At 47.7% G+C, this 70,212-nt stretch overlaps 3 protein-coding genes across 3 annotated transcripts; 1 reads left to right on the forward strand and 2 right to left on the reverse strand.

The window, feature by feature from the left end:
- LOC102170003 (cathelicidin-2) lies at positions 1,554 to 3,192 on the reverse strand. The gene is made up of 4 exons (XM_018066702.1): positions 2,994 to 3,192; positions 2,773 to 2,880; positions 2,559 to 2,630; positions 1,554 to 1,745 (listed from the first exon to the last, which is right to left on the reverse strand). Exons 1-4 carry the CDS (start codon positions 3,189 to 3,191, stop codon positions 1,644 to 1,646), a joined length of 480 nt encoding a protein of 159 aa, XP_017922191.1. The 5' UTR covers position 3,192; the 3' UTR covers positions 1,554 to 1,643.
- Positions 8,565 to 10,613, reverse strand: LOC102171106 (cathelin-related peptide SC5). Its single transcript, XM_005696010.3, has 4 exons — positions 10,323 to 10,613; positions 9,585 to 9,692; positions 9,351 to 9,422; positions 8,565 to 8,753 (listed from the first exon to the last, which is right to left on the reverse strand). The coding sequence occupies exons 1-4, from the start codon at positions 10,521 to 10,523 to the stop codon at positions 8,652 to 8,654; spliced, it is 483 nt and encodes a 160-aa protein (XP_005696067.2). The 5' UTR covers positions 10,524 to 10,613; the 3' UTR covers positions 8,565 to 8,651.
- Positions 33,153 to 55,213, forward strand: CDC25A (cell division cycle 25A). Its single transcript, XM_005696119.3, has 15 exons — positions 33,153 to 33,766; positions 34,750 to 34,823; positions 37,012 to 37,054; positions 37,676 to 37,712; positions 38,148 to 38,249; positions 40,717 to 40,836; positions 43,110 to 43,241; positions 44,105 to 44,179; positions 46,130 to 46,306; positions 50,120 to 50,221; positions 52,045 to 52,107; positions 52,203 to 52,301; positions 53,199 to 53,329; positions 54,257 to 54,368; positions 54,592 to 55,213. The coding sequence occupies exons 1-15, from the start codon at positions 33,597 to 33,599 to the stop codon at positions 54,730 to 54,732; spliced, it is 1,578 nt and encodes a 525-aa protein (XP_005696176.3). The 5' UTR covers positions 33,153 to 33,596; the 3' UTR covers positions 54,733 to 55,213.

Raw genomic sequence — 70,212 nt, forward strand, 5'->3', positions numbered from 1 at the left:
CTCTTGATCTCCTCCACTCTGTCTTTGATTTCAATGCCGCAACCACGGAAGCTGCCCCCTGCCCTGAAGTGAGTGACCTTCACATGTACACAAACACTGAGAAACATGATGAGTCATCTCCCTGGGCCTCTTGACCTCCTGTGCCCTCTCATCATATTGTGAGACCTTCAGTGCCTCTTGGCTTTCAGCACTGGCCCCCAGGAGCACCCCCTCCTGCACCACCACCCTGGACCCCTTGGGCCCTTCTCTCTTGTCCCCACATCAGGTCCCGCACCTGACCCGTATGGAACGAGTGGACGGACTCGCCACGACGCCACTGCCATCAGAGGCCATTGTTCCCTAGAGTGAGAAGCGTGAGGTTCCTCTAACCTGCCTGAACTTAGCCCTACCTGCTCACCAAGAGGAGCCACGCCTGACAGGTAGCAGAGGAAATGGTCTGTGAGATGCTGCCCTCTGTCCCTCTCAGAGAAGGCAATCTGCGTCTTGTTCAGCTGGACCCAGCAGGAAACCTAAGACACGCCTTTGGTGGAAGGAGTTTGTTTGGGAGGAGATTCCAGAAAATAAGCCAGCAGAAGTGTGGACAGGGGAGACAGAGCAGGCCATGAGTCAGAAGAGGAGGGGTCAATGAGGAGGTCACTGATGGGGGTGGTTGGGGCTAAACCCCGGTGGGGACCTCACACAGGGATATGCATATCTGTGACATGCATATCTGGGAGTGGGCCACCCCAAGGGAGAGGAAGAGGGGGTGTTTTCCCCCCAGTCCCTCCAATGGCTGATTGAAGCTGCTACCAGAATACAAACTTCCTGGTGCTTCCAGTCTGCCTGAGTGCAAAGGTCAGATTGAGCTTGGGGAGTGGGCAGGACATAGACAGTGTCTGAACACCCAGGGAAAGAGAGATGTGACCTGTGTGTCACTTTCTGCGTCTCACACAGTATTCAGCTCATCGGATGAGCAGAATGCTTCTTTTTATTGAGAAGTTTTATATCATCGGATTCCGTCACACAGACCCACCACTAAACTGTAGGAGCCAACTAGAAAGACAGTGATGTGTCTGAATGCCACAGAAAAGTCAGGAGGCATGGACTTTCCAGAGTTAAGATCGCCATGGGGAAGAGGAATGTTCCGGGCGTCTCTCATGCAGACTTAACCCTGAGATTGTGTTTAGCAAGGTGAGCAGCCTGACCCCTCTTGGACCGTCAGTCAGCTCCACGTGAGCAGAAGCAGCATTCCCACCAGCACTGCACACACAGCAGGTCTCCGTACGTCCTACTGGGTGTTGGAGGAGGAGGGCAGGGGTGGGTGAAGGGCTCGGGAGGGACCCGGGTGTGGGGATGCTGTCCTGGGGCTGCTGCCTCCCCCCATGCCCTCCTGGAAGGAACAGGGGCCTCATGCTTCTCTGTGTTCACAGGAGTGATCACACAGACACACACACACACACACACACACACACACACACAAAGACAGTGCTAACGGTCATGGTAAGTTGGAAGAGGGGAGACAACTGAAATTGAAAGCTGGAGGAAGTTGTTTTCACAAGACTTTATTTTTTGGATGCTGACTCAGGCCAAAAGAGATCCCAAGAGGTCTTCCCTGGGCTTCTGATTCATCAGAAGCTCTTATCAGGGAGTTATCTGCCTATTGTTCACCGTCTACCAAGAAATCGTCTAAAGGGTGGATAGAACGGTGGGGGATGTATTCGGATCGGTGGACGCCGGAATGGTAGACGGAATCTGACACTCTGAAGCTGTGAACCAATAAAAACAGGTTTCTTGTGAGACCCGGGGGAAGGTCAAGACAAGACCCCTCCGTCCACATCTGAAAGGCCATTCCTAGTGGACTCCAGGAACCTTGGGGACCCAGATCACCCTCTGGCTGTGACCCTTTGAGCATATAGTTAAATCTCCATACCACAGACAGAGATGAAACTGACGCCCACAGATGATACGGGGCTTCCCAGGGTCACAAGACTTCCCTGGTGGCTCAGACGGCAAAGCGTCTGCCTACAAGGAGGGAGACCCCGGTTTGATCCCTGGGTCGGGAAGATCTCCTGGAGTAGGAAATGGCAACCTACTCCAGTACTCTTGCCTGGAACATTCTATGGACGGAGGAGCCTGGTAGGCTATAGTCCATGGGGTCGCAAGGAGTTGGACACGACTGAGCGACTTCAATGTCAGTGTATGTCAGGGTCACAAACCCATCCCAGGAAAGCAGGGCATAAAAGATCATTACTGAGTCAGTGCCTCTCAAGCTTCTGCACAGTCAGAATCCCCCGCAGGCCTTGTGAAAATACAAACGGCTGGACCTCACCCCAGAGTCAGATTCAGTTGGTTTGAGTGGTGCTGAGAATCTGCCTTCCTGTCCCCGGGTGGGGACCCCATTAGAGAACCACTGCTTTAAGGGATGCACAGCCAGGGCTGGAGACCTGGGGCTCAGGGAAGCTGGGCCTGGTGGGAGGGTCTTTCTCTGCCCTCGATGGGGCAGTGGGGCCATTGGTCCAAAGGATCGTTCACATACTTACCCCGCCCAGTACCCCCTGAGTACCAAAGGGGCCACTCACCTCATTACAGTTTATGTCAAACTGGTCATTGGACGGATCCAAGGTGACTGTCCCCACACACTGTTTCACCAGCTGCAAGGGGAGGCTCAAGGTCAAAGGAACCCCCTGGGCCATAACCTCCCGGCCTCCTCCCAGGAGTTGGAAATCATCCCCAAGCCCACTGTCCAACCCCGGGGAAGCATCTGACATTCTCTTCCCCCCACCCCAGCCTCACCCCATTCTCCTTGAAGTCACACTCCTCCGGGGGCTGCTGGGTGGTCCTGGGGCACACGGTCTCTTTCACCGTGAAGCTCACGGGCTTTCTGGTGCCTGGGTCGACCTCCTGGTCACGGGTCAAAGTAGGGGAAACCGGGTTTGGGCTCTTTCTTCTTCCTCTGATCTGTCTCCCTGCCCCCCAACTAGCTGGCCCCCTCCCCAGATCCCTTCGTAACTCACATCATTGGGTGCAGGGTCTAGCTCCAGGAGGCGGTAGAGATTAGCTTCTGAGGACCGCTCGTTGAGCTGACCCACGGCACGAAGCACGGCCTCCCTGTAGCTGAGGGCCTGGGCGCTGGCCGAGGGCACCACTAGTCCCAGCAGCAGGAGCCACAGTGACCAGCGCCCCAGCGAGAGGCTGGCTCCCTGGGTCTCCATGGTGCCCGGTCCTCATCCTCCCAGCCTGAGGAACCCTCCTTTTATGCTCAGCCTGGGCCTGGTGCAATTGATCAGCCAGGAGTCTTCCTCACCCGCCCCATCCCTGCCCTCCTCCCAGCATGTGAGAAGGACTTGCTTCAGCCCCTGCTGTGGCCTCACAGGACTGCTGGGCAGTGGGCAGGGAGGACCCTATGCAAGGTGAAGAAATGGTTTTTCTATTTCCTGAGTGTTTTGGCCTGTCCATAGGAAGTGTCACAGGCAGGCTTGCTCAAGAGGGTTGTGTCCTCCAGGAGAGGAGGATGTGTCCACATCCCCTCTGACTCTACACCATGGGCCCCTCAGGATCCAGAGTAAAGGAGTGTATTGACGTCTCAATCGCCAGCTCTTGGCCCTGTCTGGCACCTAATAGGCACTCAGTTACCACTTGAAGACGGTAAGACCATCAACTCCTGCTGTAGACTTACATTTCCAGCCCATCCCTAGGCAGACATCAATCCTACACCATCCTGTCCTCTGGGCCGAGACCTCAGCCAGTCAGGGCTTGGCTCCCTTGGTGCCCTCTCCTAGATTCATCTCCACTATTTTCTCACTGAAAAAGTTCTCCTTCACAGCAACCCTCCCCCTGTCCCTGCAAGACATGGCGCGTTCCACTGATCCCTCTTGAACCAAGCATGGGAAGGGTCATCTGCACTGTGACCCCAATTCAGTGCCCTCTCTACACTCAAGGCCACTGCAGGCTGCCCAGTCCTCACTGGATCCATATTCACATTTAAGCCGTGTCTTCATCTCCATAGACTCCGGGGACCCTCTGTCCTCCTGAACTTGCCCCTGACCAATTCTCCCCATCCCTGCTCTCCTGGGGCCCCGCCTCCTCCCTGGGGGCTCCTGCTGAGTGTCCTCCAAGGAGTCTCCTCTTAGGAGGCAGGGCTGGCTCAGGAGCATCCGGGCTGCTTCTCCTCCCCGTCCTCACACGTTCCTGGGGACGGCCCTTCTCAAGACACCAGTTCTCCTGAACACGCATCACTGCTCCGTCTCTGGGTTCAAGACTCCCATGAACGCCGGTGGTCCGCACTGGGCTGTTGGCTGGGTGCTGCTGCAGGAGCCCGGAGCTGGAAGCCTGGGAACCTCCTGCTCCTTCTCCCTCCTGAGGACACTCCCCTGACCTCCCTCCACCCCTGCCCTGGGCCTACCCTGTCTTTTCTCCTCTCAGTGAAGCCACAACCTCCAGACTCCACCTTCCCTGATTTTCAGGTTCTCCCACAGCACAATCCTCCCTGCATACCAATTTCTAGGTGCTAAGACAAAACGCTAAATGACCATTTTATCCCCTGATTTCAGAATACACTGATCCCTGCTTGGCAGTTGGGTCTGAATCTTGACAGTCCCACTGTACACAGTGGGGACATCCCTCCAGTTCTCAGGTATCAGGGTGCCCTGTCCACCCCAACTGGAAGACACCTTGGAGCCTCCTGCTCTCCTCCCATCTCTACACCTGATGTCTCTGCCTGACCTGCCCTTCCACCTTGAGACGCCTTCCCTGACCTCAACCACACAAAGAAACCTCTCTTGGCTCACAGAGACTTTAGAACATCCCTTCTGATTTGACTCCCTGCCCAGTGCTCTGGTTGGACACCAAGGGGGAAGCGGGGGCCACTGGGAGGACAAGAGAGCACAGCTGGGAGAAACAGTGTGCCCAAGGGACAGAGGAGTCCTGAGACCACGGAGCCCTTTCGAATCCATCACCAGCAGAGAAGCACCATGTGTCCAGGGGCCCGGGGTGGCTCATGGACTCAGTTGCCCTGGGGGACCCTTGGGGGCTTGGCCAGGCTGCCTTGGAAAGTGACAGCCTGGATGGATGGTGCTGGTTGCCCACTCAGTCTTGGAGAAGGAAAGAAAGTTGGACTTTGTGAAACCCGGTTACACAGCCCAGATATTGCCCCAGAGGCACCTTGGTCAAGCTGTATCTTTTCCCAAGTCAAAGGAGGAAAGGGAGATGATTACAATAGAAACTAACTAGCAATACACATGGTTACTGAAATTCCAACTCCACGGGCCTCTTGACCTCCTGTACCTGTACCACTCTGACCACTTTGTGAAACCCTCAATGCCCCCTTGGCTTATTGCACTTCCCCAACCCCACCCCACTCTGCTCCACCACCCTGGACTGCTGAGGCCCTTCTCTCTTATTTGCACATCGAGCCCCACACCTGACCCACCTGAGATGAGCAGACGGACTCTGCACCGCCCCACCGTCATCACAGCCCGTGTTCTTGAGAAGCAGGACCTCGGCAGGAAAGTAAGGGGCATGTGAACTTTCAGGGGGGTGGTCATAAGGAGGGAGCGCGAAGGGAGGATAGGGCAGAGGAAGGAGCTGAGCAGAGAAGTGCTCACCCCGAGACGAGCCTCAGCCTCACCCACAAAAACGTTGGAATTGGAAGAGCACCCCTGCTTTGGGCGGGGCTTTTTCATCCGCTCACAGTCAGTCACATCCACAGGCCGAGTGCACAGGACACGAGCCAAGCATGCCTCGAACTGACGCTCAGTGCCATTCATGAAATAGTCTGTTACCTGTTTTCGCAGGGGTGAGAGGTCAAAACGTCAAGCAGCAGACTCTCCCCAATCTCTGAAGAAGGCATTGACAAGGCCTGCACGCCTCTCTGTCTGGGACCAGTTCTGTCTCCTTCTCACGGGTTGAGATGGAAAAATTGTTGGCATTATTTCCTTCTGCTATCAGTGGTCACGTATACATGTTGAGGGCCTGGTCCATAGCAAGGGACATATGGTCAACACTGAGGTAAAACTGAATGGACAGGACAGGCCTGAGGCTGGGGACCTCAGGCAGAGGTGGGACACTTCTGGGAGTGGGCCACCCAAGGAATAAGAAAGAGGAGGTCTTTTTCCATCATGTCCCCCTGGTGGTTGGTTGAGGCTACTCCTTTGGTGCAAACCCCCCAGTGCTTCCAGCCTGCCCCAGAGCAAAGGTCAACTAGAGAACGCGGAGTGGGCAGGACATGGGCAGTGTCTGAAACACATAGGCAAGTAGACATGTGATCTGTGTGTTACTGTGTCTCTCACAGCCTCATGCAGAGCTCTTCACCCTGATGGACAAGATGCTTGTATATAACGGTGCAAATTTTGTACCATTCACGACCCAGATAATGATGACGGTGTGATCACTCACACTCACCTAGAGCCAGACATCCTGGAATGTGAAGTCAAGTGTGCCTTAGGAAGCATCACTATGAACAAAGCTAGTGGAGGTGATGGAATTCCAGTTGAGCTATTTCAAATCCTGAAAGATGATGCTGTGAAAGTGCTGCACTCAATATGTCAGCAAATTTGGAAAACTCAGCAGTGGCCACAGGACTGGAAAAGGTCAGTTTTCATTCCAATTCCAAAGAAAGGTAATGCCAAAGAATGCTCAAACTACCGCACAATTGCACTCATCTCACACGCTAGCAAAGTAATGCTCAAAATTCTCCAGCCAGGCTTCAGCAATATGTGAACCGTGAACTCCCTGACGTTCAAGCTGGTTTTAGAAAAGGCAGAGGAACCAAAGATCAAATTGCCAACATCCACTGGATCATCGAAAAAGCAAGAGAGTTCCAGAAAAGCATCGATTTCTGCTTTATTGACTATGCCAAAGCCTTTGACTGTGTGGATCACAATAAACTGTGGAAAATTCTGAAGGAGATGGGAATACCAGACCACTTGATCTGCCTCTTGAGAAATCTGTATGCAGGTCAAGAAGCAACAGTTAGAACTGGACATGGAACAACAGACTGGTTCCAAATAGGAAAAGGAGTACATCAAGGCTGTATATTGTCACCATGCTTATTTAACTTCTATGTAGAGTACATCATGAGAAACGCTGGGCTGGAAGAAGCACAAGCTAGAATCAAGATTGCTGGGAAAAATATCAATAACCTCAAATATGCAGATGACACCACCCTTATGGCAGAAAGTGAAGAAGAACTAAAGAGCCTCTTGATGAAAGTGAAAGGGGAGAGTGAAAAAGTTGGCTTAAAGCTCAACATTCAGAAAACGAAGACCATGGCATCCGGTCCCATCACTTCATGGCAAATAGATGAGGAAACAGTGGAAACAGTGGCTGACTTTATTTTGGGGGGCTCCAAAATCAGTGCAGATGGTGACTGCAGCCATGAAATTAAAAGACGCTTACTCGTTGGAAGGAAAGTTATGACCAACCTAGACAGCATATTCAAAAGCAGAGATGTTACTTTGCCAACAAAGGTCCATCTAGTCAAGGGTGTGGTTTTTCCAGTGGTCATGTATGGATGTGAGAGTTGGACTATAAAGAAAGCTGAGTACAGAAGAATTGATGTTTTTGAATTGCAGTGTTGGAGAAGATTCTTGAGAGTCCCTTGGGCTACAAGGAGATCCAACCAGTCCATCCTAAGGGAGATCAATCCTGGGTGTTCATTGGAAGGACTGATGTTGAAGCTGAAACTCCAATACCTTGGCCACCTGATGTGAGGAGCTGACTCATTGGAAAAGACCCTGATGCTGGGAAAGATTGAGGGCAGGAGGAGAAGGGGACGACAGAGGATGAGATGGTTGGATGGCATCACCGACTCAATGGACATGGGTTTGGGTGAACTCCAGGAGTTGGTGATGGACAGGGAGGCCTGGCGTGCTGCGGTTCATGGGATCGTAGAGTCTGACATGACTGAGCAACTGAACCAAACTGAACTGATCCCTAAACACAAGCCCACTGCTTCAGTCTGGGACCCAGCTGAAAAAACGGTGATGTGTCTCAATGCCACAGGAAAAGCCAGGAGGGATGGGCTATTTCAAAATTAAGATGGTCGAGGGCAAGAGGTACGTCCTGGGCGTTGCACCTGCAGGCTCAGCCCTGAGACTGAACTTCGTCTCTATGAATGTTTAACAAGGTGAGAAGCCTGGCCGCTCGTGGACTGTCAGCTCCACATGAGCAGGAGCAGCATTCCCACCAGCACTGCACACACAGCAGGTCTCCTTACGTCCTACTGGGTGTTGGAGGAGGAGGCCAGGGGCGGCTGAAGGGCTGGGGAGGGAGTGGAGACACTCTCCAAGAGTGGAGACACTGTCCTGGAGCTCCTGGGCCTGCTGCCTCCCCCATGCCCTCCTGGAAGGAACAGGAGCCTCACACTTCTCTGTGTTCACAGGAGTGAGTTCACACACACACATACACACATACATACACACAGGAGAGATCACACACATACACATACAGGAGTGATAACACAAACACATACACACACTTAGACACTCACACATACACACACCCGACACTGAGGGCCTCTCAGAGTAAACAGCTCAGTCATGATAAGTGGGAGAAGGGGAGACAATTGAAACTGAGGCTTGGAGGAATTTGTTCTCACAAGAATTTATTTCTCAGAGTCCAGAAGTCTTCACCAGGGCTGGCAGACCCTTAGGACTCTTTCCTGGGCCCACAATTCACCCAAGTATTCCAATTAGTCGGATAACAGCTGGGCCATACGTCTTCACACCACGTAATATCTTCCTACCCAGGCTTCCAAGTCCCCTGACACTCTGGGGCTGTGCAACGAGAAGAAACACGTTACTGTGGAGGGAGGGACCCAGGGTAAGAGCAAAACCCTCCCCACTTGGGCATCCCCACTAACTGGGCAATTTCAGGAGGTTTTAGGGCACAGGCACCCTCTGGCTGCAAACGTTGGAGCCTCTGGTTGAATCTCCACACCACAGACATATGAGGAAACTGAGGCCCACAGATGACATAGGGTTTTCTGGGGTCACAAGTCCATCCCAGCAAAGCTGGATGACAGCAGGGGCTGAAAGCTCACGACTCGAGTCAGTGCCGCTCAAATTTCAGCACAGTCAGAATCTCCTGGAGGCCTTGTGAAAATACAAATGGCTGGACCCCACCCCAGAGTTGGATTCAGGAGATCTCAGTGGGGCTGAGAATCTGCCTCTCAGTTCCCGGGTGGGGACCCCAGTAGAGAACCCCTGCTCTAAGGGATGCAGAGCCAGGGCTAGAGACCTGGGGCTCAGGGGAAGGAGAGGCCCGGGTGGGAGGGCCTTTCTCTGCCCTGGATAGGGCAGCGGGTCATTGGTCCAAAGGATGTTTGATACACTATCCCCCAGAAGCCTTGCAACCCAGGAGGGGTCACTCACCGCAGCACAGGTGATGTCGAAGTTATTCCCGACCTGGTCCAAGGTGACTGTCCCCACACACTCTTTCAGCAGCTGGAAAGGGAAGCTCCAGGTCAACCTGGAAACCCTGGGTCATAACCTCCCAGTCTCACCTTACCTCACCCGCCAGGGGCTGGAAACCTTCCCTGAAATTCCCAGTTCAGCTTGCGCTGAGAAGCACTGATCCCAGCCCTCACTCCCAGCCCCCAGGCTCACCCCATTCTCCTTGAAGTCACACTGCTCCACGGGCTGCTGGCTCGTCCTGGGGCACACGGTCTCCTTCACCCTGAAGCTCACAGGCTTCGGGATGTTTGAGTTCTCGTCCTGATCCAGGAATAAAATGGGGAGACTCGGCTCGGGCTCATGTTTCCTTCTCTGACCTGTCTCCCTGCCCCCCACCCAGACGGCAGCCTCTCCAGCCCCCTGTGTGTCCGGCCCTGGGCTTGGTGCTGGGAGCACAGGGGAGGGCACAGAGCCCGTGCCCGGCCTCACGGGCACACAGAGAGCAGGAGCGGCCCTCACAGCAGCGCTGCTGGCAGCGCCTCCCCTCAGAGGGGCCCAGGGAGGTCAGGGTCGCCTGCAGGAAGAGCCCTTGTCACTGGAGCCTCCAGGCTGACACAGGCCCTCCTGGCAGGAGACACCGAGGTGCAGGGGGGGACATTAGCAGGGAAGTCACCTCACAGAGCCTGTGACCTCTCCATCCCTGGAGCTCCCAGAAGTCCAGGGAGCCTGAGCCAGGTGTGCAGGGCACCTGATCCCACAGCAGAGATGCTAAGGCAGGAAGCCTGGTGCTGGAAGATGACCCAGGTCTGGGAAGGTTTCCTGGAAGAGATGGGAGCCCACCTAGAGGGAAAAGTGCCTTCCTGACAGGAGGACCAGCCTGAGTGAAGGGGCGACAGTGTGGCCGAGGATGTCAGAAGACAGATCCCCTTCCCAGTCCCCTCCCCAACTCACATCCTGCTTGGGAGGCAGGTCTAGCTCCAGGAGGCGGTAGAGATTAGCTTCTGAGGACTTCTCATTGAGCTGATCCACAGCACGAAGCACAGCCTCCCTGTAGCTGGGGGCCTGGGCCCTGGCCGAGGGCAGCACTAGTCCCAGCAGCAGGAGCCACAGCAAATGCCGTCCCAGGGAAAGGCTGGCCCTTTGGGTCTCCATGGTCCCCAGTCTGCCTCCTCCCAACCTGAGGGACCCTCCTTTATCCCCAGTCTGGGCTCTGATGCAAAAGTTTAACCGGAGCCTTCCTGATCCGCCCCATTCCTACCCTCCTCCCAGGGTGTGAGCTGGACTTGCCTCAGCCCCTGCTATTGCCTCACAGGACTGCAGGGCAGCGAGTGAATTTTGTCTCCTGTGCAAGGTGAAGAAATGGTTTCTCCATCTCCTACAATACCTTGGCCTCCCCTGGACCCCATGGGAAATGTCACAGGCAGGCTTGCTCAAGAGGGTTGAGTCCCCAGGAGACGCGGGGACCAGGCAGTGTCTACAACCCCTCTGCCTCCACACTCTGGTCTCCTCGGGATTCAGGGTAGAGGAGTGTATTCACCTTTCCACCTCAGCTCTAGGCACTGCCTGGCACCCAGTAGACAATCACTTAACACTTGAAGAATGGATAACAGTACCGACCCCTTCTAGAAGTACCCCTTCGGCTTACATTTCTAGCCTGTTCCTAGGCAGACATCCATCCCATACTATTCAGTCCTCTGGAACCAACCCTCAGCCAGTCAGGGGTTTGGCTCCATTTGTCCCCTCTCCTGGGTTGTTCTCCACCTCCTTTGTCACTCTAAAAATGTCCCATCCCAAGTCCTTAGCAGATAAGGCCTGTGTCCCTGATACCTCCCATCCCAGTATGAAGAAAAGTCATGTAGGTCACTGACTACACTTTTCTGCCCTCTCTCATGCTCAAGACCCCCGCAGGCTTGCTTATCCTTCCTTACTGGATCCAAAAGTCACACTCAAGCTTTGTCTTTATCTATACAGACTCGGCATCGCTCTGTCCTCCTGAAATTCGCCCTTAGCCGATTCTCCCCAGTGTTGTTCTCCTGGGTCCCCTCCTCCTCCCTGGGGCTCCTGCTGAGTCTCCTCCAAGGACTGTCCTCTTAGGAGGCGGGGCTGGCTCAGGTGCATGCCAGCTGCTTCTCCCCACCCCGTCCGTCCTCACACGTTCCTGGGGCGGCCCTTCTGAAGACACCAGTTCTCCTGGCCCCGCATCACTGCTCTGTATCTCTGAGTTCAAGACACCTGTGAACACCCCCAGTTGTCCACATGGGACAGTTTGGTTGTACCTCAGAAAGTGGTGACCCAGATGGATGGCATTGGCTGTGGAGCTTTTGTCTTTGATCTTTCCGTGCATCAGTTTCTTTCCCAATGAGGCTTGCTGCCCTACCGTGTCTTCTGTCTGTCTTTTAGCTATGGAAAACTTTAGTCAAAGGATAAATTTAATCTGAGAAGTGAGAAATCCTGAAACAAAGGAAAAACAGTCAAAGGAGACTAAATAATGTAGTCATTAAGCATAGTCAAGGACCTTAGTTCTTTCCCAAGGGCTATAGATAATATTCTGAGTGTATCCTCGGAGCTGTCTTACAGATGCCAGAACCCCAGGTGGAGAAGTTAACTACATGCTGAGCAGAGTGTTCCCAGGACATGAGCTGCCACAGTTCCAAGAACTGACTGCAAAGAAATGGGAACAAATGGACTCTGGAACTGAAGACTAACTGTACCTAAAACAATCAGGATGATGCTGGTCAGACCACTGATGACCAGTTTGAAGACGACTGTTAGAGATGACTGTGCTGTTTCTGCATGTAGCCCCTGATCCCTGACTCTGTTAATACTGTCACTGCCCCCCCCCCCAACCCCCTGCTTGTCTGGGCAGGTGAAGCGGGGGGAGTCTGCCTTTGGACAGATGTCTGCCACCCTCCCCCCACAGTTGCCAGCACCTGAAATAAACCAAACTTTCCTTTCTACCAACCTGGCCTGTTTATTGGCTTTTGAGCAGTGAGCAGCTGGAACCCACACACACATTCCTTTCAGTAACAGCTGCATATCAGCCTTGGGAAAAGAAGGAGAGAAAATCACCATCACAACTCGTGTATGAACAGTCTTCATGTCTGCAGTTACTCTGTGAACCACTCAGAAAGATCACCGGAGATATTCAAACTGCAATCCAAGAATACCTATTAGATTGCCACTGTCTGCTTCCAAGAACACCTATTAGATTGCCACTGTCTGCTCTCACTCCATTGGAAGAGACTTTAAGCCCAACACCTACAAATCCGGAATTATAATCAGCTCCAATCGCTGCTGTTGTCCAGTCGCTAAATTGTGTCTGACCCTTTGCAACTCTATGGACTGCAGTATGCCAGGCTCCTTTGTCCTCCACTATCTCCCGGAGTTTGCTCTAATTCATGTCCATTGAGTAGGTGATGCTATCTAGTCATCTCATCCTCTGCCTTCTCCTTTTGTCTTTAATCTTCTTTTCCCTGCGTCAGGTTCTTTCCCAATGAATCAGCTCTTCACTGATCCAACTGCTGACCTTTGCTTTTTTTAAATTTTTTTTGTTTTGATAGTTTCCATAGAAATGCTTCTAGTTGAATACCTGATTGCTTGCACTCTTTAGGCCTATTTGGTGAAGCCACTCGCATCACTGTCTCCTAAAATGAGACACAACCTTTTGCCTAAACTGGTCTTTTCTCCAGACTAAGAGACTGGTTCAGTGAGATGTGGAGGAATTTACCCTCTCTGGACAGACTCAAACCTGTTTCACAGGATGGCCCCAAATATAGATCAGTGATCTTGAAGGCCCCGGGAATTTGTTCAAGGATTTACATAATATCATGGAATATTTTCCTATTTTCATGGTTGGAACCTCCAAGTCCGGGACAACAGCTACAGAGTGGACTTCAGACTATTGCCTAATAATTATTATAAGATTCATCTCTATAATCCTCTGTAGATATGTGTTTCTGGGTTTTAACCCCTGCTCTTTACCATATCAACTATCCACCTAGTTAAGGTTCTCACCATTGGCTCTGAAGCCTGGGCATCACTTGGTGGATTTAGTGTAAACCCTGACTGTTGATCTTTTTTTTCTCCTTTCTTTCTTTTCTTTTTTGTAATGCAAATGCCTACCTTAAGCTCTAACTGCCAGGCATCCACTTCAAAGTTTATCTTCAATAAACACTCTGTCAGCCAAGGAGGAGAATAAAAAAGCCAGGCCACCTCCCCCTATGGAGGCTCCTTTGTGTCTGATTTCTTTAACTGACCCTTTGGGCCAATTGTTTTTTCTCTTGCTGCACTTTAAATGCCTGCACTTGTATTATACATTTACAATAAAAAGTGAGCCCTTAGGACATGAGTTTGAGTAAGCTCTGGGAGTTGGTGATGGACAGGGAGGCCTGGCGTGCTACAGTCCATGGGGTCACAAAGAGTCGGACACGACTAAACTAAGAAACCCTAAGTCACCAGCCTCAACCCCCAAAAACGCAGGACCGCTGGCCCATACTCTCTTTGTCTCTCTAATCTTGATCTCTGTGTGTGGCCCTAGTCATGCCAAATAATTTCCAAGGCCCACAGTAATGAATCTTTTATATTTTTTCCCCAAAGTTCTCTGATGGAGATTGCTGAAGGGCTTCTTGCAGTCATAATCAGAACCCCAAGGGCTAGTCCTGTCCCAACACTGGCTGTTGATAGGCTGAGACCTGCACACAACTCTTGAGACCCTTGAGAGTCCTGGGGAGAGTTGCCTTCCTGCAGAGACAGCCAGGCTCAGGCAGGAAAAGGTCACAGATCCCCCTTCAGGGGCCTTGGCCAAGGAGGTGCTTTCACTATGCGCAGCTCAGTCCCAGACCCACTTCAGTTCTCCTTGAATGTCTGACCCTCCCAGAAGGTCCACTGCTCGACCCAAATGGAGCTCCCACATCTTCCCACTAGCAAACCTGTCCCCTCCCACAACTGCTCCAGCCAGCCCCTTCCTTTTCCATCCTTCCTCCCTCCACAGCCCCTCCGAGAGCCAGAGCTGCATCTTGTCCCTCTGCCTCTGCAAGGCCCTCACTGCGTCCAGCTGTCCAGCTCAGGGGCCATCCCGCCAGCCAACCGCAGGGTCCCTGTGCAGCCAGCTCTCACCATGAGCTCTGGCCACTGGATCTGCTGAAGTCTGTAAGCCAGTCGACCTCCATGGGGCCTGCCTCAGTCTACTAGAGATGTTGTAACAATACTGACAGCATATTAAAAAGCAGAGACATCACTTTGCCAACAAACGTCCATCTCTAGTCATGTATGTATGTGAGAGTTGGGCCATAAAAAAGGCTGAGCCCCAAAGAATTGATGCTTTTGAACTGTGGTGTTGGAGAAGACTCTGAAGAGTCCCTTGGACTGCAAGGAAATCCAACCAGTCCATCCTGAATATTCACTGGAAGACCTGATGCTGAAGCTGAAACTCTAAAACTTTGGCTACCTGATGCGAAGAACTGAGTCATTGGAAAATACCCTGATGCTGGGAAACATAGAGGGCAGGAGGAGAAGGGGATGACAGAGGATGAGATGGTTGGATGGCATCACTGACTCAATGGACATGAGTTTGAGCAAACTCCAGGCAATAATGAAGGACAGGGAAGCCTGGCGTGCTGCAGTCCATGGGGTCACAAAGAGTCAGACACGACTTAGTCACTAAACGGCAACAACTCAATAACACTGACCTTCCCAAAGGGAAGGGTTCAGAGTCTCAACCGGAACTTTCTGTGATGAAGGAAATATTCTACATCCATGCTATCCAGTATGGCAGCCATTAAACACGTGTGACTATTGAGCACTTGAAATGTATCTTGTGTAACTGAGAAACTGACTTCCTAGTTTAATTTTCATTCCTCTCAATTTAAGTAGCCATCTGGGTATAGGACAGTGGTAAAGATCCTTTTTCCCTTGGTCTTCTTACAAACTTTTTCTCCTCCTTTATAGCTCCATATTCCAAGGTGTTTATGGCAAAAGCATGGCCTTTGACAACCCCAAACTTTGTCTGGCCTTGCCCACTTAGCTCAGGACAAAAGGAACCTCTCAAGATTTGCAGAAATTGGCTGCTCTCCAGTCCACATGGACCAGAACAAAGCAACTTGCTCAAGACACCAAACTACCCACAGACAGCTGTCAAGCTGAGGTTCCAGCCTCTCCCAGCTTCAATTCACCCTCTCATCCCCATCTTCTCCTGCAGATCATGGAAGGACAATCAGGAGCCATTTTCAAAAGGGCAAGCTATGACACTTATGGGGCTTCCCAGGTGGCTCACTGGTAAAGAATCCATCTGTCAATGCAAGAGATGCAGGTTCGATCCCTGGGTCGGGAAGATCCTCTGGAGGAGGAAATGGCAACCCACTCCAGGATTCTTGCCTGGAAAATCCCATGGACAGACGAGCCTGGCAGACTACAGCCCATGGGGTTGCAAAGAGTCAGACACGACTGAGCACACACACTCTGACACTAATGTATATCCCAGAGATTTGGCATCTAGGTATTTACCATCAAGAAGTGAAACCATTCTTGCATACAAAAACTTGTACAAGAATGTTGATGATAGTTAAAACCCAGGAACAGCCTAGATGTCCTTCAGCAAGTTCATCAACAGTGGACATTCACATGATGAAATGCTACCTGCCAGTAAAAAAGAATGAACTGTTGATATACGCATCGCGAATGAACCTCATAAACATTATGCTCGATATTGTCATAAATGAAAGAAGTCAGATGCAAAACACCTCATATTGCACGATTCTATTTATATGAAACCTCCAGAAAAGGCAAAAGGGTAATGCAAAAAGTAGGACATAGATCAGTGGCTGCCAGGGCCACGGGTTAGCAAAACGATATTGATGGCAAAGGGAATGCGTGGGGTGATGAAAACGTTCTACCTCTTGATTTGGTGGTGGCTCAGATTTACATGGTGGCTCAGACAGTCAAGAGTCTGCCTGCAATGTGGGAGACCAGGATTCGATCCCTGGGTTGGGAAGATCCCCTGGAGAAGAATATGGCAACCCATTCTAGTATTCTTGCCTGGAAAATCCCATGGATGGAGGAGCCTGGGGGCTACAGTCCATGAGGTCGCAAAGAGTTGGACATGACTGAGCGACTAACACACACACACACGATTGTACATATTTGCTACAAGCTAAATAAGTACACATAAAATTGTGCATTTTATAAATGCTGTGCTTAGTCGTTCAGTCATATCTGATCTTTGCTTTCCCACGGACTGTAGCCCACCAGGTTTTTCTGTCCATGGGGATTCTCCAGGCAAGCATACTGGAGTGGGTTGCCATACCCTCCTCCAGAATTTATAAATAGGTAATTTATATCTCTAAGTGCTGGCGATGGGGTGGGCACTGATCTCTCTCCTCAGCTTTCCATGACCGCAGAGCCCAAATTCACATGAGCTGGCCCTTGAGTCACTGGAAAGGGGTGAAGGTGAGGAAGAGCGGTGGCGCTGCGGCAGCCCCCTCCCTGCCCACTCAGGAAGGCTCTGGGTGCGCCCAGGGAAGGGAGGCCCCGGCCACCCTCAGACCACTAACTTGGGGCTGGGGCAAGCACCTACCCTGCTGTATTTCCATTATCTCTGTGAAAGCAATTTGGGGCCTGCATTGGATTAAGTGGGTACTTCTCAGAGTATGTTCCATGGACCAGGGGTCAAGCAAGATTCCCAAGAAAAGGATCTTACATTCAAATAAGTTTGTGAAATCTACCTTGCTGTTTCTTGAAAGTATTGGTCATTCAGTCGTGTTCGACTCTTTGCAACTCCACGAACTGCAGCCCTCCAGGCTCCTTTGTCCACAGAATTCTCCAGGCCAAAATACTGGAGTGAGTAGCCATTCCCTCCTCCCGGGGATCTTCCCAACCCAGGAATCAAACTGGGGTCTCCTGCATTGGCAGGCAGATTCTTTACCATCTGAGCCACGAGGAAGGAGACTCACAATACACATGAGCTTTTAAAGGCACTAAGGAGTCCTGAACAAAAGGAACTTGTTTCACTCTGATTGATCCCTTTTCCTCGAATGTAGCCCTTTTTCCAGAGAACACATTAACATCCCACAAAGCCCAGGGCACACCTTGGAGTCTGGATTTTAGTCTCAAAAGATTGGAACTAGTCCAGCCCCATCTCCCTCTAGGGTAGGTTTTGCTCAGGGCTGGAAAGAGCAAAGTCCTGGAAACTGTCAGTGAAAAGAATCAATAAACAGTCATAAAAAAAAAAGAAAAAAAATCTATAAGAGGAGTAGAAAAGAGTTTTATTTGAGAACCAAGGACTATAGCATGGAAGTCAGCTTCCCAGATTACTCTGAGAAACTGCCCCTGAGAAGCTTGGTTCTCAACACAGTTTTATATCTTTTCAGAAAAAAAAGACCATTAAAGAAGTCAGGAATATATTTCACCAAGGTTTAAAAAAAAAAAAAAAAAACAGACCAAGTAAGAAACAAATAAAGCCAACTTTTTAGAAAAAGCAAACTAGCACTTGCACAGCAAGTCAGTATGGCCTTGGCAGGTGGAAGGGGCCTTATCATCAAAGGAGGAGTAAATGCATTGGTGTCCCAGGAAGCGAAGCATTTAAGGTTTTGTATTTTGTTTTGTTTTCTTTTTTACCAGTTGGCTTTGTGATCTCAGTTATCCCAGCTGCGGCAGTGAAAGCTCAGAGTCCTAACCACTAGGCCACCAGGGAACTCCCCTAAGCTGTTTCAAATCCTGAAAGATGATGCTGTGAAAGTGCTGCACTCAATATGCCAGCAAATTTGGAAAACTCAGCAGTGGCCACAGGACTGGAAAAGGTCAGTTTTCATTCCAATTCCAAAGAAAGGCAATGCCAAAGAATGCTCAAACTACCGCACAATTGCACTCATCTCACACGCTAGCAAAGTAAAGCTCAAAACTCTCCAAGCCAGGCTTCAGCAATACGTGAACCGTGAACTTCTTGATGTTCTCTGAACCAGAGATCAAATTGCCAACATCCACTGGATCATGGAAAAAGCAAGAGAGTTCCAGAAAAACATCGATTTCTGCTTTATTGACTATGCCAAAGCCTTTGACTGTGTGGATCACAATAAACTGTGGAAAATTCTGAAAGAGATGGGAATACCAGACCACTTGACCTTCCTCTTGAGAAATCTGTATGCAGATCAGGAAGCAACAGTTAGAACTGGACATGGAACAACAGACTGGTTCCAAATAGGAAAAGGAGTACGTCAAGGCTGAATATTGTCACCCTGCTTATTTAACTTATATGAAGACTACATCATGAGAAATGCTGGACTGGAAGAAGCACAAGCTGGAATCAAGATTGCCGGGAGAAATATCAATAACCTCCGATATGCAGATGACACCACCCTTATGGCAGAAAGTGAAGAGGAGCTAAAAAGCCTCTTGATGAAAGTGAAAGAAGAGAGTGGAAAAGTTGGCCTAAAGCTCAACATTCAGAAAACGAAGATCATGGCATCTGGTCCCATCACTTCATGGCAAATAGATGGGGAAACAGTGGAAACAGTGTCAGACTTTATTTTGGGGAGCTCCAAAATCACTGCAGATGGTGATTGCAGCCATGAAATTAAAAGACGCTTACTCCTTGGAAGAAAAGTTATGACCAACCTAGATAGCATATTCAAAAGCAGAGACATTACTTTGCTGACTAAGGTCTGTCTAGTCAAGGCTATGGTTTTTCCAGTGGTCATGTACGGATGTGAGAGTTGGACTGTGAAGAAGGCTGAGCGCCAAAGAATTGATGCTTTTGAACTGTGGTGTTGGAGAAGACTCTTGAGAGTCCCTTGGACTGCAAGGAGATCCAACCAGTCCACTTTGAAGGAGATCAGTCCTGGGATTTCTTTGGAAGGAATGATGCTAAAGCTGAAATTCCAGTACTTTGGCCACCTCATGTGAAGAGTTGACTCATTGGAAATAACTCTGATGCTGGGAGGGATTGGGGGCAGGAGGAGAAGGGGACGACTGAGGATGAGATGGCTGGATGGCATCACTGACTCGATGGACGTGAGTCTGAGTGAACTCCAGGAGATGGTGATGAACAGGGAGGCCTGGCGTGCTGTGATTCATGGGGTCGCAAAGAGTTGGACACAACTGAGCGACTGAACTGAACTTAATGTGCCTTTTTCTTCAATAATTAAAACAGATATACAATATATGTTTGAGAGTCCACAAGCAGGCTGCTTTTCAAGTTAATTCATGTATAAGCCAGAATGGCTTCCCCATACCTCAATATGTGAAAATTTATTTTATCAAAACCTCAAGCTCAGTGGTCTGGTAGTCCAGTGGCTAAGACTCCACCCTCCCAATGCAGGGCTCACGGGTCCGATTCCTGGTCAGGGAAATAGATCCCATGTGCTGCAACTAAGATCTAGTACAGCCAAATAAATAAGATTAATAATAATAATAATAATAAACAACCATGAGCTCTTCCTCCAACTGCCACCCCTCCCCAACAAGGCACCTTGCCTAATGGGGGCATTTGTCAAACAGTCAGCAGCAGAATGGCACAAGAGGCCCTAACTCAACCAGGACAGAGGGAGCCCCAGGGACAATTTCACTTCCCAGAGGCCCAGGGATTAAGAAAGAGTGGGACAAGGCAATGTTACCACAGGCCGAGGTTTCTGGTTTCCAGCCTCTTCCAGCCTCAACACAAAGTGTTTCCTCTCCTCCCAGAACATTCTGTTAGGGGGATGGGGGTGGGGGGAACGGGTTAGGGGGCGGGGGTTGGTCATAGCACCCAGGTGCAAACTGTAAGGAGGTCCCAGCTGCTATTCAGGATCTCTAACTTCCAGAGGGAGGGTCCCAGGAAATCTCACAAGGGAACTCTGCAATTGAAATGAAGTCACACACCCTTACTCCAGAACATACTATGGCTCCCAACTGCCCTGGGGTCCTCCATTACCTAGCAGCTGCCTCAGACCTAACTTTGGCCTCCCCACCTTTACCTGCCAGGGGCAGCCTCTCTCAAAATGTCCAGTGCTGGACACTCACTCACGCAGTAGGACACGTAAGTGTAAGGTCACACACCCAACAGAACTACATTAGCCAGGGACAGGCTGGGACAATGAGGGTCAGCAATCCCGTTTATTTCCAACTTCTGAAAAGTGTTTTCTTGCTTTATTCTCTCTTGCTAATGCCACCTGTGTGGTACACTGCTCAGGAGTCATTCCTCCAATTTCCTTGAGGTGGTGCCACTGAGACCAAGAGTGATCAAGAGGCTGACTCATAAGATATAGGGCCAGCTGAGACTCGCAACGGAGGTTTGGGGCTCCTACCCCTGAGCACGTCCCACCATGAAAAGGGCTCTAGAAACAGATCCCCAGAGACTGGGGTGCCTTCAGTTTTTCACACACGACAAGTCCCTCTAGCTGCTTTTTCTGCGAACACTCATTAATTCTATTCCTAAGAATATTCTTCTGGGAAACAAGCATCCTCCGGTGGCCTCCTTGAGTACTACACCAATGCTCAATGGCCGAAAAAGTCAGCCTTTTCTGAAGAGAAAAAGGACCTCATCACCCTGGACCATAGGTTCAGTTTACTTTCTTTTCAGGGAGAGACGGGGGGAGGAATAATGGTGTCTCAGAGGCCCTTTCTAACCACACTGCCTTCAGGATAACATTCACATTCTTATTTTTCATTTACTCCACAAACATCTCCCCTTCTTTCTTTGGGCAAGGCTTTAAGCTGCTGCTCCTGCTGGGACAAGAGCCTGCCATGTCTGTGAAGAACTCCAAGTCTTCAAAGCTTCAAGGCTCCCTGTGCCTGCCTCCCACTCCTGATGGGCCAAATGACTTACTACATCGTGACCTCTCTAAAGCATTTTAAAAAATTTTTATCAGAGTACTGCCGATTTACAATGTTGTTAAAGCATCGTTTTTTGAGCAGCTAGAGAGGTGGAAAATCTGGAGCAGTGTGTCCTGAAATCCAAGAGCAGCAAATATTTCTTGATGGGAGTAGTCAGTTGTATCCCAGGCTCTAACAGGTGACTGCCAGGGAGAGTAAGACAGGCATGCAAGTTGGTGCTGGGTTCAGCAAAGGAAGGTCCCTGGAGAACTTGTCAGACCCCATGTCCATGAAATTGGGAGGGTGACTGTCTGGTTGGAGTGGGTTTGGGAAAAAATGAGAGGAGAGAGATTAGAGACAGCTTTTTGCATTTTACTGTGAAGGGGAGGAATGTAGCTGGAGGGGAAGAGTGGAGTCAAGGAAAAGTTGTTTTATTACTAACAAGAAACATTTCATTCAAATATACTATTCGTGAAGAAAAGTGAACAGATCTGGAGGAAAATTTTCACAGGGTGAGCACCTTCGTGTACAAAGTCTTCCTCATGGTCTTTTCCAGGCCCCATCACTCCCTAAAATCACCAGGACCCTAACTTCTATCACTAAGGATTATAAAGCAAGAATTTCTTTTTCTTTTAAACTTTATGCCACAGAGCCAAAGAGTATGTTCTCTTCCATATCTGGCTTATGTTCATCGCCAATGGTAAGACTTCATTGCTGTATGAAAGAACCTCTAGTTACCCACTCCACTGTCAACCTAAGTGACAGGCACTTAGGTTGCTGTCTGCTGGGGCTAAAATCAATAATGTAGCTTTGAATATTTGTGAACTGTACCATGCCTTCTGTGCCAACTCTTGCCTTCCCAAAGCCTTCCTGTGGCTGCTTCCTCACTTCCCTCCTCCACGACTCACTCAGCACAGTGAAGCTCCCCATGTGGCCCCATTCAGTGACTCCCTGCAGATACAAGGACTGAACCACGGACTGGCCACTCCTGCCTTGAGTGGCTTCTCCAGCCCCAGCTTCCTGGGCTTCTCCTTCTGCATCCAAGCTGCAGTGTTGATGCTTCATGGAACCAGTCTCCTAACACACTCCTCTCACACCCTCTGTGGACTTTACCATCCTTAGGCTAATGAACCCCAAATCTCTCTCCCCAGTACCAACCCCAGACAGTAGGTAAGCCCCAAACTGAGCTCATCAAATTCCACCAAGAACTGGGCCTCCTATTGTTGAAATAATACTCCCACCCCACCCAGGTGCTTAAGTCCTTACCTACAAGTCTTTCTAGACTCCTCCCCTTCCCTCCCCCATCTCAAGGATTCTGTTATCAAAACCCAATGAGCTTCACCTCCTTCTCCAGCTCCCAAGGTCACTCGCTCCCCTCCCGCTATTGCAGAACCCCTTACCCTGTTTCTGCCTGAATTTAGGATCTTGCCACTCCTCACTGGCTTCCCCTCTCCCCCACTGATCCACCCTGCAGCAATTCTGGTCCACCCTCCACACCCTCTGCTGTCCAGGGGAAGAGGCCTCTTTCCTCTCCTTAAAATCACCCCACCTCATCCAACTCCAACTCCCCCCTTTTCCAACAACCTACACCCTCAAGTTTCAGTAGCTTTAATCTCCTTTGGGAAGTCCCTCCACACTCCCCTCCAGCCTTTCTCTTAGCTTCATCCCTTCAGCCAGCATCCTTTATCATGTTAATGATTTCAAGGAATCCTCTGTGAGACTGCATTGGGCCGAGGTAAGCCTCCTGAGGGTAGTTCAGTTCAGTTCAGTTCAGTCGTTCAGTCATGTCCGACTCTTTGCGACCCCATGAATCGCAGCACGCCAGGCTCCCTGTCCATCACCAACTCCCGGAGTTCACTCAGATTCACGCCCATCGAGTCAGTGATGCCATCCAGCCATCTCATCCTCTGTCGTCCCCTTCTCCTCCTACCCCCAATCCCTCCCAGCATCAGAGTCTTTTCCAATGAGTCAACTCTTTGCATGAGGTGGCCAAAGTACTGGAGTCTCAGCTTTAGCATCATTCCTTCCAAAGAAATCCCAGGGTTGATCTCCTTCAGAATGGACTGGTTGGATCTCCTTGCAGTCCAAGGGACTCTCTAGAGTCTTCTCCAACACCACAGTTCAAAAGCATCAATTCTTCAGCACTCAGCCTTCTTCACGGTCCAAGTCTCACATCCATACATGACCACAGGAAAAACCATAGCCTTGACTTGACGGACCTTAGTCGGCAAAGTAATGTAGGGATTGTGGCATTTTATTTCCAGCAAAAGGTTTGTCCCAGTAAGGAATGAATAAATGTTTGTTGAATGAATGAATGTGAGAATAGGGATGTTGAGTCAAGTAGCGACACAAAACAAGAGAAGCAAGGAATTTTCCAGAGATTTAAGGTGGAAAATACTTGAAATAGTGAACTGGTTAGGGTAGCTCTATGAGTGGAGTGCCTATGAAGGCAAAAGGAGATGTAGCCTCTTTTTTTTTTGACTGTGCTGTGGGCAGTTTTGTGAAATCTTAGTTCCCTGACCTGGGGTTAAATCCAGGCCAAGGCAGTGAAAGCTCAAACTCCTAACAACTGTACCGCCAGGGAATTCTGTGTTTTTTGTTTTTTTCCTTACTGCTTTTGAGATGAAAGTTATCATTATCAGCTTGCTGAGCCTGTCAGCCACTGCCTTTCAAACTGCAGGTCGCAGGCCATCATAACACATTAATTTTAGGGGTTTATCACTAGGATTTAAAAATTTTTTTCATAGCTAAGATTCTTAAGTGACACAAAATAAAAGAGAAAACAGTGTATTACAGGTACTATTGAGTACACGATACATTGAAAATTTTTTGATATGTGTATTCTGGGTCCTGGGTCCAAAATGTATGGGGGCCCCTGCTTAAAGCAATGGGGTGGGTAGGACAGCTTCAAAGTGGTGGTGAAATGAGGAGATCATATCTGCATTTAGACAGAGCAGTTTGGGGTCGAGGGTTTGGGAGTCTAGCCAGATCTGGCCAGCAGCAGGGGATAGGTGAACAGGCAGGGGAAGGAGCCAGGGCTGTTTCCTGCCAGGGGCACTAGGGAAGGCCACAAGTTCAGTTAGGAAGGAAAGAGAGAAGTAAATGGACTTGAGGCAGGTCCAGGGTAAGTTGCCAGTGGGCCATTCTAGGTTAATTCAGATGAGAGGCAGGAATTCAGGAGGGATATGCCTATCAGTAACAGGAATTTGGTAGTTCTCTGCGATAAGACAGGAGGCTGAAGAAGTACAGGAGGTGGGTGAAACTGTTCAGAAAACACCCATGAACGAATGGGGGCAGGGCATACTTTCAGCGAGAAAAGTCTGTCAACCCAGAGCAAACATTTAACCACGAGGTAGGACTCAGCCTCTGCTCACAAAACCATCCTGTAGGACTTGTTACCCAGCACATCGCAGGATGAGCACAAATTATGTGTTAGAACAATGTGTGTGATCTCTGGAATTCAGTGGCCTTAGAAGTCATTTTGGAGAAGGAAATGGCAACCCACTCCAGTACTCTTGCCTGGAAAATCCTGTGGATGGAGGAGCCTGGTGGACTACAGTCCATGGGGTCGCAAAGATTCGGACACGACTGAGCGACTAAACTTACACTTTTAGAAGTCATTTAGTTAAGTGGTTCCCGAACTTGCTTGTATTTCAGAACAATTCATAGAGCTTCCTAATTATACATATTCCAGGAAGGGCTCCACAGCAAGCCTGCTGCTGCTGCTAAGTCGCTTCAGTCGTGTCTGACTCTGTGTGACCCCATAGACGGTAGCCCACCAGGCTCCCCCGTCCCTGGGATTCTCCAGGCAAGAACATTGGAGTGGGTTGCCCCAATGCGTGAAAGTGAAAAGTGAAAGTGAAGACGCTCAGTTGCGTCCGACTCTTTGCGACCCCATGAACTGCAGCACACCAGGCCTCCCTGTCCATCACCAAGTCCCGGAGTTGACCCAAACTCTTGTCCATCGAGTCAGTGATGCCATCCAGTCATCTCATCCTCGGTCATCCCCTTCTCCTCCTGTCCCCAATCCCTCCCAGCATCAGAGTCTTTTCCAATGAGTCAACTCTTCGCATGAGGTGGCCAAAGTACTGGAGTTTCAGTTTTAGCATCATTCCTTCCAAAGAACACCCAGGACTGATCTCTTTTAGGATGGACTGGTTGGATCTCCTTGCGATCCAAGGGACTCTCAAGAGTCTTCTCCAACACTACAGTTCAAAAGCATCAATTCTTCGGTGCTCAGCTTTCTTCACAGTCCAACTCTCACATCCATACATGACCACTGGAAAAACCATAGCCTTGACTAGACGGACCTTAGTCGGCAAAGTAATATCTCTGCTTTTGAATATGCTATCTAGGTTGGTTATAACTTTCCTTCCAAGGAGTAAGCGTCTTTTAATTTCATGGCTGCAATCACCATCTGCAGTGATTTTGGAGCCCAAAAAAATAAAGTCTGACATTGTTTCCACTGTTTCCCCATCTATTTGCCATGAAGTGATGGGACCAGATGCCGCAATCTTCATTTTCTGAATGTTGAGCTTTAAGCTAACTTTTTCACTCTCCTCTTTCACTTTAATCAAGAGGCTTTTTAGCTCCTCTTCACTTTCTGCCATAAGGGTGGTGTCATCTGCATATCGGAGGTTATTGATATTTCTCCCGGCAATCTTGATTCCAGCTTGTGCTTCTTCCAGTCCAGCGTTTCTCATGATGTACTCTGCATATAAGTTAAATAAGCAAAGTGACAATATACAGCCTTGACGCACTCCTTTTCCTATTTGGAACCAGTCTGTTGTTCCATGTCCAGTTCTAACTGTTGCTTCCTGACCTGCATACAGATTTCTCAAGAGGCAGGTCAGGTGGTCTGGTATTCCCATCTCTTTCAGAATTTTCCACAGTTTATTGTGATCCACACAGTCAAAGGCTTTGGCATAGTCAATAAAGCAGAAATAGATGTTTTTCTGGAGCTCTCTTGCTTTTTTGATGATCCAGCAGATGTTGGCAATTTGATCTCTGGTTCCTCTGCCTTTTCTAAAACCAGCTTGAACATCTGGAAGTTCACAGTTCATGTATTGCTGAAGCCTGGCTTGGAGAATTTTGAGCATTACTTTACTAGCATGTGAGATGAGTGCTACTGTGCAGTAGTTAGAGCTCTCTTTGGCATTGCCTTTCTTTTTTTTTAATTTAAATTTATTTATTTTAATTGGAGGCTAATTACTTTACAATATTATATTGGTTTTGCCATACATCAAGATGAATCCGCCAAGGGTGTACACGTGTTCCCAATTCTGAACCCCCCTCCCGCCTCCCTCCCCTCAGGGTCATCCCAGTGCACCAGCCCCAAGCATCCTGTATCCTGCATCGAACCTGGACTGGCGATTTGTTTCTTAGATGATATTATACATGTTTCAATGGCATTGCCTGTCTTTAGGATTGGAATGAAAACGGACCTTTTCCAGTCCTGTGGCCACTGCTGAGTTTTCCAAATTTGCTGGCATATTGAGTGCAGCACTTTCACAGCATCATCTTTCAGGATTTGAAATAGCTCAACTGGAATTCCATCACCTCCACTTGCTTTGTTCATAGTGATGCTTTCTAAGGCCCACTTGACTTCACATTCCAGGATGTCTGGCTCTAGGTAAGTGATCACACCACCGTGAATATCTTGGTTGTGAAGATCTTTTTTGTACAGTTCTTCTGTGTATTCTTGCTACCTCTTCTTATTACCTTCTGCTTCTGTTAGGTCCATACCATTTCCGTCCTTTATCGAGCCCATCTTTGCATGAAATGCTCCCTCGGTATCTCTGATTTTCTTGAAGAGATCTCTGGTCTTTCCCATTCTGTTGTTTTCCTCTATTTCTTTGCATTGATCGCTGAGGAAGGCTTTCTTATCTCTTCTTGCTATTCTTTGGAATTCTGAATTCAGATGCTTATATCTTTCCTTTTCTCCTTTGCTTCTTGCTAGTCCAGGAAAATCCCACATCTTCCTCAGAGCAACTAAGCCTGTACTCCACAACAAGAGAAACCACCACAATGAGAAGCCCAAGCACCACAATTAGAGAATAGCCCTCACTCAAAAAGCCTACACAGCAACAAAGACCTAGTGCAGTCAAAATAAATAAACAAATACAAATTTTACTGATATATTCAAGGGAGACCAGAGAATCTGTATTTTTCAAACAAGCTCCTCAACTGGTAACCATTTAAAAAGAAAAAAGACGAACTTCATCTGTTAATATTGAACCAACTCCAACATACATGGAAGTGGAAAAAAGTGAGATTCAGGACAATGTTTACAACATGTTGTTGCCATCTGTGAAAACTGAAAAGTATATGTGAGAGAATATGTGCAAGCACGTGGTAGCACAGACACAGGTTCTAGGAGACGCACACAAAAATCTGGCCACAGTGATGACCAACAGGGAGGAAAACAGGGTACCTGGGGACAGGGATGGGAGGGAGGTTTGGTCTAGGCCTTTTTTGGTATCATTTGAATTTATACCATGGAAATGGATTGCCAACTCAGTAAGTAAATAAATAAATGTCAAAGCTCCCCGGATAATTGTAATGTAGACCTAGGATTTGGGAATCTTTGATTCTAGATACTCCTCGTCTCCACACAGCATCTAAGACACTGCTTATACAGTTTCTTGTGGACTGCTCATTCCATCTTGGAAAACTGTTAGTTCTGATTTTCGTTTTTAGTGTTAAACTGAAACCTTGTAGCCTCCAGGGAGGCTCACTGCTGCCTCAGGTAACCATGCAGAATAAATCCAATCTGGCTAACCCCACAGTTGGGTGAAAGGAGAATCAGCACATGTAAAACATTAAATCAGCTCGGATTATCTTTTTCAAATAAAATGTAAACCTTTCAGTGATTTCCCATTGCCCTTGAGATAAAAGTTGCAGAATGTGGTGAGCCCCTGCAGAGTCTGGGCCCTCGCCATCCTCCCCTCCCACTCCTTCTCTGCCACACACAGGGAGGGGACTTCTTCCAGCTTCAGAGCCTTTGCTTAGGGTCTGACCCTGCCTTGAGGGCTTCCCTAGTAGCTCAGATGGTAAAGCATCTGCCTGCAATGCAGAAGACTGGGTTCAATCCCTGGTCAGGAAGGTCCCTGGTAGGGAAGGTCCCCTGGAGATGGAAATGGCAACCCACTCCAGTATTCTTGCCTGGAGAATTCCACGGACAGAGGAGCCTGGTGGGCTAGAGTCCATGGGGTCATGAAGAGTCGGACACGACTGAGCGACTAACACACACACTCTGCCTTGAATACACTCTCTTCCCCTCCTAAAGGCTTATCTTCCTGGACACTTTCTCAAGGACTCCCTGATGGTACTAGACCAGATCAAATTCCCTTCTTAAACACTCTCAAAGCAGTCATACTTTTTCTCCACAGCCCGTATTCAACCTACAGGTACTGAAGGGTTCCCAGAATCAAGCACAATAGTAAAGGAAATGGGGGAGGGGTCCCTACCCTTTAGAGTTTATACTCCTTTAAGGAAAGGAGGAATGCACCCTGGTTAAATTATCACAGAAACAAATGTAAACACTAGGTGCCTGGAGGGTGGATGGTTAACAGGGGAATGTATCAGTGAGGTATCTGAGGGTGGAGCTTTCCTGAAAAGGTGAGTATTAGCTGGGTGAAGAAGGGTATTCCAGGGAAGTCTCCAAGGAAGAATTAATCCTGTCTGTTTGGATCTGGAAGATTGGCAGGCTGTCAGTAGAGATTCAGTGAGTAAGCAAATATCGACTTTCCTCAGAGCAGAGCTGGATCAGAAATCAGACCTCTCAATTCATAGCAAGGTGTTCTTCCCGTCCCCCAGTGCTGCTCCAGGACTTTGGAGAGCATGCCTGAGAGAATGGGGAAAAGGATGTGGTTCAATTATTCTTTTCCTTTTGCTTTCTTTCACAATCCATGGACCCAAACATAATAAAATCACCCTCAACACTTCATCAGTCTTTTAAAAAGAAAAAAAAAAAGAAAATGAATAGTTCTTTAACATTTCTGAAACTGTTTTCATTCCAATATTCAGATTTGATCCCATTCAGGAAACGTCTGTCTGCTCAGCTGTCTTTCCATTCCTTTACCCATGAAACAAATATTGATTATAGAATAATAGTGCATACCTATACAAAAAGTTCAAAATGTTGACCGCTGTTTCTTTGAAGCTGGTAGAATTACAGATGATTTTTTGAAGTATAACTATTTGTATTTTCTAAGGCTGTAATTATTTTATAGTATTTGCATAATACAAACCTTTGACACACAAAGCTTTTTGTTTTTTTAGTTAAAGTATAGTAGATTTACAATGCTGGATCATGGAAAAAGCAAGAGAGTTCCAGAAAAACATCGATTTCTGCTTTATTGACTATGCCAAAGCCTTTGACTGTGTGGATCACAATAAACTGGAAAATCCTGAAAGAGATGGGAATACCAGACCACCTGACCTGCCTCTTGAGAAATCTGTATGCAGATCAGGAAGCAACAGTTAGAACTGGACATGGAACAACAGACTGGTTCCAAATAGGAAAAGGAGTGCGTCAAGGCTGTATATTGTCACTTTGCTTATTTAACGTCTATGCAGAGTACATCATGAGAAACGCTGGACTGGAAGAAGCACAAGCTGGAATCAAGATTGCCGGGAGAAATATCAATAACCTCCGATATGCAGATGACACCACCCTTATGGCAGAAAGTGAAGAGGAGCTAAAAAGCCTCTTGATGAAAGTGAAAGAGGAGAGTGAAAAAGTTGGCTTAAAGCTCAACATTCAGAAAACGAAGATCATGGTATCTGGTCCCATCACTTCATGGGAAATAGATGGGGAAACAGTAGAAACAGTGTCAGACTTTATTTTTTTGGGCTCCAAAATCACTGCAGATGGTGATTGCAGCCATGAAATTAAAAGACGCTTACTCCTTGGAAGAAAAGTTATGACCAACCTTGATAGCATATTCAAAAGCAGAGACATTACTTTGCCGACTAAGGTCCGTCTAGTCAAGGCTATGGTTTTTCCAGTGGTCATGTATGGATGTGAGAGTTGGACTGTGAAGAAGGCTGAGTGCTGAAGAATTGATGCTTTTGAACTGTGGTGTTGGAGAAGACTCTTGAGAGTCCCTTGGACTGCAAGGAGATCCAACCAGTCCATTCTGAAGGAGATCAACCCTGGGATTTCTTTGGAAGGAATGATGCTAAAGCTGAAACTCCAGTACTTGGCCACTTCATGCGAAGAGTTGACTCATTGGAAAAGACTCTGATGCTGGGAGGGATTGGGAGCAGGAGGAGAAGGGGACGACAGAGGATGAGATGACTGGATGGCATCACGGACTCGATGGACTTGAGTCTGAGTGAACTCTGGGAGTTGGAGATGGACAGGGAGGCCTGGCGTCCTGCGATTCATGGGGTCGCAAAGAGTCAGACACGACTGAACGACTGAACTGAACTGAATAGTAGATTTACAATGCTATGTTAGTTTCAGGTGTATAGCACAGTGATTCAGCTATTATATATATATGTGTGTGTGCGTGTGTGTGTATTATATATATCCTTTTTCAGGTTATTACAAAACATTGAGTATAGTTCCCTATACAGTAGGTCCTTGTTGGTAATCTATTTTATATATAGTAGTGTGTGTATATGTTAATCCTATCACCCTAATTTATCCCATGCCCCAAGGAAAAGCTTTTTAAAAAAACATTTGAGCTTATGGTAGGCGAAAAACAGAGGTAGTGGTCATCAGTTCAGTTTAGTTCAGTTGCTCAGTCTTGTCCGACTCTTTGCGACCCCATGAATTGCAGCACACCAGGCCTCTGTCCATCACCAGCTCCCGGAGTCCACCCAAACCCATGTCCATCGATTCAGAGATGCCATCCAACCATCTCATCCTCTGTTGTCCCCTTCTCCTCCTGCCCTCAATCTTCCCCATCATCAGGGTCTTTCCCGATGAGTCAGCTCTTTGCATCAGGTTGCAAAGTATTGGAGTTTCAGCCTCAACATCAGTCCTTCCAATGAACACCCAGGACTGATCTCCTTTAGGATGGACTGGTTGGACCTCCTTGCAGTCCAAAGGATTCTCAAGAGTCTTCTCCAAAAACACAGTTTGAAAGCATCAATTCTTCAGCGCTCAGCTTTCTTTGTAGTCCAACTCTCACATCCATATATGACCACTGGAAAAACCATAGCCTTGACTAGATGGACCTTTGCTGACAAAGTAATGTCTCCGCTTTGTAATATGCTGTCTAGGTTGGTCATAACTTTCCTTCCAAGGAGTAAGCATCTTTTAATTTCATGGCTGCAATCACCATCTGCAGTGATTTTGGAGCCCCCCAAAATAAAGTCTGACACTGTTTCCACTGTTTCTCCATCTATTTGCCATGAAGTGATGGGACCGGATGCCATGATCTTCGTTTTCTGAATGTTGAGCTTTAAGCTAACTTTTTCACTTTCCTCTTTCACTTTCATCAAGAGGCTTTTTAGCTCCTCTTCACTTTCTGCCATAAGGGTGGTGTCATCTGCATATCGGAGGTTATTGATATTTCTCCCGGCAATCTTGATTCCAGCTTGTGCTTCCTCCAGCCCAGCGTTTCTCATGATGTACTCTGTATATAAGTTAAATAAGCAAGGTGACAATATATAGCCTTGACGCACTCCTTTTCCTATTTGGAACCAGTCTGTTGTTCCATGTCCAGTTCTAACTGTTGCTTCCTGACCTGCATACAGGTTTCTCAAGAGGCAGGTCAGGTGGTCTGGTATGCCCATCTCTTTCAGAATGGTCATATTCTTAAGCAAACACCAAAAAATATTTAAATACACAAGCTAAAGACAAGTAATTTTCAGGACTGACAGCTGTCCCTCTGCCTCTCTCATAAAATCATTCATTCTAGGAATCATCACTGGTCCAAGGGATATTACAACAGATCTGGTCACCTATAAAGTGGGGATAATTTCTCTTTCATAGAATTGTTGTAAGAATTAAACGAATCATTAAAAAAAAAGAATTAAACGAATTATAAAGGCCTTCAAACAGTGCGACATAAGCACTAGATAAGTGTTGACTATTATTATATTTGTTGCTATTTAGACACAAAGTGAAGTGAAGTATTAGTCACTCAGTCCTATCTGACTCTTTGCGACCCCATGGATTGTAGCCCGCCAGGCTTCTCTGCCTCCTCCTGCCAGGCAAGAATACTGGAGTGGGTTGCCATTTTCTTCTCCAGGGGATCTTCTGGACCCAGACGTAGAACCCAAGCCTCCAGCATTGGCAATCAGATTCTTTACCACTGAACTACCAGGTGTTGCTTATCCAGGCACTCCGAATGAAGCAAGAAAGGGTGCGAGAGAAGGAAATGGTTCTGAGAAAATATACCAAAGCTAAAATAGAGGTGAGCAAACAATGCCGAGGCCCACAACGCAGGCCATAGGTTAAGTCTTGTAATCAGCAGCTCAAGGCCAGGACAGCCGGCTGGACAGGAGCCTCAGTGCTCCAGAATTGGGCCCTGTGTTTGTGAGGCAAGGCCCAGTCCTTGGGTCATCCAGTTCTCTCTCTCTCGTGATAAAACTGGGGCCTGGAGGCCCAGAGCGGAAGAGGGGACCGCACAGCTTTTTCTACCCTCCACATTTCCTCAGCGTGTGGAACACAGAATAGCTTTGGCCTAACGCGGTAAGAGCCGACTACAAGCCGGCGCGCTGTGGGAACTACGCTTCCCACCATGCAACGCGTCAAGAGAGGCCTTCCGGTCTCTCCCGGCATCTCGCAGGGTCAGCTGGGAGTTTTCATTGACCTCTGAGCTCCTCGGGTTCGGAGGGCCCTCTAGGCCCCGCCCCTTTCTGAGAGGGGGCCGACCTCACAGTGTCCCGAGAGCTGCTTCCTTCTTCCCCTCTCATTGGTTCAGCCTAGCTGCCATTCCTGTGCGAGGAGGAGAAGTTGGTTACTGATTGGTGAATTCTGTTTGGCGCCAACTAGGAAAGGGAGGCGGGGGAGAGGCAGGCCGCAGTGAGCAGCTATTACCGCGAAAGGCCACTTTGGTAGCGACGGCCGGGGAGGGAGGTGAATGTCGGCCTGGTTGTCTGCACTCCCGGGCAACAGAGTGAAAGAAAAGTGAAGAGAGTGTGACCCCTGGTCGTTGCCTTGCAGCTCTAGCCGCTCTCCCTCCCCGACGCGCTCCGTTTGTTTGGATTTAATCTTAAGGTTGCCGGCGCCCCCCGCCCGCCAGCCTCGCGGAGTGAGGGGACGCACCCGCGCCTGTGGCTGGCGCCTGCCGAGTCTGGACACCCGCCTGTCCGCGCCTCTTGCCCGCGGCAGCCGCATCCCTGAACCGCGGGGTCGTGTTTGTGTTTGACCCGCGGGCGCCGGCTGCGGGGCGCGCGGCCGAGGCCAGTGCCAGCGGGGCGGGGCGGGCGCGGCGGAGGCGGAGGAAGAAGGAGCGGGATCCTAGGAGGCCCGGCGCCGCCATGGAACTGGGCCCGGAGCCCCCGCACCGCCGCCGCCTGCTCTTCGCCTGCAGCCCCCCGCCCGCACCGCAGCCTGTCGTGAAGGCGCTGTTCGGCACTCCAGCCGCCGGGGGCCTGTCGCCTGTCACCAACCTGACGGTCACCATGGACCAGCTGCAGGGACTGGGCAGGTGAGGAGGGAGCGAGGAGTGGTGCCTCAGGCGTTTGGCCTCCGAAACAGCTCTCGGGTAGATCAGGCCAGAAAACCGGCCGCGAGGGTAGCGCTTGCCTCTCTGCCGCTCTGGGGCGGCCCCACCGACCGGGGCCGGCCATGTGCACCCTCCCCCCAGGCCGAATGTTGGGCGGGAGAGGCCGTTCGGACCCTCCGGGGCCGCCCTCAGCCCCGAGACCGGCCGAGTAGGGGTTGGGGTACGCCTGGGCTCCCCACCTTCGCCACCCCTTTTTAGATTGCCCTGTGCTCTTCTGTCCTTACCTCGAGAAGCTCTTTGAAATCTGCCTCCACGGGGAAAAACAGGCCCTCCTAGTCGCTCACTTCTATCCTTTGCAGAACCACCTCGTAGTTATCTTTGCTTTTTGTGAGTTCTGTTTCCTTCTCAGCCAAGGGACGTGGCGTTTTCTTTCCTTGCGTTTGCAAAAATCGTCGCAATCCCTCTTCCCGGGCATATTCCTGCTGTGTGACACCCCCCACACACCCAGCCCCATGCTTTCCTAAGACCAGGTCTTTTAACTCAGCTTTCCACTCCTAAAATTTTCCTGCACTTTTTCCTTATTAAAAAAATGCATCCCACCTTTGTTTTGTTTTTGGTAAAGCTGCTTTCTCATCAGTCTTGGACGTCCCATTTTCTAAAGAAGCACATGTCTTTTCCAATCTCTGAAAAGCAGGAACTTGTCCTGTTCATCCCGGCTCCTAGCTCAGTACCTAGAACACATGCTCTCATTTCAGGAAATAGTCCAATAGTCATTGTCCTCCTGTCTACAGTGTGACCAATGCCAACCTACTCTTTTCTCATCTCCTTTTATTGTAAGTGCTAACTGGGTGTTCTGGGTGGCCAAGTGTTTTGTGGTGTGGCCTAGAAGTAATGATAGTTTATGGCAGTATGGCAACTTGCCATGTCATGGGCTATCTCCTGTGAGTTACTTTTCTTGGTTTCAGTGAGTATGAACAACCCATGGAGGTGAAAAACAGCAGTCTGCAAAGAATGGGCTCCTCTGAATCAACTGATTCAGGTATTCTTTTAGTCTTTTATCATGTGTCTGCCTTGTGGGGAGCAGTGCTTGGAATTTGCTGGAACATGGGCTTTCACCTAGAAACTCAGTTTGGTGAGTTAAGGTAGCAAACAAGTCTGACATTGAGTGATAGACACCTGTTCGAACAGTACAAAGGAGCCCCTGTGGCAGTTGATGAAGAGAGGAAACTGTCAAGTGGCTGCAAGGAGGTGGTTAATGCTTGGTCTTGAAGATGAGTAGTAGTATGAAATTAACCATACCTCTCTTTAAGTGGCATTCAGGAAATCTTATTGGTTAAAATTCTGCATCAAGTTATTGGAAATATAATGAGATTATTTCAGTGAGCCTGCTCTGGAGAAACTGCCAGTACATCTAATTCTAACCATAAGTTCATGTTAGCTTCCCTGGTGGCTCAGTGTTAAAAAGAATTCGCCTGCTAGCGCAGGAGATGTGGGTTCAATCCCTGGGTTGGGAAGATTCCCCTGGAGAAGAAAATGGCAACCCATTCCAATATTCTTGCCTGGAAAATTCCATGGGCAGAGGACCCTGGTGGGCTGTAGTTCATGGGGTTGCAAAAGAATCAGACATGACTTAATCACCAAACAATAACAAAGTGCATGTTGGGGCAAGGTTTATTTGCACAGATGCTTTAGAGTAAAGAACTACAGGAGCAAAAGTCTTAAGATGTAAGCTTCTTAAGACCAGGGATAGAATTGTTATTGTGGCAGTGTGGCAAGGAAGACTGTCCTGCCAGGAGCAGTAACACCTAACTTCTTGTATGATTATTTAGACATCATGGAGGAAAGATGTGTGCTAGGCAGGCCCTGATGGCTCTGGACCATGCTAAGCAGCATCTCCTTTATTCTTTTGCCTTTGAGTTGAGCACCTCACTTGGTGTTATCTTGTTGAAGGCAATCAATGCTTGCTTGTCAAAGGACATAATAATATTTTCCAGCCCCCTGAATTATGTACATGATCTGACAGGATATAAGATATTTGAAATAAAAAACTATTCCAGAAAACAAATACTTCTCCTTTCTATGGTTGGAACGCACAGAAAGTTAGCCTGGGTAACCTCTAACTGAATTAATAATCAGGATTTAAGACTCTTTTTTTGAAGTGTAGTTGATTTACAGTGTTGTGTTAGATTTTGGTGTTCAGCAAAGTGATTTAGTTATACATATATAGTTCTTTTTTATTGTAGGTTATTCCAAGATATCAAATATAGTAGTATTATACCCCGCACTGTCCCCTTTACCCTTTGGTAACTGTAAGTTTGTTTTCTAGTCTGTGAGTCTGCTTCTGTTTTTTAAATAAGTCATGAGGTTTGGTTTAATTCTGTCTCCTCATATCCTATTATCCAAGATGGTGTTTGCAAGGAGGAAAGCATGAGTAGACACACTATGAAAATGCTTAGACTTGTGCAGATATGGAGTTTTGGCAATCATGGAGGTTAAGCTTCAATTCCGGCAAAAGTCCAAGCCGTGAGCCTTAGTTGACTCCCTTAAAGAAATAGTACTAGCAGTTTTTGTACTTATTTTAACGAATGAGTGGTGTCACAGTTACAGTTCAGTTCCTCAGTCATGTCCGACTCTTTGTGACCCCATGGGCTGCAGCACACCAGGCCTCCCTGTCCATCACCAACTCCGGGAGTTTACTCAAACCCATGTCCATTGAGTCGGTGATGCCATCCAACCATCTCATCCTCTGTCCCGCCTTTCCCCTGCCTTCAGTCTTTGCCAGCATCAGGGTCTTTTCCAGTGAGTCAGCTCTTTGCATCAGGTGGCCAAAGTATTGGAGTTTCAGCTTCAGCATCAGTCCTTCCAGTGAATATTCAGGACTGATTTTCTTTAGGATGGACTGGTTAGATCTCCTTGCAGTCCAAGGGACTCTCGAGAATCTTCTCCAACACCACACTTCAAAAGCATCAGTTCTTTGGCACTCAGTTTTCTTTATAGTCCAACTCTCACACCTATACATGAGTACTGGAAAAAGCATAGCTTTGACTAGATGGACCTTTGTTGGCAAAGTAATGTCTCTGCTTTTGAATATACTGTCTAGGTTGGTCGTAACTTTTCATCCAAGGAGCAAGAATCTTTTAATTTCATGGCTGCAGTCACCGTCTCCAGTGATTTTGGAGCCCAAAACAATAAAGTCTGAGGTGATTTTTTTTTTCCCCCACTCACAGGCTTCTGTCTGGATTCTCCTGGGCCCTTGGATAGTAAAGAAAAGTATGTATTCACTGCCTTTAAATGTTTGTGCTTAGAAAAATCATTTTTTGAATGAAATTCTTCATGCTCTGGACTGAAGCTCTGGATGTAGTGATCCCGATTAAGGCTCCCGGATCCTATAAAGTCTGGTATCTTTTGAGATGAGTAGTTTGTGTCAGCAGTTTTTCAGAACTTCCGTCCCTTTATTTTAGCCGTAATTTTGGGGTTCTGTTCTAATATCACTCAAACCCTTGCTCTGTCTCCTGACATCATTGTCCTAAGAGAACTTAGGTTTGTTTTTTATTTTGTTTTGCCTCCCTTGTAGGATCTCAGTTTCCCAACCAGGGATTGAACCCAACCCATGGCAGTAAAAGCCTGGAATACTAACCCCTAGAAAACCAGGGAACTCCCTAGAAGGTGTATATTTTAAGAGAAGATCCATGCTTTTTCACTAGAAGCCCAGTTATGGGGCTGCTTGTGAAAACAGAACAGCTTCAGAAATCTATTCTTCCCTCTTGCCTAAAACGGGAATATGTTTGATGCTCCCCTCACCCCATCAAACAGTAGTTTAGACACTATGTCTAATATGAATACCACTTTCCTTCCTCGATTCTCATGATTTACTTTCTGATCTCATTGCAGCCTTGAAAATCCCATGAGGAGAATAAATTCCCTACCTGTAAGTTCGTTCCCTTGTTTCTTTTGAGCTAATAACTGTTATCTGCCCCTTAGCTACCAGTAACCTTGATCATAAACCTTAATTTAGACAGTAATTTTGCTTACTTTGTCTCATAAACATTCAAAACATTCTACCTAAAGCAGCTTCAATAATGGTTGCCTCTTGGGGGCTTTTCCAATCAGGAAGGGGGTTCTTTTTATGCAAATGATGTTATTTGGGGGTTGATTTGGTACCTGAGTCCTTGTGGAGAGGGCTGTAGACCTTGTGAAGTTAGGTGTAAAGCCATAGAGTCCTAGTCACGTTGACTGGTCACCCACTGCACTGTGAGGAGCTAAGCCTCCCTAACCTGCCACCACCATTTTTTTTTCCCTTTTACAACTGAGTTTCCATTCCATTTTCATTGATGTACCCTAATTTCTTTTTTCACTCTGACAGCAGAAGCTCTTGGGGTGTAGCCCAGCTCTGAAGAGGAGCCATTCTGATTCTCTTGACCATGATGTCTTTCAGCTGATTGACCAGGATGAGAACAAGGAAAATGTGAGTATAGCATTCACCTACTCACCTAGGGGCAGAGCTCACACCCACAAGTGGCTTATGGAGAGGAGAGTAAACCTTTATCAAAGTCATGATGGTATTTGGAGTCAGAGAAACCTGGATTGGAATCCTACTGCTTGGTAGTTGTGACCTTAGCTGCTTTTTTAGGCTTCTGTGTTTTTTGTGAAATAGGAGTAGCACTCCCTTGTAGGACTGTTGTTGGAATTAAATGAGATAATGTAGATAAAGCATTTAAAATGGTTCCTGGCAGGTAGGAGTTGCTCAAAAAGTGGCTCTTAGGGGGAATTACATCCAAGAACACTTTATGTGGAAGGGTCTGGGCAGGCCTTCCTTGCCTCTTTGTGCTGACCGTGGGATGAGTGAAAAGTTTGGGAAAAGGCTTCTTGACAGTGTTTTCAAGAACAAAGCCAACAAATCCCAGGGAATCTCGGGGTAAATGAAATGGTAGCTTAGAGGGTGAGTTGCAGTTATGCAGCCGAAAGCCCAAGAACACCCTCGCCTGGGTTCTTTCAAACCTGCTGGGTGCTGTGCACAGGGCAGAGTTCAGTGAATCAGCTCAGCTTTCCCTGTCTTCTTCCTCTCTGTATTTCCATGTCTGTTTTCTCCCCTTCTTCATCCTGCACTACAATGCTACAATGCATATTTAGAATCTTCTGGACTTATTACTTACAGAACCTGCTGCCTCCATGAACTTTCCTAATGATTCCTTTGGCAACAGGATGCCCTGAGGGAGGTAAAGAAAGAACAATTGAGTTCCTGTCTTGAGTGCTTGGAACACTAAGTCTGCCTCTGTGTAGTGCTTTTAACCAAACAGTCCAAAGCTATTATTACACTGTTGGCCTGGTCTCTTTCCCACATTCCCCATCCCCTTACCCCCAGCTTGGCTTCTCCCAGGGTTGCCTGCTTATAGCTTCATTCTGAAGGGGAAATAGCATAGGTTAAAGAGCTCTTGCTCTGGAGTTGTCCCATCTGGGAAGCCAGACCTTAGGCACATCACTTAACCTATAGGCCTAGTTGCCTCATCTGTAAAATGCGGATGATTGGATGGATAAATGAGCTTATGCACTGAAAGTACTTAGTGCTGTGTGGGCAAGTAAATACTCTGATATTAGCTGTGCTTGGCAAGTTCTTAAGTGGATATTTTAGGGAAGGGGAATTATGAGTGTTTCTAAACTTTTAAGTAAAATGCAATCATACAGTATGTGTTCTGTTGCTTCTGGCTTTCACTCATCATTATGTGAGATTCATCCATGTTGTTGAATAAACTAAAAGGATCTTTTTTTCCCAGTTTTATTGAGAAATAATTGACATATCACTATAGATTTAAGGCATACAGCATGATGGTTTGATTTACATATATTGTGAAATGATTTCAGTAGGTTCAGCTAACATCCATCTTCTCATATATTGATAGATACAATAGAAGAAAAAGGAAAAAGGGGAAATTGTCTCCTTGTGATGAGAACTCTTAGGATTTACTATCTTATCATACAGCAGTGTTAGCTACAGTTATGATGCCATTAGTTTTTTTCTTCATTGCTTTTATTATGGAAAACAATAACATTAAATGTTTTCCACTTCATTGTCTCCTATTGGTAGGAAGAAGATGGAAAATATAAAGTCCTCAAATACAAGTCTGGACTGAAAAGTTTCGATTCCTGTTCAATTATATTGAAATGAAATTGCTTTAGACTTCAGAAAAAAATTTTTTTAATTGAAGTATAATTGATAGAAAGCTGTTGATTTAGTTTGTTGTTGCTGTTGATTTAGTTTTAACTCTGTCTTGTGTACCTGGCAAATACTCATGTGTTTGTTAGGAAATAAAGTGTTTGTGATAAGAGAAAAAAGTTCTGTTATCAGAAGTTAGCTTTTGTCTATGGCCATACTACCTGAACGTGCTGTGCTTGATCTCATCTGGTCTCAGAAGCTAAGCAAGGTCAGAGCTGGTTAGTACTTAGATTGGAGAAGTTGGCTTTTGACAGAATCTTTAAAATACTTGTTTTGTTTTTTCTTTTGTTCTGCTGGGCCTTCGTTGCTGCATGCAGGCTTTCTAGTTGCAGCAGGTGGGGGCTTCTCATTGAGGCGGCTTCTCCTGTTGTGGAGCACGGGCTTTAGGCTAGTGGGCTTCAGTAGTTGCAGCTTGTGGGCTCTAGAGTGCAGGCTCAGTAGATGTGGCACACGGCACAACTCTGTGGCTCCGTGGCATGTGGAATCTTCCCAGACCGGAGGACCCGTGTCCCCTGCATTGGCAGTCCGGATTCTTATCCACTGCAACACCAAAGAAGTCCTGAAATTCTTAATTACACAGATCCAATGAATTAGATGAGACATGGGTTTGGAAACAGGTGATCAGTACCCACTCTCTTGCCTGCCTTCCAGAGCTATAGCTGAGACCCTATAGCTGGTTTTCACAGACAGTGGATGATGTCTCATCTATACTGTCTTGCAGGAAGTCTTTGAGTTTAAGAAGCCAATAAGACCTGCATCTCGAGGCTGCCTACATGTTCACGGACTGGAGGAGGGTAAAGATCTCTTCACACAGAGGCAGAACTCCGCCCCGGCTCGGATGGTATGTGCTTTCATACTCCTGGGAGTTCCTGATGGGAAGATGAAAGCCTCCGCAATCTTGAGTTAAAGACCCTGCAGCAGCTCTAGCTGTCTTTACCTTGACTTTGTCTTTTGAAACTCACATGTTTTGAGACTCGCGTGTTCAGTGTTTCTGCTGTGTCTGGAGAGCAGAGAGGCAGAAGCAGGGTGAGAGGTGGTGTGTTTGAAATACTGGACTCGAGCAAAGCATATTTGACGTTGTCAATCCTGGGTCATTCTTCTGAATGTGTGTATGGTGGGATTATCTGTCCTACTGAAAACTTGCTTTCTAAGTGCTGAGAGGTACTTCCCAGAGTGATTTTGTTTGGAGCGAGCACATGATTTCTACCAAACTTGGTTTAATAAGAACTATTAGGTATTCCAGTGAACCCATTGCCTACAAGGCTGTTTGACTGTATTTGGGGCCATTTGTCCCAGGATTGTTTGTTTGTCAGAGATGGTCATTACTTCCAGATTTCCTACTGGTGATCTGATGGACAGACAGCTGTGGACTAGAGAGGCCCAACTTGAGCAAAATGACCATGTTCGGTTTCCACGTTTTCCCAGGAACTTGTATCTGAAAATATACCTTTCCAGTCTGGCTTAGGGCCTGAGGTTCGGGTTCAGCCAGTAAAGAGGCTACTCAATAAACTTGAAGGTCACTTGAGGATTAATGCATTCATACCCCACCCCAAAGAGATTTACTGTTAGGGAAGAGGAAAAAAATCTATCTCTGGACTTTTTTACTATCTTTGAAAAGTACCTAGAAAAGAATTCATTATTAACAGTGTTTGTCTCTAGATGGTAGATTTTTGAATGGAATTTATAAATTTTCTGTATGAAATATTTTCCTAAGATTTTTATAATTTCCTGTATTTATTTTTGACTGTGCTGGGTATTTGCTGCTGGCCAGGCTTTTCTCTAGTTTCAGAGAGCAGGGGCTGTTCTTCACGGCAGTGTGCGGGCTTGTCATTGCGGTGGCATCTCTTCTTGTAGACAGAGAAGATCGTATCTGTCAGTCACACGGGCTTCAGTGATTGGCATGTGGGCTCAGTAGTCGCAGTTCCCGGGCTCTAAAGCACAGGCTCACTAGCTGTGGCACGTGGGCTGAGTTGCTCCCAGGCATGTGGGATCTTCCCAGATCAGGGATCGAACCTGTGTCTCCTGCATTGGCAGGTGAATTCTTTACCACTGAAACACCAGGGAGGCCCTGTAAATCATTTTATAATGGGAGTTTTGCTGAAAAAACAAGATAGGCTTGCCTAATGAGATATATTCTTATTTTGACTCCAGGAATGGTTTCTCCTAGGGAGAGTATAATGGGCAGAAAAGCTTGGACTTTGCCGTCAAACAAGTGAGCGGTGTAATCTTGGTAACCTTTCTTAAGCATTGGTTTCCTGATTTGTTAAATAAAAATGGAAAATAGAGGATTAACTACCTTTAGTGTGTTGTGAGGCTTAAATGGGATTATACATAAAAGGTTATATCCCAGTCTGAAAACAGGGCTTCCTTCATAGCTTAGTCAGTAAAGAGTCTGCCTGCAATGCAGGAGACCTGGGTTCAATTCCTGGGTCAGGAAGATCCCCTGGAGAAGGAGATGGCAACTCACTCCAGTATTCTTGCCTGGAGAATCCCATGGACAAAGGAGCCTGGCAGGCTACAGTCTATGGGGTCGCAAGAGTCGGACACAACTTAGCAAATAAGTACACACCAGCACACCCAGTGTCTGGCCCAAGTAATTCCTCAGTTAGAACTGAGCAACTGTCACTTAAATTGCGAATCTAAAGAACAAGGATGGATTTTCTAGAACTTCTAGACTTTATATCCCTCTGTCAGAACTGGAGTTACAGAAACATTTCTCTAGTTTGTTTTGTGGTCTCCATAGGGACTTGGTATCTTCTCACCCTTCCTCATTTTAGCAGATTATCACCTGTCACTACCCTCATGCGATCCCTGTTCACCATTAATAATCCTCAGAAAAAACAAGCCTTGCCCTTCATTGGAGGCTAGCCCCAGATCCCACTATGAGGTGAATTGCTCCTGGGGAGAGTTCTTTATGAAGGCTACTTGGCCTGACTCAAATCAGAACTGTGTGTGGATATCAGTTCATTTATAATCTTAGGTCTTATTTTTCCTTTGATTTGTAGCTGCTAAAACTTCTTAAAACGAATATGGTATATTTTCCTCATAAAAACTAGTAACCCATTCAGAGAAATCAAAGCTGATTATTAACAAGCCATGAATTCTGTCTTCTAGCTTTCCTCAAATGAAAGAGATGGCAATGAACCAGGGAATTCCGTTCCTTTTATGCCCCAGTCACCTGTGACTCCCACTTTGTCTGATGAGGATGATGGCTTCATGGATCTTCTTGATGGAGACAGTTTGAAGGTATGGTGTGGGTATGTGCTTTCCGATCCATTTTTGCTAACTTTCCCTAGAGAGCCGTCATCTGAAAAAGAACAGTGATCCCCCAACTGGCTGATAACTTTTTTTAAGGTTTTGTTTACTTACTTAATTCATTTTTTGGCTATATTTGCTCTTTGTTGCTGCACCTGGGCTTTCTCTAGTTGCAGAGAGCTGGGACTACTCTTCCGTGGCAGTGCACGGGTTTCTCACGGTGGCGGCTTCTCTTGTTGTAGAGCGCAGGCTCTAGCGCACGGACTTCAGCAGTTGCAGCTTGTGGGCTCCAGGGCACCGGCTCTGTAGTTGTGGTCCACAGGCTCAGCTGCTCCGCAGCATGTGGAACCTTCCCGGGCCAGGGGTGGAACCTGTGTCCCTTGCATTGCAAGGAGGATTCTTAACCACTGGACCACCAGGGGAAGCCCTGGCTAATGCTTTTATTCATCTGTTGGGAATTTATTGACTCTGCTCTAGTCTGCTTAAATTCTATGGAGGTGTTCCAAAGAAAACACTGATGTGATCCTTCTTCCCCTGCAGGAGCTGACAATCTTTTTTTTTTTTTCCTGGAAGGACATGAATCAGGGACTGAAAGAATAGCTGCCATGTGATGTAAAGCTGAGGAGACCAGTGGCTCCTCGTGGCCCCTCAGGGGCATTCCCTTAGCTATGTTCAGATAGCATCACTCTTACTCTCTTGACCTTAAAGTGTTGTGGAGAGGGGAGGCATTGACCCTTAGAAGACTTCCAGTTCACGTCTTTCTGGTATTCTGCAAGAAGAAATCTAACGCACTTAAACTAATGTTGTTTCTACTGGACCTTTGGACCTTTATGACACAGTTTTTCTTTGTTTAGAATGATGAAGAGACCCCGTCCTGCATGGCCAGCCTCTGGACAGCTCCTCTTGTCATGAGAAGAACTAGCAACCTAGTAAGTTCCAGTGTGTCTGAAGGGAGTGACAGGAATCCAAATTATTTCTTTTGAGATTCTGCATTTGAGCCTATGGGCCTGTTTGGCTTGCCACTAGTGTTTCCTGGTGTTAATGTATGCTGTTTTTTCAAGGGTGTTTTGTTTTGTTTAATACCCACCTACTTGTGTAGACTAGAGACATCTGTTTCCATCAGGGACACTTTCAAAAGCTGTGCCTGTAGAGGGACACATCCTCATGTATGTAAACATCCAGGGAAAGTGAGCTCTTATCATAGTATACATACAGTTACACACTCTTAGGTATATGTATAGATGCTGAATACATCTTTAATCCATGCCCCTGAACTATAAATATGGAACAAATGAACCAGTCTAGTCTTGAAGCCACTTACACATTGTAGTAGACCAATGTGCAAAGCTTTGAGAGATTAGACCACCCCAATAAAATGGTATGACCAGATTTACTAAGTCCTTTTGAAAGAAAACATTATTAATATATACAGTGTGAGAATGCTTGGAAAATGGCTATCAGTTTTATAAGTTGGATGGAAAAACCATGAAACAGTATGTGTAGGCCCTTCACAACAGTAGAGTTTCACAAACACAGTAGACTCATCATAAGGGCCAGGGGCTGAGTCAGAACTGGGGTTTCTGCCCTTGAAGAGCTTACAAGTCCTCCGAGACCTTACTAAAAGCCGTAGACCCTCTTTCCAAAAATGCTTCCAGCTCTTCTAGGTTAAAAACAAACATACAAAAAATAACCCCTGTGATCTTGCTTCTCTGAACAACATCCTATTAAAAGGAACTTCAGAAAAATAAGCGGAAAACCCTTGGTCTCTGGGAGAGGCAATGGGAGTGACACACTTGCTGCAAACTATTAGGAACTTTTCCAAAGAAGAGGCGACACTGAAATGTTAGTATCAGCTTGAAAGGGAGTGCTTTACGGAGGAGAGCGGTGCGGGGTGTGTGTGAAAGGATACCGAGTTCAGAAGGAAAAGCCCAGACAGACAGCACTGAGTTGTGAACGGGCTGAGATGAGTTTAGGTTGCTGAAGTCAGACTGTCTCTACCACTAGTCAGGTTGGCTGCTCTCAAACCCCGAGAAAGTAGTCCTTAGGAGTACTATAGTACATCTTCCTATATTTCCTTTGGCTTTGTAAGTCTTGAATTTAAAATGCTCTGCTACAGTCCAGAAAGAAAAACAGCCAAGCAGAGAGCATGGCTTCTAAACAGTTTTGAAGGCACCCCTGCCCACTGCAAACTCAAACTCAACTCTGTTTTATCCCCTTAACTGGCTCTAATATATAGTATAATCCAGATGCCTCATACCTTCTGGATTTAGGGGGGCTGTTAAAACCTTCAAGCTGCTCGAGCAAGGTGCAAATAATAAAGTAGAGAGGAAGAAGAAGCCAGAATTGTGGCCCTGGCTGGAAGGTAACACTTGCTGGGAAGTATATCAGGAACCCTTTGACTCTTAGGACCCTGTGCAGAATGTAGGCTTTTCAGGGCCTGGGTAGTCTTCCTCATTTGTATCCAGTGTCAGGTTTTGAACATGTTCAGTGAACACCAGGGTCTCAGTGTCTACTGTGTGCCAAGGACTAGATAAACGGACACTGTCTGTTTCTTAATTTAGGATGTGTGCTAAGTCCCTTTGGTCGTGTCCAACTCTGCGACCCTGTGGGCTGGAGGCTACCAGGTTCCGCTGTCCATGAGATTCTCCAGGCAAGAATACTGGATGGAGTGTGTTGCCATGCTCTCCTCCAGAGATCGAACCCCAGTTTCTTTTGTCTCCTGCATTGGCAGACAGGTTCTTTACCACTAGCACCACCTGGGAAGCCCACTTTAGAATGGCTTGATCTTAAACTATCCCAGGAAGTCCTTGGTCTATTCTCTTTACCATTCAAATCAGTGTATTTTAATGAAACATGAGTCTCTTTTTTTTCCCCCAAAGGGCAATCGCTGCAAGCTGTTTGACTCCCCTTCGGAGTTGTGCAGCTCTACCATCCGGTCAATGTTGAAAAGACCAGACCGATCACTAGAGGAGTCCCCAGGTGGAAGCAGGAAGCGGAGGAAAAGCGTGGCTGGGGCCAGTCCGGAAGAGGCAGCTAGTCCAGAGAAGCCCCAAGAGGTTAGTTCTGGAGCTTCTTCTTCGCTCAAGGATGCGGTATCTGTCAGTTCTAAAATGCACATTTGTTTCTTTTTCTTTGCTGAGACTGGCTGTTTTTATTTTTCGTTTGTTTCAGTCTTGTTCAGAATTGCCTGTTGAAGCATTTTTATGATGGCTACTTTAAAATCCTAGTCAGGTAGTTCCAGCATCTGCGTCTGGTGTGGCTTTCTGTTGATTGTCTTTTCCTATTCGGGTTGAGATTTTTCCTGGTTCTTGATATGAGAAGAGATTTTTTTTTTTCAGTTGTTTCTGTGTACTTTGGATGTTATGAGGCTATTAACTGCTGTTTTAGTAGTAGTCCAATACTGCAGGGAAAGGGGGACGGAAGTTCAGTCTCCCTTGATGTGCCACTTAGGTAGGTCAAACCTCATGGCTGCTGGGCAGGAGTGGGAAAGGAAGTTCAAGCTCCCTTCTAGACATCCACCAACACTATCCCAGTGAGGTTGAGATTGGGGCACTTAATTACAGCTGGGCAAGGGTGGAAGTCTAAGCTCCCCACTTGCTGTTGGGTCCTGGAGTAGGGCCATAACTTTTTTCCCTTGGTTGGGTTTTTTGTTTGTTTGTTTGCATTTTTCTTGTGTCCTGACCTATTTAGGCTACTTTAGGTTTGTCTCACAACTTTGATTATAGTGTTTTTCATTGTCACTTAGTATTTTATTTCTTTTTATTTCTCTGTGATGAGAACTCAAGATTTATTCTCAACTACTTTCATATACACCATACATCCGACCTAACTATAGTCATCATGTTGTACATTACATCCCTGGTACTTGTCTCATCACTGGAAGTTGTACATTTTGATCACGTTCATCTGGCCCCCCTTCTCCATTGCTTACTTCTGGTAACCCCACAAATCTGATCTCCTTTTCTGTGAGTTTGGTTTTTGTTTTGGTGGTTGTGGTAGTGGTTAGCATTGTGCGTTTTCAGTTTTTTCATTCCCCGTACAAGTGATGTCATATACTTATTTGTCTTTCTCAGTCTGACTTACTTCAATTTCACTTAGCATAATGCCCTCAAGGTCCATCCATGTTACTGCAAATAGCAGGATTTCCTTCTTTTTGTATGGCTAAATAATAATCCATTGTGTGAATGTGTATCCCAGCTTCCTCATCCATTCATCTGTCAGTGAACACTTTTTTCCATGTTGTAGCTATTATAAATAATGCTGCTGTAATGTGAGTGCAGATATCGCTTGACATAGTGTTTTCGTTTTCTTAGAATATGTTCCCAGAAGTGGTATTGCTAGATCATATGTTTTGTGTTCAACTTTTTAAGGTACGTCCATACTGTTTTCATAGCAGCCATCCCACTCTACAGCCCCACCAGTACTGTACAGGTGTTCCCTTGTCTTCACATCCTTATCAACACTTGTTTCTTGTCTTTTGTTTTTTTTGGCCACTCCACGGGCTTGGGGGATCTTAGTTTCCTTGCCAGGGATTGAACTTAGGCCCTCAGCAGTAAAAGTGTGGAATCCTAACAGTGGGCCACCAGGGAATTGCTCTTGTCTTTTTATTTTTTTTTAAGTGATTCATTTTATAATTTGTTTTTTTTTTTTCCTTGTTTGGCTGTGCTGGGTCTTCGGTGCTGCTCAGACTTTTCTAGTTGCGGTGAGCAGGGGCTATTCCACAGTTGTGGTGTGTGGACTTCTCATCGCAGTGGCTTCTCGTTGCAGAGAACGGGCTCCAGGGCACTCGAGCTTCAACAGGTGCAGCATGTGGGCTCAGTAGTTGCAGCTCCCGGGCTCTAGAGCACAGGCTTAGTAGTTGCGGCACACAGACTTAGTTGCTCCAAGGCACGTGAGATCTTCCCGGATTGGGGATCACACCCATGTCTCCTGCATTGACAGGCAGATTCTTACCACTGAGCCTCCAGAGAAGCCCCGTCTTGTCTTTTTGAAGATAGTCTTTCTTATAGGCCTGAGGTGATATTTCACTGTAGTCTGGATATTGATCATCTTTTTGTGTCCCTGTTGGCCATTTCTGTACCTTTGGGAAAATGTCTATTCAGATCCTTTTCTGTTTGTAAAACTGTTTTATTTAGGAGGTGTTTTGTTTTTTGTTTGTTTATTTTTTGGTGGAGGGGTTTATTAAGTTGTATGGATTCCTGACATTTTGGATATTAACCCCTTATCAGATAATGTGGTTTGCAGATAATTTTTTCCAATTCCGGATGTAGGTTGTCTTTTCATTTTGTTGATCATTTCTTTTAATGGGTAGAAGCTTTTTAGTTTGATTTGCTGCTTAGGTATCTTAGGTGTCAGATCCAAAAAACTGCCCAGACCCACATCAAGGAACTTTTTTCCTGTGTTTTCTTCTAGGAGTTTAACAGTTTCCTGTCTCAAATTTAAGTCTTTACTCCATCTTGAGTCATTTATTGTGAACAATGGAATATAGGGGCCTAATTTTCATTCTTTCATATGTGAATATTCCATTTGCCCAGCACCATTTATCGAAGACTTATCTTCTCTTCATCAAGCATTCTAGTTGATGGTATCTGTGCTGTTTCTCTTCTAAACATGCACTTTCATTTTTCCTGTGGACTCTCTGTGTCCTAGGCTAGGCATGTGTTTCGCTTCAGTAGACACTGCCATATAACTTTCCAAAATGTTGGTTCAGTCAACCCTCTGTATCTGGGGTCTCCACATCCATGGATTCAACTAACTTTGGAACCCATGGCTACCAAGCACCACTGAGCACCAACGTACTATGTGCCATAAGCATCCTTGGGCATCCTCAAACCAATTTCAGGGATACCAAGGGCCAGCTGTACTCACAACAGTGTGAGTTCAGCTCTTCCACATCCTTACCAGTATCTGGTGGTGTTCATCCCTTTACTTTTACCCTTTCTGGGGAGTGGGTAGCACAGGCATGTGCATGCTCAGGTTGTGTCCAACTCTTACTGACCCTGTTGACTGTAACCCGCCAGCTCCATTGGATTTTCCAGGCAAGGATCCTGGAGTGGGTTGCCATTTCCTCCTCCAAGGGATCTTCTTAACCCAGGGATCGAACCTGCGTCTCCTGTGTCTCCTGCATTGCAGGCAGATTCTTTACCACTTGAGCCATCAAAGGGAACCCTGTGTAGTATCTTATTTTGCATTTCTGTTAGTCATTTTTCTAGATTTTCCTATTACCCAACTGCCTTTCTAGCCCATATTTCTATTGGGTTATCTCTTACTTGTGAGATTGCTTTATATATTAAGAGATGAATCTTCTATTGAGATGAATTATTTATCTGCCCACTCTGGCTTGCCTGTTCTTACCTCATCTTGTTGTTTGGATTAACAGAATTTCTTGATTTCTTTAAAACATGTTTAAATTTACCAGTCTTTTTATGTTTAGTGCTTTTTGTGTACTGTTTAAGATATCTCGACTTCCCCCACGGTTAGCCCTTTTGACATGCTCTTTGAAATATGAGCACTTCCTTGTTACTAATGACAAGGTGTTCCAGGTTTATCTTGTACATTTCTTGTCCCAGCCTGGATTCAGTCAGAAAGCTCTGGTTTCAATAAATACGTGTTATGGTTCTGCCTGATCTGTAGTTGGTTGAACTGGAGATGTGGAATGGTGACCCTAACCTCTGTGTTCAGGGGTCAACTGTAGTATTTAGGGAACACATTGACAAATGGGTACATACTGCAACCCTGGAGCGTCTCAGTGGGTAGAGCTGAGAAATACTTTTTGTAGACTTAAAACTAATTTTAATCTTCCATTTTTAAAAAGGAGAAAGCCTTTATTCTAAAGCCTGGGCTCATTCTCAACCTTTGGTTTGTTACAGATTCTACATCATCAGTCTTTATCCCTAGCATATTCCCCAAAAGGGACCATTGAGAACATTTTGGATAATGACCCAAGGGACCTTATAGGAGACTTCTCCAAGGTAATTGCAAGCAGAACTACATTGTGGTGCAGAATGGGGGAAGCCCCTAACACCCCCTCCAGCCTTCCTCCCCTGAAGTGGCTCCTGGGTTATGTAGCCTCCCCTCCAACTCCCACCGAGGGGACACAGTTTGAAATAAAAAAAAATAAGGAAACACATAATCTTAATCTGGTATACCTCCATTTCTTGGGGACTGTAGACCTTACTGGTGCTGATCAGAGGTTTCAAGTAGGGAGCCAGCCGCCTGGACACCAACCCAAAAACCAGTCTCTCTGGGAACTGTGTGATTGTAATAGCAGTGCTACAGAAGAGTGTAAAGAAGCAGCAATGAAGCTCTAGCTTCACTGTATATAAGTCTGTATGTCAAAAGGTCATCTTAGGGGACTTCCCTGGTGGTTCAGCAGCTGAGACTCCATGCTCCCAATGCAGGGGCCCTGGGTCCAATCCCTGGTCAGGGAACTAGATCCCACACACCACAACAACAAAATTCTGCATGCCAAAGATTGAAGATTCTATGTGCCCAAACTAAGAGTCACTGCAGCTAAATTAATTAATTAATTAATTTTTTAAAAAGAAGGTCATCTTAGAATGTTCCAGATGGAGACTAAATTTCTCCCTTGTCCAGAGGAGCACGGTCCTTGTGGGAAAATGCCCCCAGGGAGGTCCAGACGAAGGTCTGCTGATGACCTGGTACAGATTATCTACCTTTGTGCTGTGGTGAAATGTGACGCCTTGCTGCGTCAGTAGTAACTTGGTTAGCCGTGTGTAACTTCCAGACCAGTCTTTTACATATTAACGTAGCTAACATCTACTGAAACACTTACTATGTGTAAGGCAAAGATTCCAAAACAAGACACAGTTCCTTCCCTCAAGACACTTAACATGTGGTAAGACGTCCTGCCACGTGGACATGTACCACCTGGCAACCGAGGTAAACATCAGTGCAGTGCAAGCATCAGACTAAGCAGTGAAAGAGTTATGTCAGGTAGGCAGTTGGGGAAGCTCGGGGTCTGTGCTAGGCATTTCAGCCAGGTAGGAGAGAGAAGTGGGTTACCAATAGAAGACAGGACTTCCCTAGGGGTCCAGCAGTTAAGACTCTGCACTTCCAACACTAGAGACACGGGTTCAGTCCCTGGTCTGAGAGCTAAGGTCCCACATGCCAGCATGGCCAAAAAGAATAGAAGACAGTTTTCTAGTCTGAAAGGAAGAGCAGGCCAAGACCTGGGTGTGGTGCGTCCTCGCTGGTAAAAGCTTGTGTCTGAATTGAAGCTATTGGTTGGTTGTCAAAATGACCCCACACGTGACCACAGGGTTGGGTGGGCACTCGACTCTGCCAGTCACTCTCGTGATTGCTTGTGTGCCCATCTTCCCCCCTCAAGGCTGGGTGGGTCTCATTTGTTCCACCTCCAGTGTCTCCTCCAGCACCTGCTGCAAAAGTCAGGTGCTCAGTAAACAGTAAAGGCATTCTTCGCTGTGTCCTTTTTAAGTGCTGAGCACAGTCTGGCTGCTGACATGAGGGGTTCCTGACAAAAGCAGGCGATAAAGGAATTCACCTGAGGTTTCTGAATTCAGGTCTGGCTTGCTTGCTGGCTGACTTTGGACAAGGGACCTAGTTTTGACATCTACAAATGGGGATGATGTGCCTCAAGGGCCATACGAATATTCAGTCTCAGGATATTAATGAAGTGCTTACACAAATAACCAGTATGTTCTAATAGATTCATGTTTGTTTGTTTAAGCTGACTTTTACCAGGAAGGCAAGTAATAAAAATGTTGCCTTTATAAGCTTTCAGATTTGCTAAGTGTTTCTTTCTTTAATTAAGGGTTACCTCTTTCATACCGTTGCTGGAAAGCATCAGGATTTAAAATACATCTCTCCAGAAATTGTAAGTTATCCTTTGGGGACCTGCCACCCATGCGATACTGGGATCCAGTCATTCCTGGCAGCCAGAGTTGACTCTTCTTGGCTCTTTCTCTACAGATTACATCTGTTTTGAATGGCAAGTTTGCCAACCTCATTAAAGAGTTTGTCATCATCGACTGCCGATACCCGTATGAATATGAGGGAGGCCACATCAAGGTATAGATTCCTGGGGCTTGTGGGTGAGCTCTGCTACTGCGGGAGGCATAGCAGGAGCCCTATAGACAGTATCTGTGATTTATTTTTATTTTTAAAGGAGGGGGTGATACCTGGCTGCTTGTTATAATGCTCACATGCTGCTTATGAGAATTGTAAAAAGAGGCAGTGGGTGTAAAAGGCATTTGGTTCCTGGTGCACTGAAAGAATGCTCCCTGGTGTGCACTGATTATACAGCAAACTGCTCCCTGTTTTGTCCCCCACACCATCACTGTCAGGGGCATTTCGAGGTGGTACCCACTGACTTCTAAGCCATGCCTGGACATGAAGCCGTGAGGAGAAGCCAGTCTCTGGCAACATAGGCCAGGCCCAGTGATGCCTCTTAGGTTTATAGTTGAGTTAAGCTGTCTGATGGAGTGGGTGTTGGAACAGTTCATGTGTAACTTGCCCAGGAAGAAAGCCATTGGGTTGAAATACATTATGTATGTGTGTTAAGTTGCTTCACTGTGTCCAACTGTGACCTCTGCAAGAGGGGAGCCTAACCTGCCAGGCTCCTCTGTCCATGGGATTCTCCAGGCAAGAATACTGGAGTGGGTTGCCATGTCCTCCGCCAGGGGACCTTCCCAACCCAGGGACTGAACCCATGTTTCTTATGTCTCCTGCATTGGCAGGCAGGTTCTTTACTACTGATGCCACCTGGGAAGCCCATTGAAATACACAAAAGGTAATTTAAAGACAGTGTTTGAGTCTGCCACTCTCTTAAGGCCATGAAAGTCCCTGCATTGACAAATACCGCTCACACAGCGCAGTCATAACAGAATCTTGAGGTACCCATGTGAAGACCAGTCTCCAAGGATCATTAGCACCAGCATGAGACCTAAGCCTCTGGTATCTTCACAGGGTGCAGTGAACTTGCACATGGAAGAGGAGGTTGAAGAGTTCTTACTCAAGAAGCCTATCGTACCTACGGATGGCAAGCGTGTTATCGTGGTGTTCCACTGCGAGTTTTCTTCTGAGCGAGGCCCTCGCATGTGAGTGGGCTAAGTATCGTTCATGTGTAACAGATGTTCTCTTAAGTCCTTACCTGTTGGGCAGTCAGTTGATTTCATGCACTGCTTCCTGGAGTGTAGTTTTAGGCTTGACCTAATGGTTTCACCATAGCGGTTGTTAAGGGCTTGGAAGGGCTCTGTGGCCTCCCCAGTCCAGCCTATTACACTAGTGTCCCCTCTGCAGCATGCCCCAGGGATTGGGCATCTGCTTCATCACCCCTACTCCTGGGTGAGTCCTGGCCACTGCTGGGCTTGGCCCATCGTTCAGCCTGCCTTTCTGTTGAATTAAACTCTGGCTCTTTGGGTTCCCCCACTGCCCCTAGTCCTGCTGGTGGGGCTGCTGCTCTTGGGTGACATCCTTCAGGGACAGTGTGGTGACTCCTTATGCAAATGCCAGGAAAGTGTGATGTCCTCTCGGCAAAACCTAACATGACGCCTTCAAACACTTGTCAAATCCATGTTCGCAAAGAATGGGGTTGTGTTACTTTCAGGTTATTGCCACACTAGAGGTGAAAAGAACTACGCCGTCTGCCCCCCATACACAAGCTTTTATGACTAAGGCCCTATTATAGTTTACTACAGAGATAAATTTTATACCAAAATAAGTGGAAGTATAGCTACAATAAAGCATCACTTCAGATTTAAAATAATCGGTGGTGGTGGTGGCAGAGAAGACGCTGGGTGGGAACCAAGACGCTGTTTAACTTGGAAAGTGGGGAGGAGACCGTCCGCCTTCCAAGACAAGGCCGTGGAGCTGGCTGTGCGCAGGGTCCCTGAGGGTCGTGGCAGCGGCGGAAATCACATCTGGCACTGTCTCCAGGAGTGCAGGCCAAGCTGGGGAGATGTGTAAGAGGTACTGCTTTCCCCGTGCAGAGTGAATCAGACTCTGGCTCTCCTTGCCCTTTACAGGTGCCGATATGTGAGAGAGAGGGATCGGCTCGGTAACGAGTACCCCAAACTCCACTACCCAGAGCTGTATGTCCTGAAGGGCGGATACAAGGAGTTCTTCCTGAAATGCCAGGTGAGATGGACTCTCTGGAGGGCACAGGCCACCCCTCACCACCCCCTAGTTGGTGGTCATGGCTGTTTCCTACCCAGGGTCTGGGGGTTTGCCCTGAGCAAAGAAGGGGCCTAGAACCGCCCCCCACCCCACCCCAGCAGAGCCTTGTGGCCCCCAGCAGGGAGGGAGCAGGAGTGTGCATGGGAGGCCAGTGTGCCCAGATCTTGGCCTGTCTTCCCTCCAGTCTCACTGCGAGCCCCCCAGCTACCGGCCCATGCACCACGAGGACTTTAAAGAAGACCTGAAGAAATTCCGCACCAAGAGCCGGACCTGGGCCGGGGAGAAGAGCAAGAGGGAGATGTACAGCCGCCTGAAGAAGCTCTAAGGGTCTCGCGGCCAGGCGGCAGCAGCCTCCCAGCCCTCCCCACTCCCCTCTTTGCTGCAGAGAAACTTGAGCAGAGGGGCCAGCGGCACGACACTTGGAGAGAAGGGCGGATGCCTCCACGTCTTAAACCTACCTCCCACCCTCCCGAGGTTGGAGCCCGGAGCCTCCCGCCGCCTCTCAGTCCCTGGAAGACGTCCTTCTTCAGCAGGGCGCTCAGCCAAGGCTGTCACGTGCCGCAGCAGGGTTCCGAGCAGCAAGTCAAGGCGTTCTGCCTCCTCCCCCGTGGTTGGATGGGCCCCCTGCGGCCTCGCTGGGCACTGGCCTTGTCTCCTGAGGGGAGAGACGGAGAGAAGACTGCCAGACGCTGCTGGCCAGACACCAAAGACGGCCCGGGAAGCACAGGTCTTTGTGGGCTAGCCCACATCATTAATTTATTCAACTTCACCAATCACTTTTTTTCCTTTCTTTTTTTTTTAAAAAATCAACTCCTGGAGACTTTTATTTAATTGCTTCTTTCAATTAGAATACTGCCATCCTAGGTAGGATTTTATCATCCCGGGGACTACCTCTGCCTTTCATTTTTAAAGAAAAAAAGAATAAAGGAGGGGGAAGAAGAGGGACATGAGTTGTGGGACAGAGAACAAGGGGCTCTGTCTGTCTCCCCCGGGAGGTGCTGCAGTGCTGGGGCCGCTGCTGTTTACAGCCAAGGACTGAGACGCTGGTGGGAGCAGGCGCCGGACTCAGACTTGGCTTCAGGACATAAGCTAAATCTCCCAGACCTACCTCGAAAGGCCCCTGAGACCTACTATGGGGGAGTGACCCTGCTTTTCCTCACCCCAGCTCCCTGTGATGTCACTGGGCAAGAGTCACGATCAGGAAAGCACTAGAGGCAGCTTCCGTGGGGCCACTCCCAAGTCAGTGTTGGAACGTATAGAATAGGTATCCCAGTGTTGGGGGGCAGGGATCGGGGGGCTCTGTGGGATAAGGGAAGGGAGTATACTTTTGAGTGTCTTCCTTCATCATTCCGATACTCTGACAGCTTCTGTTTTTTTTTTTTAAAAATAGCCCTTTTATGAGTCAAGGAGTATGGAATTCATGTTGCCTGGGCCCCCCAAGTATGGGGAGGGGCTGGAAGCCCCGGGCATTAGAAAGGAGTGGGTGCTGGCAGAGATGACTACAGCGTGTGTTTCTCGGGAGGCAGCAGCGTGGTTGGTTTTGAAGGTAAAACTTTGAGTTTATCATGTTTTAATTTGAGGGATAGGGAGAGATGGGTTATCACCAGTTCCCCCTCATCTCACCCCACTGAAGTGGGGATCTCAAAGGAACACCTCCCAAGGAGCTGGGGCTGAGTGGATTGATTCCAGACAGGGCTGTTTGGTGCCTGTTCATCCCTACCCTTAGGCGCTGGCTTCCTCACCATCTCTGCTCCACTGGGGTGTTGCCAAGTTTTTCTTATATTCAAGAGTCAGTCTCCCCTCTTGCCTCAGCTTCCTGTTCTGGGGGTGGGGAGGAAATCAGTGATACTGGAGATGACTGGTTGCTATGTTATGGGTTTGAGTTGCTTTTGACTATAAAACAATCTTGTTAGAAAAAGTATATGGGGAGGAGGGGAACAGGAGAAGGCCTCTACCCCCACAAACACACTGAGACCCATCTGAATTGGTCTCCAATCTTGTTTGTAGGGATTCTGTTGGTTGAATGCCTGAAATGGGAGGTGGGATGGCCTTCAGATCATACCAGGTCAGCTAGCATTGCTAACCAACTGTTGCAGGCGCTGAAAATAAAAACAATCTTGAACCCATGCTCTCTGCCTGCCTCATGATGGATTTAAAGGGAACTGTGAGTCTCTCAAGACCTGGGACCACACCTGGCTAAAAGCACTGGCTAGAGGCAGTGACATTTTCTCTAGATGCCAAAGAGCTGTCATGTGGCCTGACATCAGGCTTGGCCAGATGACCTTCAGTTACTCCCCTGAGTCCAAAAGCAAGCTTGTGATTCAGATTGATTTACAAGATGAAATGGGGATAGGAAAAGCCTGCCTGGACTTCTTGACATTCCCTGACAAGATGTATTAATTCATAGGATTGAGCAACAGGCCAGAGGAGGGACCAGTGTAAAGGAGATAGGAGTTTCAATTGTGTTCTGAAGGAGCCAGAGAGGACACTGCAGAAAGAGGTCAGGCAGATGGTGAGTCACGGGCCCACACGCAACCAGAGAAACTTGGATGTGCGATGCTGGGGGCTGCTGCCAGAGTGGATAACAGCTGGAGCAAAAGTCTATTACAAAATAGAGTGGAGCCTGGATAGCAGTGAATTTGTATTCCTTTACATTCCACCCATTGTCCCACCTCAAGCCACACCATTTTTGGGATCTTAGTTGCCCAATCAGCAGAGAAAGTGTGGAGTCCTAAACAATGGACCATTCCCTCAGTCTTCAGACACAATTCCCTTCTGGTTTGCCTCTTTAGTAGAGGCCTGATCCCAGCCTTTAAAAAAAAAGATTATAAGATGATTTGTTAAGGAAGGAAATTTGTGATACCAAAGTCCATTGGGTATTACTGTTAATGTGCTCAAAGATTTGGAAGGGAGAGCACATCCCCAGAGTGAGCACTAGTCTCCCCACTGCCTCTCCCAGATGGTTTGTTAACCCAGGCTTCCCTGGTGGCTCAGAGGATAAAGCATCTGCCTGCAATGCAGGAGACCCGGGTTTGATCCCTGGGTTGGGAAGATCCCCTGGAGAAGGAAATGGCAACCCACTCCAGTATTCTTGCCTGCAGAATCCCATGGACAGAGGAGCCTGGTGGGCTACAGTCCATGGGGTCACAAAGAACCAGACACGACCAAGGACCGACTCTTGGTGACCCTATGGACTAATCCATGGGATTCTCCAGGCAAGAATACTGGGGTGGGCTGCCATACCCTCATATGTATGTATGTATATATACACATACATTTAAAGAGAGTTACATATATATATAGGCAGGTGATTTTCAACCACATGTAAAATCACATTGCTGTAGTCAGTTTAACCCATTGTGTACTGCAGTTCCTTCCCAAAGACCCCATATTCCTAATGAGAAGATTTGAACATTCTGATTAGTTAGACCACAGACTAAGTTGCATGGCGAAAATAGTTCAATATCCACAATATCTACAACTATATTATTTGTACACATTTAAAAGCATATAAAATACCCCAAAATATTGCAGCCTTGTTAATCTGCTATTCCCCAATACAAAGTAGAAAGTTACCCCCCCAAAAAAAAAAAACTGGGAAAAAAATGAAAGCATATTAAATGTTAATTTAGGTATGCTTTTTCTCAGTCTTTCACAATGAAATATTAGAACTCTTCAACATCTATTTCTGTATCATTTGCTAGTTTCCTTGGACCTATCTTTTACCCAGTTTATATGAAGTGACAGCACTTTATTCATTTATGAAAAACTGCGCCAAGACAAAGTATCCATTCTGGTAATTAAGGTTTTCTTACTTGTCATGTCAGTGTATGTTAATGATTTCTATAAGATGCCTACCTTTTTAAATGAGAAATTTCAGACATAAATGTAGACTTTTCTGCCAGTCACACAGCTTCAGTATCAACTCAGCCAGTCTTTCCTCCTCACCTCATACCACACATTGCTTTTTAAGTTTACTTTGAGAGAGTTCTTTGGCAGTCCAGTGGTTAGGACTGCACATTTCTACTGCAGGGGGCACAGGTTCAATCCCTGGTCAAGGAACTAAGATCCTGCATGCTATGTGGCACAATCAAAAATAAGTGAGCAGGTAGTACTTCTGGATTATTGCAAAAGCCAGCTGGTCTCCTATCTGGCCTGTTGTCACAGTCACCTTGCTAAAATGAAGAATTAGTTCAAACTATTCTTCCTTGAGAATTTAATTGCCTATAAAATGAAATCTGAACTGTAGCCCATGTGCTAAGATATAACCCCAGCCTTATCTACATTCATCTTAAGCTTCCATCACAGGGTGGGATTCTGTTTTCACCCTGCCCTCTGAACTTTGCTTGTTAGAGCTGGAAGCACTCCATGGAGAAAGTTTACATGTAGTAAACAGTGGGCACCCACAAGTTTGAGGGCTGGTTAACTGAAAACCTTGGGCAAAACAACACATTAAAAAAAAAAAAAGAGGGCACCTGTGTGCCAGACATGATGCTTTGGTTCAGGTAAGAATTTTCAGAGGACATAAGAATGTATAAAAAATAATTAAACACTCATATTCCACACACAGCTCAAGAATAAACAGCATGGCTGAAGTCCCCTGCCTATCCTAGCCTTGTTATAAACCCTCTAGTCTTCCCCCATCCTTCTTGAGCTAACCATTATCCTTCACTGGCATGACTTATTTCCTAAGCAAGAGGTACATAATGGTTTTTCATGTTTAAAACTTTACCTAAGTCTCTCCATCCTGTGTGCATTCATCTGTAACTCTGGTTTTGACTACTCACACAACCACGTAAGGGCACTTGTCCAGGAAGGTCATGAGTTAGTAGTGACTCACCGGATCAACCTCTCCAGAAAGGAACCTGGAAGTAAGCCGCTTCTCTCCGGGGCCTGATCTCAGGGATCACAAAGGGCCATTGAGGTGCCCTGTGGCCACCTCTGTCCCAACATTTGGATACCCCGATACCCACTTCAGGTCTACTGGGAAGGAGGACTTAAACGTGGAAGAAGAGCTGGGTTGTGTTGTTTTGTTTTTTACTGCACTGGGTACTTCTTGCTGTTTGAGGGCAGCAGATAGGGGCTTCTCATCACAGTGGCCTCTTGTTGCGGAGCATGGGCTCTAGGGCACTTAGGCTGAACAGCTGCGGTGCGTGGGCTTAGTTACCTAGAGATGTGGGGTCTTCCTGGGCCCGGGATCAAACCCACGTGCCCTGCATTGTCAAGGCAGATTCTAAGCCACTGGGCCACCAGGGAAGCCCACAAAGAGCTGTTTCTATTATGTGCTCATTCAACAGACATTCGAATTGTGCCAGGCCCTGGAGATAAGGACGTGGATACGATGCAGGTTCCCCTTCAGAAAGCTCACTGACTAATGAATGGAGTAAGTCACTTAAAGATCAGGAGCCTTTGGGAGTAACACTTGGGTATAACAGAAGCTGCAATAAAAGACAGGTTCAGAGGAAATGGCACCCAAGAGGAGTGACAGGAAGCGTACAAGAGGTGACCTCTAAGCCTCATCTTGAAGTCTCAGGAGAGGGCATCCCAGGAAGGACTAAATGGCACAAAGGTGACAGCACGCATTCATTGAACGTAGGGAGGCAAGAATGAGGTCTAGGGGTCAGGGGCAGTGAAGAGGGACATTCCTTCAAGGTGGAGCTGGGGGCTCTGCTTCAGGGATGTCTGAGAGCAGGACTTCTCAAAGAAACGCAAGAGGAACTGGTTGAAAAGATTCTGACTCCGTAGGGCTGGGGCCTAAAGTCTGCATTTCTAACAAGCGCTCCTGATGCTGCAGGACAACACTTTAAACAACCAGCTTGTGAGAAGCAGTCCAGTCGCTGAGGGCAGAGCAGAGGCTGGCTGGCTGGTGAGGAGAGAGAAGGGCACTGGAGAGAAGGGCAGTAGGCGTGAGGATCTGGTGAGGCTGGTGGTGGGGGGCGGGGGGGGGCCCTCGCTCCTAAACTGAGGAACTGGGTAGACCCTTGGCATGTGTGCGACTCCGCAACCCTATGCACTGTAGCCCGCCAGGCTCCTCTGTCCATGGGATTTCCCAGGCAAGAATCCTGGAGTGGGTTGCCACGCCCTCCTCCAGGGGGCCTTCCCAACCCAGGGATCAAACCCGTGCCTCAGGTCTGCCTGCACTGGCAGGTGGGTTCTTTACCACTAGCATCACCTTGGGCCTCCCTGGTGGCTCAGCTGGTAAAGAATCAGCCTGCAATGCAAGAGACCCCGGTTCAATTCCTGGGTCAGGGAGATCCCCTGGAGAAGGGAACAGCTACCCACTCCAGTATTCTGACCTGGAGAATTCCACGGACTATTCCATGGGGTAAGAGACCGACTGAGTGCCTTTCACTTTCACCTGGGAAGACCTTTGGCACTTAGAGCAAAAAATACAGGAGGAAAGGAAGTATGTGCACTGAGGAACTTTATAAAATTACTGACCTGTATCCCTCATAAATATCAGTGTCACACACAATAGAGGCTAACTTTTCAGATTAAGGAGACTCAAGACATGACAAGTAAATGAAATATGTGAACCTGAATTGAGTCTGGGACAAAACAGAAACAAAAAGTGCTAGACAGGACATTTTGGGGACAATTATCCAAGCTGAAATACACAGTATCGATTAGGTTAAAATATTGTCTCAATGTTACATTTTCTGAATTTTATAATTAAATAAGGATATCCTTATTTTTAGGAAATGACACTGAAGGTTAAGGACTATGATGTAACCTACTTCCAGATGGTTTAATAAACTCTAACTAAGAGTGTGTGTGTGTGTGTGATGGAAACAAAGGATAAGAAAGCAAATGGGGCAAATGTTAAAAATAAATAACTCTCAGTAAGGAGGGTAGGGCTTCTGCAGCTCAGTGGTACCTCCACAGTCGGTAAAGAATCTGCCTGCAATGCAGGAATCCGCCTGCAATGCAGGAGACCAGGGTTCGATTCCTGGGTCCGAAATATCCCCTGGGAAGGAAATGTCAACACACTGCAGCATTCTTGCCTGGAAAATCCCAAGGACAGAGGAGCGTGATGGGCTATAGTCCATGGGGTCCCAAGAGTCGGACATGACTTAGAGACTTAATCACCACCAAAGCGGGTAAGGGACTTCTTTGTACTATTTTTGCGACTTTTTCTGGAAGTATGATGTTATTTCGAAAGAAAACGTAGGAGGAGACAGCAGTGCTGAGCACCGCCTACGTGGACAGGGCGGGTTAAGACAGTGGACTGTACAGATTCTGGGTGGTCAGGGGGTGAACGCGAGGGGATTGCCCCGGAGAAGTATCCACACTGGGGACAGCAACTTGTCCCAGATGTGCAAACGGCAGTTGAAAGGACTGGTGTAGGACAGAGGTCTCGGTGGCGGTGGAGACCCGAGAGAAGGGGAGCAGGAGGCGGGAGGGAGGTCAGCTCCAGCGGGGAGAGGGAGGGAGAGGGTGTGGGTCCGAAGGCCCAGTGCCCCCAGGGAGGGCCACAGAGATAAGGTAAACTCCGCCGCCTGGGGCCGGAATGTCGCTGAGACCTTGGTGAACAAAGGCTGCCCACATCGGGCGGGGGCGGAGGCGGAGGTGGGAGCAGCGACTGGAGCTGGGTGATCTCGGGCAGTTCTCAGACCCTGTGACAGTGACCTAGTGGCAGGGATGGGGGGTGGGGATTACCTTGGTGGTTCTAAGACCTCAAGACTGTGGTCTTTCTAATTTCCATGTGATGACGCCTGGAAGTCGTGTAAGGCCCAGGGCTCCCTGTTTGCACACTCTGAGAACCAAGAGATCAGCTCTTCGGAGGCTAGCACCTTTCAGGGATGGACAAGGCAGTTCAGCAATTCTTGCGGCAAAGTCAAATCGCCCGGCCTGGCGCCTCCGCCCACATTTCCTTTGTTCTCTCCTTTCTCTGGGCTTGTAGGCGCGATCGCGGCAATAACCAGGCTACGCCACCAGGTGGCGACGGTACCCCAAAGTTAACCTCCTCAAGCATCTGCCTTCCAGCCGCTCTTCCCGGAATCAGCGACTGGGAGGAGCTGCGGGTCTCCAGGAGCCCCCCACCGCTCCCTGGCTTCCAGCTGCATTCAAGACCGTCCTGTCTGCTCCAGTGCAGGCAAAGCTGTGGCTCCCTTTTCAGCCTGCAATTCCTAGTAGCCTAGTTTGAAAGTATGCTTCGTGTACCACAAAGCAGGGACACCAAAAGGGGAAACAAAAAGAGGATTCAGGTGGGTTATCAGTGTATACTTTTTCAATAAATATGTCAAAGTAGTCATGGAAGAACAACTGATCTTTGTTGGGTCTCTCTATACTTCATTGTAGTTTATTTTGGATGACACGGACCAGAATCCATCTCAGTCTTCAGTATCTAATCCCTTCCCTCTTGGGTGGTCCTGACCAAATGCTAGGCCCTAACCAAGAAATAAGAAGATCTATGTTTCAATCCTGGCTCTGCCCCTAACTAGCTGTGTGCCTTTCTGGACTTCAGAGGTCTATTTCCTTTCATTTGACCTAGACCTGCTAGGTCTAGAAAGATCTAGAAAGAACCAGACAGCTTGTGATTTCTCTTCTGAGACAGTGATTGCTCTCTTCTGTCTCTAGAAAGGGACCTGCTCTGGCTGCAGGAGAAGCATGTCCATCTTGGAGATATGCATGGAGATGAAGGCTGTGAAGGTCGCTCAGTCATGTCCGACTCTTTTGCGACCCCATGGACTGTAGGCTACCATGCTCCTCCATCCGTGTGATTCTCCAGGCAAGAGTACTGGAGTGGGTTGCCATTTCCTTCTCCAATGGAGATGAAGGACTCCTCCCGTAATCATCTGGAGGGCAACGACCTCAAGAAGGAGGTGGGCCATGATTTCTGCTTCTCTTTTCACCATTTGAGAGCTCCGTTCTTCCTCGGCAGCCACAGTGTTCTGTCTAGCTCTCAGACAGCATCAGCTGCATCTCCAGTATCTTCAAATTCAACAAAAGCCAAGCCAGGAGGGTCACACTTTGCAGTGGTCTATAATTAGCCACAGTGAAAGTCACTCAGTCGTGTCTGACTCTTTGTGACCCCCATGGACTGTACAGTCCATGGAATTTTCCAGGCCAGAATACTGGAGCGGGTAGCCTTTCTTTCCCTTCTCCAGGGGATCTTCCCAACCCAGGGGTCGAAGCCAGGTCTTCCACATTGCAGGCGGATTCTTTACCAGCTGAGCCACAAGGGAAGCCCATAAGAGCCAGAAGCTTGTTCCAATTCTGTCTTGTTACCACTGTTTCCAAGATTACCTGCATTAACTTGACAGTCCAATGGACCAGAATCGTGAAGTCTTTTGAGCCCTTGGGTTAAAAATGGGGAGGTTCAAATCCACACACCCTAGGCTGGGTCTTCCTGGTCCCCTCCCGCCTGGCACCCCTGGATGCTCTCACACACTAGGCATCCATGAAATTGGCAGCAGGTCTTATCTAATAAAGAATGGGCTTGGACAGCACCCCCATCCCTCTGACCCAGGACTCCTCTCCCTTTCTTGTGACCCTGTTCTCACCTCTGCTGACATCCCTGAGAAATACCCTTCTTTTCCAGAGAATTCATTTATCCTTGTAAAAATGAATAATATAATTATTGAAATTTAAAACTCCATTGATGAGTTAAATTACACATTAGACCCAGCTGAAGAGACAATGCACTGGAGAAATATTCCAGAAAATTCTTTAGAATGTAACAGTAAGACAGATGGTTATCGTGCTTATACTGATGAGGAGAGTAGGAAAGAGGTAGAAAGAGAGAAGAAACAGAATATAATGAAAAGGTCTCACTACAGCAAATTTGAGTCCCCAAAGGAAAGAATAGAGAAAATGGAAGAAAGTTACTTTTTAAAGGAAGAGTGCCTGATGAAAAACTTGAATCCACAAAATCAAGAAAACCCATGAATCCTAAACAGAGTAAATGAGAAGAAAGCCACAGCTGGGCACATAATGTGGGCAGAATACCAACGATGGAGGATCTTGGGCTCATTCTGGATTGAAAGCCAGAGCATTTAACAAAGGGACAATTTAACAGCTGTTCACCAGCAACAATGGGAGACTTGAGACCAGAGGAGGCTGTCCACAAACGGTAGATGGTCAAGTTAGAATGTGTAACTGGCAAAACCGCCTTGCAAGATGAGAGTGAAAGGAAGAGAATTACAGATAAACAAGAACAGCGAGTTCCCCACCAAGAAAACCAAACTAGATGAGCTTCCAAAGGATATGCTTCAAAAGCATGGGAAAGAATCCCAGGAGGTCAGTAATGCCACAGGGCCTGGGGAGCAAGCACAGTGGTCAATACACAGATGTGAGTGTGGGAACAGGGTAGGTGGGTACTGCTGGCTCACACGCCCCCTCTAGGCTGTGTGCTCCGGAGACCAGGGACCATGGACGCATAGCAGACAGACAGACTCTGAGAGTGCCCCACAGCCTCACAAGACTTCCACTCAGAATCTGCGCCATCCTGTTCCCTGGAGACTGTTAGGAGCGTTATTTTCAGAGAGAAGTCTGGTTAGGTTAATGAAGGTAGTTCTGACATCTTCTTTCAATATAATTCTTGTAAGTGGTGTGTTACACATTATTGCAATCTTTGGTATTTTTCAAATACAAACCAAAAAAAGTGATTTTTATATTGAAACCAAAAGCAATGAATCTTGGGATCCAATAGTCATTTGATGCTTATATTCATAACAAACACCCGTGGCTTCAGGTTAAAAAAAAACAAGGCTTTGCGTTGGCTGCCAAAGCAAAGCCATCCTCCTCAGTCTAGTTTTAGCAGGTTTTTTTTTAAAAGACATCTTGGGACTTGCCTGGTGGTCCAGTGTTTAAGACTCCGTTCTTCCAGTGCAGGAGGCCCAGATTCGATCCTTCGTTGGGAAACTAAGATCCTCCATGCTGCATGACTTGGCCAAAAAAAAAAAAAAAGACAATTTCATTACTGTTGAAATTGTTTCACTGTGAAAAATAAAAACAGGATGGTAATGCTGTTAAGTGTCATGGTCCTTCTCACCCTTCTTCCTAATCACACATGTCCCTCCGAAGAGAGAGCCTCTGTTAAGTTTGTCATATCCTTTTCTGGATACTTTTCTATGTACTTATAGTATTGATATCAGGAGAAGGCAATGGCACCCCACTCCAGTACTATTGCCTGGAAAATCCCATGGATGGAGGAGCCTGGTAGGCTGCAGTCCATGGGGTCGCGAAGAGTCGGACACGACTTTGTGACTTCCCTTTCACTTTTCACTTTCATGCATTGGAGAAGGAAATGGCAACCCACTCCAGTGTTCTTGCCTGGAGAGTCCCAGGGACGGGGGAACCTGGTGGGCTGCCGTCTATGGGGTCACAGAGAGTCGGACACGACTGAAGTGACTTAGCACTTAGTACATATGAATATGGGTGTGTGTCATTTGTATTTGTATTCATACACACACATATATCTTTGTATAAGTAGGTTGTATATATGTGTCTACCTATATAGTATATGTATATATACATACTACACTAATAAATATATGCATAATACATGCATCGTATCTGTATGTCTACATTTATCTCTCTATATATACTATATATATAATATAAAATAACAAAATTTTTATAATTACATTTTATTTATTATTAATTGAAGGATCATTGCTTTACAATATTGTGTTGGTTTCTGCCAAGCATCAACATGAATTAAATTTTTTTTTGATATGGCAATTTCACTTCTAGGAATTTATTCCTCTGTAAATACTTACATGAGGTATATATACAAGAATGTTCACTGAAGTGTTACTTGAATATAAAAAATCAGACATATATATGTGTGTGTGTGTATATATATATATATAGAGAGAGAGAGAGAGAGAGACAGGAGAGAAAGTTCTTGTTCTGCGGAAGGGCACATCTGGGAAGTCTTGTCCATCGGAGTGCACAGCCCCGCTGTATCCATGGTAACGGTCCAGGCTGCCATATGCATGACTGCCGTAAGCATAGACCGTCATCGCTCAAATGCTCCCCTAGGGCTGGATGTCTCGATTGTTCACTTTTTTTTCCCCCTTTTAGTATTTACACGTGATGCTTCAGTGAAGATTCTTGTACATACATTCAGCGCAAGCAGTTAGGCAGGATAAGTTCCTGCGGAGGATTTGTTCCTGGAGATCAAGTGGCGGAGACTGACATTTTAATCGGCCTGGCCCACCCTGCCTTCAGCGCAGCCGTGTTCATGTCCACCTCTACCCACCAATGTAGGAGCGTGTTGAAGGCCCACCCGGTTTCCAGGCTGCTGCCACCCTTCTCTTAGTCGACTCCTCTCCCCCACGAAAGTGGACAACTTGCCCTTTTCCAAAAGCCACGGCCACCTGATGTTCGCATACAGGACACTCAGAGCGCCACCCCCACGGAATGCTTCCTTCCTGGGCCAAGTTGGGGAAACCCAGTGTTAACTTCCACATACTTTCCTTATTACAGGGCTTCTCCAAATCCTTCACCTGTGGGACACATTTCCAGAGAGGAGAGAGTGTTTTCCAAACCTGTTTGCTCATAGCCCTTTTCCCGTGGAGCTGGGCTGCTGAGGACTGGTTTTGTGGTCACTGGTGTCTCCTCTGTAGTCATCCTTGCTTGATTCTCACGCGGTGGGGTTGCTCCCATCTCAGGGATGAGGACACTCATGCTCATCAATAGGTGAGTCACTTTTGCTTTCTTGGCCACCAACAGCAGAGGTGGGAGTTGATGTTTGTGCTTCAGTTTCCTTACTTAGTCCTCCCACATCCAAGCTGCCTTCCTGACTGTCAGTTCTGGATTTGGGCTTCAGCTCCCTGAGCCCAGAAGCCACTTCTAGGTGACTGAAATACCACTCAATTCCCATGAGACTTCACTTTCTAATTTATCTGGGGAAATTCTCCCTTGCCTTCTCTTCCTTGGGCTCATGCTGGGTTCTGAACAACTGGTTCAGAATAAGGGGAGAAGTTGGGAACACTAAAGTTCAGAGAGGGAAGTAAATTGTGCCCGCACCTGGGCAGAGGACACCTCCTGGCCACTCATGTTCCAGGGATGCTGGGTCTCCCCCTGACACGCATAGGTGTTTGTTTTCCTGAGCCCCAGTCCTGGGCTTCCCTGGTGGCTCAGATGGTAAAGAATTTGCCTGCAATGCAGTAGACCCGGGTTCAGTCCCTCAGTTGGGAAGATCCCTGGGAGAAGGGAATGGCAGCCACTCTAGTATTCTTGCCTGAAGAATCCCAAGGACAGAGAAACCTGGCGGGCCACAGTCCACGGGGTCACAAAGAGTCGGACACGACTGAGCGACTGACACACACAGTTCTGGGTGAGTTAATTCACTCAGATGTACTGTGATTCAGCTACAGTTCGTCTCAGCAATTCCCAGCCTGGGAGACACCCTGTCTCTCCCCTACTCCCTGCCCCACGCCTACCCTGCACCTTGAGGGCAAGGGCAGCTGGGCCGGTGGAAGCCGGGGCTGCTCACCAGCCTGGCATTTGCCGGCACCCAAACAACTGGGTTGTGGAGAGGGAAAGCTTGACAAGCCTTGGCAGCCGCCAAGCTAGCCAGGCGAGTAGGGAAAGCAGCCAGGCGGGGCCGAAAGAGGGTGCCACGACAGGTCTGGGAGCTGCGATGCCTGCCCAGACATCTGGCTGGCTCGGGAAGCCAGGTGTGCTGACGAGTGTGGGCTGACCCAGAGCCCAGGCCACCGGGCGTCTGATGAGCAGTGCTGGGTGAGGGAATGGGTGGATGGAAAGCTCACATTCATTATCTGCAAAGCACAGCTAATAGCAGGGTGGTGTGAGAACGAAATGACAGAACACGTAAGGAACTTAAGACAGTTCCAGTAAGTGCTCAAAAATGCCAGATCGGACTATTGTGAATCCAGCACAGAGGGTCCAGTGGGTTCATCTCTCAACCTCCACAGAACTCGGAAACAACAGAGAAAATCCAAAGAGCAGCAAAAAATCACCTTCCACGGAGTCCTCAGGAAACCCCATTATTGAGCCCATTTTGCAGATGGGTAAATAGGCCTGGGGGCTTCCCAGGTGGTTCAGGGGTAAGGAATCCACCTGCCAATGCAGGAGAGGTGGGTTCAACCCCTGGGTTGGAAAGATCTCCTGGAGGAGGAAATGGCAACCCACTCTAGTATTCTCGCCTCGAAATCCAACGGACAGAAGAGCCTGGTGGGCTACAGTCCATGGGGTTGCGAAAGAGTTGGACACAACTTAGCCACCAAACAGTAACAACAAACAGGCCTGGAGGGGCTGGAAGTTACCACAAGTAACAGCTGAGGCTGGCATGTAGCTCCAGAGGGCCTGATCCATACCCTGGCTCAGGGAGAGCTGGTTGCTTTGCTCCCTCCACCTTCTCTCAACAACCACCACCTTGGGCAAGCCTGCTGAGGCAGCAGAAGCACAGGGGGAAACACAGCCTGAGAGGTGGGGCCACCTCCTCCTCGGCCCCGCCCCCCCCCCACCCCGCCCCGAGTGCCCTCTCCAGGCAGCCCCCGCCAGACCCCTCCTCCCTCCCAAGCCCCACCCCTCCCCCCACCCCACCCCACCCCCGCCTTGTGGGGAAACCTAGGCTCTTGGCTCTCCTACTCCAGGAAGCCTTCCCCCACCCTGACTCAGCTGCCTGGGGGCTCCAGCAGCACTCTCACCCCTGGGTGGCACCATGGAAGTAGAGGGGGGCCCCACCCTCTCCCTGTGACTTTGGTGAACCAGAGACAGGGAGTTACTTCCTGAGGTGTTGGCTTCGCCCAGGAGACAACTGGAAGAATTCTTTGCAGAAAGCTTCATCTAACAGTTGTCACTGAGCACCGTGCACTGGGCACATGGGTGCTGCCGCTGAGAAGCCTCAGTCTGGGGGATCCTTGGCGGGTGGCCCATTCAAGGTGTTGGGTTCAGTGACCTTGGATGGCGCTACAGTGGCCCAGAGCAGGGACCCAGGTTTCAGATCTTCAGATCAGAAGAGCAAACTCTTCGTATATTTATGGATTGATTTGGCTGCGCCAGGTCTTTGTTGTGGCACGTAGGATCTAGTTCCCTGAGCAGGGATCGAACCTGGGCCCCCCGCCCTGAGTTCTTGAGTCTTGGCCACTGGACCACGAGGGAAGTCCCGAACTCTTTAAAAAGCTTCCTTCCATGTAAGGGAGTCCTCACCCTCAAGGAACTTCTATGGTTCTGTGGGGGTTCCTTTTGCCCTGTCGCCCCTCAGACAGGGCTAGTACCATAGAAAAACCGTGGCTCTGTCGTGTCCACACCTGTAAAGCGTGCACGTTGCATGGTGTGGAGGAAAAGCTTGTAAACCACTGGGTACAGAGTGGGCATTGCACACACAGCTTTATTTCTCAGCCTAGATGTTCATTTTCCTTTCAAATGCAAGACGCCTCAACTTCCCAGGCAGCTTGGTCTCTGTCTGAAGGTCGCGGCAAGGTCTCATGTTCCGGTTTGCCCTACTGGCCTTTCCTGCCTGCTTCCTGCCTCCTGTCCGTCCCCAGCGTGCCTCAATGATTTGCCTGTTTACAGCCCACTGTTCCCTCCTGTGAAACACCTTTCTTCCCCTGCTTTGCATAGCAAACTTCTGCCAGTCCTTCTCACCCGGCCCAGTCTTCCTCCCCAGCATTTTCAGGCCCCGGGGCAGCATTCATCACCTCTCCTCTGTTCTCTCATGGGTTTGGCTGTGAGACTGTGTGCTCAGCCGTGTCCAGCTCTTTGTGACCCCGTGGACTGTAGCCCACCAAGCTCTTCTGTCCATGGGATTTTTCAGGCAAGAATACTGGTGTGGGTTGCCATTTCCTTCTCCAGGGGATCTTCCCAACCCAGGGATCAAACCTAA

The sequence above is a fragment of the Capra hircus genome, chromosome 22 (genome assembly GCF_001704415.2).
Source record: "Capra hircus breed San Clemente chromosome 22, ASM170441v1, whole genome shotgun sequence".
Taxonomy (NCBI): domain Eukaryota; kingdom Metazoa; phylum Chordata; class Mammalia; order Artiodactyla; family Bovidae; genus Capra; species Capra hircus.

What these genes read in the sequence shown, in the direction of transcription:
- LOC102170003 (XM_018066702.1), bottom strand. Translation starts at nt 3,191, where the DNA reads ATGGAGACCCAGGGAGCCAGCCTCTCGCTGGGGCGCTGGTCACTGTGG. An exon ending in TAGACCCTGCACCCAATGAT is followed by an intron (nt 2,881 to 2,993) that starts GTGAGTTACGAA and finishes ACCCGTGACCAG; the next exon opens with GAGGTCGACCCAGGCACCAG. An exon ending in TTGACATAAACTGTAATGAG is followed by an intron (nt 1,746 to 2,558) that starts GTGAGTGGCCCC and finishes ATTGGTTCACAG; the next exon opens with CTTCAGAGTGTCAGATTCCG.
- LOC102171106 (XM_005696010.3), bottom strand. Translation starts at nt 10,523, where the DNA reads ATGGAGACCCAAAGGGCCAGCCTTTCCCTGGGACGGCATTTGCTGTGG. An exon ending in GTGACTTCAAGGAGAATGGG is followed by an intron (nt 9,423 to 9,584) that starts GTGAGCCTGGGG and finishes TTCCCTTTCCAG; the next exon opens with CTGCTGAAAGAGTGTGTGGG. An exon ending in TCGACATCACCTGTGCTGCG is followed by an intron (nt 8,754 to 9,350) that starts GTGAGTGACCCC and finishes CTCGTTGCACAG; the next exon opens with CCCCAGAGTGTCAGGGGACT.
- CDC25A (XM_005696119.3), top strand. Translation starts at nt 33,597, where the DNA reads ATGGAACTGGGCCCGGAGCCCCCGCACCGCCGCCGCCTGCTCTTCGCC. An exon ending in CAGCTGCAGGGACTGGGCAG is followed by an intron (nt 33,767 to 34,749) that starts GTGAGGAGGGAG and finishes TCTTGGTTTCAG; the next exon opens with TGAGTATGAACAACCCATGG. An exon ending in CCCTTGGATAGTAAAGAAAA is followed by an intron (nt 37,055 to 37,675) that starts GTATGTATTCAC and finishes ATCTCATTGCAG; the next exon opens with CCTTGAAAATCCCATGAGGA.